General features: G+C 35.3%; 4 protein-coding genes across 9 annotated transcripts; 2 read left to right on the top strand and 2 right to left on the bottom strand.

Moving 5' to 3' along the window:
* Nucleotides 1–8,200: 8,200 nt before the first annotated feature.
* On the top strand, nt 8,201–15,609 carry LOC104902678 (polyamine oxidase 2). Of its 3 annotated transcripts, none has more exons than XM_010690535.4 (10): nt 8,201–8,755; nt 11,661–11,776; nt 12,569–12,657; nt 12,764–12,877; nt 13,720–13,807; nt 13,948–14,033; nt 14,115–14,217; nt 14,406–14,503; nt 14,592–15,021; nt 15,148–15,609. In XM_010690535.4, the coding sequence occupies exons 1-10, from the start codon at nt 8,716–8,718 to the stop codon at nt 15,451–15,453; spliced, it is 1,470 nt and encodes a 489-aa protein (XP_010688837.1). In that variant the 5' UTR covers nt 8,201–8,715; the 3' UTR covers nt 15,454–15,609. The 3 variants fall into 3 exon arrangements, with proteins under 3 accessions (XP_010688837.1, XP_019107311.1, XP_048491884.1); XM_019251766.3 differs by lacking the exon at nt 8,201–8,755 and adding an exon at nt 8,879–9,017; XM_048635927.2 differs by lacking the exon at nt 8,201–8,755 and adding an exon at nt 11,098–11,487.
* Nucleotides 15,610–17,915: 2,306 nt separating this feature from the next.
* Nucleotides 17,916–25,270, bottom strand: LOC104902676 (hypothetical protein). The gene is made up of 6 exons (XM_010690534.4): nt 24,726–25,270; nt 24,274–24,513; nt 22,095–22,344; nt 20,742–21,949; nt 19,631–19,778; nt 17,916–18,669 (listed from the first exon to the last, which is right to left on the bottom strand). Exons 2-6 carry the CDS (start codon nt 24,445–24,447, stop codon nt 18,350–18,352), a joined length of 2,100 nt encoding a protein of 699 aa, XP_010688836.1. The 5' UTR covers nt 24,448–24,513; nt 24,726–25,270; the 3' UTR covers nt 17,916–18,349.
* Nucleotides 25,271–27,892: 2,622 nt separating this feature from the next.
* LOC104902675 (general transcription and DNA repair factor IIH subunit TFB1-1) lies at nt 27,893–48,024 on the bottom strand. Of its 4 annotated transcripts, XR_007270118.2 has the most exons (21): nt 47,692–48,024; nt 47,515–47,593; nt 46,249–46,307; nt 45,940–46,012; nt 44,674–44,815; nt 40,608–40,683; nt 40,334–40,429; nt 38,394–38,438; nt 37,173–37,229; nt 36,913–37,068; nt 36,743–36,808; nt 36,258–36,387; nt 36,039–36,095; nt 35,832–35,959; nt 35,562–35,753; nt 35,343–35,456; nt 32,134–32,211; nt 30,917–30,964; nt 29,275–29,569; nt 29,089–29,157; nt 28,229–28,258 (listed from the first exon to the last, which is right to left on the bottom strand). XR_007270118.2 is itself a non-coding variant. In XM_010690531.4 (20 exons), the coding sequence occupies exons 1-20, from the start codon at nt 47,776–47,778 to the stop codon at nt 28,172–28,174; spliced, it is 1,839 nt and encodes a 612-aa protein (XP_010688833.1). In that variant the 5' UTR covers nt 47,779–48,024; the 3' UTR covers nt 27,893–28,171. The 4 variants fall into 4 exon arrangements, 3 of the variants coding, with proteins under 3 accessions (XP_010688833.1, XP_010688834.1, XP_019107306.1); XM_010690531.4 differs by lacking the exon at nt 29,275–29,569 and having other exon boundaries at nt 27,893–28,258; XM_010690532.4 differs by lacking the exon at nt 29,275–29,569 and having other exon boundaries at nt 27,893–28,258; nt 35,832–35,956.
* Nucleotides 48,025–54,094: 6,070 nt separating this feature from the next.
* LOC104902674 (protein DETOXIFICATION 41) lies at nt 54,095–61,012 on the top strand. Its single transcript, XM_010690530.4, has 8 exons — nt 54,095–54,427; nt 55,172–55,716; nt 56,495–56,581; nt 56,729–56,785; nt 57,071–57,309; nt 58,408–58,526; nt 58,615–58,701; nt 60,655–61,012. The coding sequence occupies exons 1-8, from the start codon at nt 54,095–54,097 to the stop codon at nt 60,730–60,732; spliced, it is 1,545 nt and encodes a 514-aa protein (XP_010688832.1). The 3' UTR covers nt 60,733–61,012.
* Nucleotides 61,013–63,030: the final 2,018 nt, after the last annotated feature.

Genomic DNA, 63,030 nt, shown 5'->3' with positions numbered 1-63,030 from the left:
GAAGAGCNTAAAAATGATTGGTATAAAAGAAAGATTATGGCGATACTTGTAGTTGGACTCCCTACAAGTATAGAACAATGGGGGGTGTAGGACTTGTCCACACTCTACGCAGGCCTACTGTGACGACAGTAGGTTTTATTTTGATAACTCAAGTAGGGGGGTTCCGTTCGATCTTGGGGGTATGCATACTAGGGATGGGGTGTGAGACGGAACAAAACCGTATTTGCATTTCATCTAATGGACCAAGTTGTCTATTAAGGATTCAGTAGCCCGTATGATTCTAGTAAGATGACGGTGCCCGTTCGATGCCAAATAATGAAAGATTAAAGGATGTGAGATAACGTAGGTTCATATAACAGTTGTAATGTATGCTTCATTTATATTCATATGGTTTTCATGGTTCATTACGTACTCAGCATAGCTGACTCTGTGTGTTGTTATGTGTTTGTTGTCTAGTGATGAACTATTGATACTTCAATGGGGAGCAGACTAGGTGAGCTGGTGCTGCTGCATGACATCAAGCATATGGGGGCTAGACTGTAGTTTGAAGTTAACTTTTGATTTGATCATTAATGATTTCATAGAACATTGTTACATGGTTTGAGTTTGAATAAAGAGGGGTCATCTATGATTCCCGAGTTGTATTTACATTTTCTATTCCGCTGCAATTTGGTTTTGAGACAATGAATTTGAGTTACCGTATTTCTAATTATGCCTTGCGTTCCATCGCGGCGGTAACACTCCCAAAGTCGATGCGACGTAGCTTTAGACGTGTATGGATTTTGGGGGTGTTACAAAGTCAGTCTCATCTTTCAGATACAATATAACTTAACCTACTTTCACACTCTCAGGACAGTTCACAGCCCAAAAATCTTTTCAAACTCCCTAATCCAACTTTCTAAGAGGATAGGATCAGCTTACCCCTTAAGGTACGACGGCTTAATCTTAGCTAGTCTCTCAAACATGTCCCAGCAGAATCGGGATGCTCAACTCTTTCGAGTCAAATTCTTTGCCAACAGGCGAATAGCAGAAGCTAAGGCATCATTATTGTTTGACGCTCTACTTTGCGACCGAAATCTAACGTAACTCTACTTTGGGTTCCAGCATAACTTACATGCCCATCTAAGAAGGCAACATTGATTTGATCATTAAAGATCGCATCAACAAACAATTTACTAAGTTTCAAATGAAGGTTCTCTAATAGCCACATAATCATTCATGTAATATATATTCACATTAACGTGCAAGTAGAAACAAGCAAGCAAGAATATAATCATATGATGAAAAGAATGATAATAATAAAAAAAAAAATCCCATCACGTGCCCCGAATAAATTCTTATTCGCTCATGTAAATAAATAATAGATTTTATTCCTCAATCGATAACAAGAATTTTCTCTCAATCCAAAATAACCAACTTATTCCTCAATAATATAAAGAATACTCAATAAGAAAATTTAAACCATTATAGCTTGACTACTTTCCAACAACTAATCTTAAAGCATAAATAAATACTCTATAGAGTTACATTATCATTCATATCCTTATTTCCTTTATACGGAGTAAACATTTCATCTTCAAAGTCTCCAAAGTCTTCACTATAATAATAGTAGTAACAATAATAACTTGAGTTCCTAGATCTAGTAGATCTTCAAATACTTTTGGATTGATGTCCATTTCATCCATCTCTAAAACACTCACATCGCTCAGATAAAGTCTCCAAATAACATTCTAGATGTCCTTTCAAGTTTGCACTCTAGTACAATCAAACTATTCATATATCACTAACAAGGATGCCTACTTTTAACACATAATGCATAATGCTCTCTAGGCTAGTGTAACTATAACTTCAAGGCTCATAACATCGAACATTCTCATCATCACTCAATATAATTGGGTTATGATAGCTTCCTACTCTATTAACTTTGCCTGACAATTCTATTAACTTGTCTGGCAGACATGGTTAGGGATCTACAACAAATAAATCTATAATGGTTTAGCACTCTCTCTAACGTGTTCCCACAAATAATCAAAAGGTAAACAAAACAAAGGCATGTACAATATAACACCTTAGCAGGCAAGAAGGATATAACAGTTAGCAGGGAAGAAAAAAAACATTCATGCATCATCAGCAGGGAAAAATAAATATATTATGCACTTATTTGCAGGGAAGAAATTAATGATGATGCTGAACTAATTTTTCAATGCAGGCATATAATATTTCTATCCTATATGCCCTTCTTATACTACCCATTCTCACAATGCAATACTATACCTTAAGGCATGAAAACTAATGCAGACACTTTTTATAAATAACATTACTTTGTGCCTAAAAAAAATTTTCTAAAAAAACAAATTTTGAACTCCAAGATTACTCGAAAAAATTTCACTCGAAATTTTTTTTTTTTTTTTTTCGGACGTCGCACATTTTTCGAAAAAAAAAAATTTCGAACTCGTAAAATTTCGGAAAAGAATTTCGAACCTCGAATTTCCGAAAAATATCGGTTCTAAAAAAAATTTGATCCTCAAAATATTTTGTCTCACTTTTCGAAATGAAACGTAGGAGCATACTAAGGTTTCCTTCAAATAACCAATAAGCTAGGTAACTTAAGAAGCTAAAGTCACTTAATAAGCTAGTTAGTTAGGCGCCTATAAGTCTTAAACTAACCTAAAGCTCCGATACCACTTTGTAACACCCCGATAATTCTCTTTTTCTAGAAAATACTTTATAACAAACTAGAGAATTACCCAGGCATTATCGCCCGTGTGATAACGTTTCGGCTTACTCAGAATTTTGCAGCGGAAAAACTTATTAAAACAAAATCAACTTTATTAAACTTATGAAACAAATGACAATGTCAAACTAAACACACCAACTAAATAAACTCAAACTTAAAATGAATATGTCCTACGAAAACAACTTAAATAATACTAATGTCACAAAAGCCTCTCCATTCCAGATTCCCCAATGGTATGCATCTTCGAACCTGTAATGTCAATGCTTTCTTGACTCTGCTCCCCCGAAGGATCACCACAGGATCAATAGGCAAAGCCATGATCACAAACACAGACAAGCACGTAATCAGCAAAGCTGAGTACTACATATCAGACATAAATAATCCTAAACATGATACTACAAACATAACTTGCAGGATAAATAATAACATAAGTAATATACTCTGCAGACAACTTTTACTGAACTAAACTTAAACATCTTTTATCACTTTAATGGAATAGTTATTGGACGAGTTGTCCGCCAATAAAAATGAAATGGGGCGCGACTCCACATTTCAGATGACCTGCGATATCGAGGAACCTTTGAATAAAAGGATGGTGATCAACCATCCTAGAAAAGCTATGGCACGCTCACCATAACCCAACCCTTATGTCCAACTCTAGACGTGCACCAGTCTAAAGTCTATAACTTATTCTCGTTTCACTTTACGTTGCATTCATTTTAATACTTGTGTTGACACCACAACAACCAAATACACACAATTCAATCACATAATCATAAACAAATTTTTTTATCTTTGATTAACAAGTGTTACAACTTATCAATCAAGACTCCTTTTATTTCTTTTTATCCTTTGTTGAACCAGCCAACAGAAATCCGTACCTTTATATAGGTATAATCCATACTTACCAAATAAGATCCACGGTTCTTATAAGATAAATAAATAATCTCCAAGAATCTATGTAACACATGATTCCAACTTACTTAAATTAATCCACTTACGAATTAATACCAAACTGAAACTTATTTGCTTGCATCAAACTTCCATACAAACAAGTCATACTCATACATATTCTCAGTTTACATGTAGCACACAGGCAAGTAACATGTAAAGAATTATAAATCATATACATGAACAACAAGGTCCTATACATGATACTAATAAATAAAAACATCCCTAAGGCATGTTTCTAAACCATATAGCACGTAGACTATGTACGTACCTTGTATAAACGCAACGGTAGGCCACTTTTATGCTCTAAAAGTCCCCTACATGAATTCTCCGCCTAGAACAAAAATAATCAAGTAAATACTTGAACTAAAAAAATACAGCAACTTTAAAACGTCCCAAACCCTTTTAAACGTCTTTAAAAATCGTTTTTATAATTTAAACTCTCGTTATTTTTAATCCCTAGTATAAGTACAACTATTCTAGTGATTAAAAATCATTAAAAACCTTAAAATACTAACTTTCTGAATTTCCAGCATTTATAAAATTTTCTAAATCCTTGAAAATATTTTAAATGCATATAAAAATCGTATTCCAATCAAAATTCATATTCATACTTTAAATATACGATTTCTAGTGATTTAAAACCCTAAAAATCACATCTTTCATGATTAAAACTAAAAATAATAAATCTGAAATTTTTCTTTTATCATATGAAACCGAAAATAATTTTCATAATAAATAATAATTCAAATCTATAATCATGTAAATAGAAATAAAATAACAATAAAAATTAGGACTTTAATGGAATCTTAAAGGAGAAGTAAAGAAAACAACCGAAACAAAAGGAGGAAGGGGGCCGGACTGAGACAGCAGCAAGGACCGGCGGCAGCAGTTTTTCGGCTTCAAGAAAAGTTTGTGACGTTTCTTGTTCAACAAGAAACGTTACTTAGCGAAGAAGAAACGATTTTTGAGAGAAATATGAAACTCACGCTCAAGAGGAAGAGGAGAGAGAAAATGTCGAGTGAGAGAGAGAGTTCGGAAATCACGTGCAAGGGAGGAGAGAGAAAATAAAGTGTAGGGCAAAATATTTGGGTTTTTAGGATATTTAAATAGGCTAATCCTATTGGGCTTAGGAAAAGGAATTTCAATAATTAAAACTTTGATGACTAACAAGATGGGCTTATTAGGACTTTAGTCATCAAATCATCCTTTCCCTTTTTATTACTTTTGGGCTTTCGATTCCATTAAGTTTTCTTTTCAAATATGCTTTTAATAATTAAATTCTTATTTAAAACATGCTTAATTAAAATATTACAAATTTTATTAAGCTAAGAAAAATATTTTTAGTTGACTTTTAAAATAGTCAACCCTTTTTAAAAGTCAAATCATTTTCCAAACTCATTTGGATTTAAATATAATTACATAAATACTTAAATATATTTATGAAAATCCTTTAAAAATGTGGGGGATTACATAGTTAGCCAATAGTTTAGAACTATAGCATGTACTAAGTTCCAAAGTTTGTTCAATCTCCAATCCGAGTCGAAATCCATGGAGGTATCCATCTTCATGTTTGTCCTTTAATTGTCCAGCCTGGTTTATCCCTATGTGTGTTATAAAATCTTTCAAGAAGTGTGTGTTATAAAATCTTTCTAGAAGTTTGTGTTATAAGTGGAAATATTCAGCTTTAATTAATAGATTAATTATTGCATTGATTGTCGTATTTAATACTCATCGCCTGAATTTATTAAGCTATGTCAAAGTACGTTAGCAAGGTTTTTATCAAATTAAAACCGGTAACCCCCAGGGATTAAGACTCCCATGACATTCAATATCTAAATATTGGGTGTGCATTGACTTGTTTACAAAGTCATCGAAATGAATTTGCACCAACACCATTTAAAATAAACTGATCATAATTTTTTTTAAAAAAAAACTGATTTATTTAGTAAATAAATAACCTATTAAAAATATATATTAATAACTAGTGAAGTACCCCATCCAACTAAATAGTCTAAAATTGATCGTACTTATCAATATAGTGGGAATATACAAACAAGATAATTTTAAACACATGTTAAAGGATGGAAAAAGTTAGAGGTGATCATTAGCCGGGCTGGGCCGCGCCAAAAAAATTTGCCCGTTGGTCGGACCGGGCCTAAATTGCGGGCCGAATTTTTGTGTCCAAAGCCCGTTATTTCGGGCCTAAATTAGCGGGCTTTTGCGGGTCAAAACAGGCCGGGCAAAAAAATAGACTAAAAAGCCGTTTTTGACTTGCCCAAAGCCCGACAAAAGAAAAAAAAATATGGCCGGGCCCGGCCCGCGGGCCGAAAAATTCAGCCCTAAACCCGACCCAAAAACGGGCCGGACCAAAATGATCACCTCTAGAAAAAGTATTCAAAGTTTTGTATGTTGGACGGTTAGAGCCATGGTATGGTAGTCATCAAACTTTTACCTTATGGACATTTTAATTTTTATGGCTATGTATGGCCTATGGTGTTATGGGGGTGGGTCCCATACTCCCATTGGACACATTAGTGGCTACTATGGCAGCTTGATGAAAAGGTGACAAGTAAGGAAATTTGTGATATTAATATTGCCACTTTGCTTTTAGATCTAAGATATTTTATTTATTATTTTGAGTGACTTTTACTTTCATCTTCTTTCTATTTCATCAAACTGAATTACCATATCAACCCCCCACAATATTGAGCACAGGCCCCACCAGTCCACCACAACAGAAGGTGATTCACGTTAGCCTGTGTATCTATCACGTTTGTGAAAATTATTTACAGTCGGTCTTGTAAAATATTTCTAGTTTTAATTTAAAATTTGACACGGTCCAAGTCCAATATTAAGAGGAGAATATAATCACTTTTTTTTTAATATAGTAACTAGTTTAATTTATTTATGGAGCAGATTAATTTATTTAGTGATCAGTTTTATCAATGCAGTAATGACATTTTTCAATTCATTTAGTGACTAGTTTAATCCATTCAGTAAAATTACCGAGTTAAGTTTTTGAAGTTATCTGTTGTACTTCGATAATCAAGAAAAAAAAAAAAAGGAAGGAGAAGAGATGACTATGATAGTTTTGGTAAGAGTGAAATGGAATGAGCTTGTTTGAAAAATTCAGTCTTGGATTCCTAATTTTATGTTAAAATTAGACCGTCTATTCTAATAATTTGTGAAATAGTTATACCAACCCAACCAAAGGAATTGATAATTTTACCCGGAAAAAAAAGAAGAAATTTGATAATTATAGAGTTGCTCAGAGTGACTCGTTACTTTTTAAATTATACTTAGGGCATGTTCTCTTCGGCAGAAAACAGCTGAACTGGACTGAATTGAACTAAACTGAATTGAACTGGACTAAACTGAACTGAACTCAACTGAAATTAATAGTGATATGTGACAGTAAAAGTATTGTCCAAAGCTGAATTGAATTGAATTGAACTGAACAGAACTGAATTGAACTGAAATGGAAATAAGATGGGGAGAACAGGCCCTTAGTCGAGTTTCAAAAATTGAACCAGTTTCAAAGTTTAAAGTTTTAATTAGCTTAAATTTAACTCGACTTTAGATTTTTTTTTTACTATTAGGACTTTTACTTACAATTAAAGACGCTCAATAATAAATTAGTCAAAAGAAATTTCAAACAGTCCCAAGTAGAGCATAGGGGGTGAAAGTTTGGTGTTCGGTTTAGATTTAGGCTTAGTCCAATCCAATCCGAACAAAATTTGAACTTTAATTTTCCAATCAAAACCAAAACCAATTAGAGTTTGAGCCAAAATCAATCCAATCCGAATTTTCAGACACCAGATTGAATCCAATTTGAAATATCCAAATTCCAAAATTATAAACTCTCTTATTTTGATGAAATTATTTAGCCACAAGCATTAACATAAATTGTTCAATAATAAAAATAACTCATACAATCCATAAAAAATTTGTAATAACACCTAAATAAGTCATACAAACTTGTAAATTTTATCACAACAACTAAGCCCAATTCCAAATCAATAAAAAAATTTAGAAATTGCGTAGTATAGGGGTTTGATCCCAAGACCTCAAGTACATATACTAAAGTCTTAACCACTATTTGGAGTTATATTTAGTGTTATTATCATAAAGTATTATATTAATAAATAAATTTTTTACTTACCCGGGACATAGTCCGGACCTAATAACTATTACAAATATAAAACACGACGTTTATTTGCCATCTGGTTATTTTAGATTTTTGGGTCTAAACATCTTAAATCCAACACAAAAACAAAACTTAACTCCAACTCAATTGGAATTACTAATTCAATTTGGATTTTGATTTTTATCCCAATAACTTTAACCCTGACATAACCCACTACATGCAACTCATAAAAACTTTAAGTTAGTTTCGACTAGTTTGCGAACTGGTCAGACTCATTATCATCGGAAAAAAAGCTAACCAATTAAAGAAGGTTAGCTTTTTGGACGTTTTGCCTATAAGTACCCCTTCAAACCAACTACTCATCTCCCATAAACCAAACACTCCCCATAAAGATATCAGGCTGTTCACGTCTTCTCTCTCCTCCCACCCAAAATTCCTTTCGATTTTCGGAAATCAATTTGCCCTAAATAAAATCTTCACTAATTGGTACCAAATCTCAAACAATTGAAACCCTAGAATCCAAAATTCTCTGTTAAAAGTAGAAAGAAATTTAATTGATTTCCTGAAACAAAAAAAAAAATTGGCAATTTTTTTGCTGGTGTTTACAATTGAAGAATTAAATAAAAAAGGAGCAGACGCATGAGCTGGTCGGTATTAAATCTGGGGATTACTTCGAATTCAAATCACTTTATTACTTGTCTTTTGATCTTTATTCTTCATTATTCACCTCAATTAGGTCCTTCTTTGTTGTTTAATCTTAATAAACAACAATTTACTTCTTCTTCTTCATCAACGACGTCGTTTTCCTCCAATTCTACTTTAATTCTTCATCTTCTTCAGTTTAGTAATAGCAGATCATCATCTTTTTCTTCATATAATGGAGCTCAGAAACAAGAATAATCGTCAATTACGTCAAGGTAATTTTTATATTTTTTTAATAAATAAATAGTAAGCAAATTAATATTTTTATTTTTTTTAAAATTTTGCATTTTTTTTTTGGGAAAAGTTGAATTTTTATTTTTACTGGAAGAGAATTGTTTGTCGGCTGTTTAGTGGGCCCCACTGGTTACAAGGTCTTTTTATGTGGTCGGTGGTGGATGAACAAATTGTCAATGTCAAAAATCTTACATCATATACATATCAATCTCACTCTACAATTTCAAAAACGTGGACTAAAAGGTAGTTTATTTTGTAGTGATTAAAGTTTGATTAATCAGTTTGAGAGCAAAAGATTCCTACTTTGTTGGAGCTATGTTAATGTCATATACTGTATGTTAATGTCATCTACTATAGTTTGCTTCCTATGTCAATTATTCTTGGTTAATGTAGCAATTAGCATGATGGTATAGTGTCTTAGTGGAGTAGTTGTGCTAAATAATTCATTTTAAAGTGCAGGGATTAGCTGTTAATGTGATGATTAATTGATTTAGCAAACACAACATGTGGGTTGTGATGTAGAAGTTTATTCCTGCAAAGAAAGTGAAATAGACATCAGAAATTAGTTAAGAATGGTGGGTTTTGATATTAGACACACATGTGAGTTGGGATATCGTCTGATATTATTAATCTCACGTTTGATTTGTATAGGAATAATGTTAAATTTGGAGATGTTTTTCCTAATATTAAGTTTAGACTGATTAATTAGGTGAATAAAAGCGTCGTGTTTTGTAGGTGGGAAGGAGAGAGAAATATGGAATTTGGACCTGAATATTTAACTTGTGAAGTAGGTAATTGAGATGACTGATGGGTAAATAGACCTGAAACTGATATTGGGAGACAACCCGTTATTTGGGTTTATGATGTCTATTTTTCCGAAGGAAAAGCAGAACTTTGGCATTATGAATTTTGGGAGGCTGAAGATTGGCTCCATTATCATTCTTTTACCATTCGAGGAAAATAGGACATACTTGCCCTACTCTGTTATCATTGTGTTATCGTTTGAGGAAAAAAGATGATATCATTGTGGTTGCCTTTGAAGCTATTGCGAAGACGAGTATAATGGAGGGGTAAAGACAAATGATAATTTTGGTCTAAGTTAATGAAATTTTATGCTTGACCGACATCATAACAAATATTTGGGAAACCTGTCCACATTTTCCTATCTTTGGATTCTTGGATTCATTTTAGGCTGTTTTTTACTTGATATGAAAGACCAGTTTATATCTGAGGGAAAAAAGGTTATTTGGATATTATAAGTTTTGAAAGTGTTTACTTGGCTGGTGTAATTCATAGTGGGAACTGGGAAGGTACACTTTTCATGGTTAATTTGCTATTAACAATCTTTAACTGTTTAACACATCATGGCAAATCAGTTGAGGTTACCTCGGACTGATTAAGAACTTGTAGAGGAAGTATCGCAGTGGTATGTGTTGAAACATGTTAATATTCAGTGTCTTGGTAGTTGCAATGTAGTTGCATAATGTCAGAAGGTGGGAGAGGGTCCTTATTACCTTTTGGGAAAGTATTTGCCCATAACAGGTGTGTGCCAGCTTGGCCAATAACTTAGCTCATGTGTGTGTAAAACTGCGAATTCAGATAGCAAATTCTACACTAACATAAGCTTTGTCATTGGGAAAACTTGCCCAAACCTTTATATGATCTATCACCCCTTACCTTTTCGCTTTTTTTGTGAGTGGCAATATTGCCTCTGCCTAAGTGAAGGTGCTACCTACGTACGAAAGGGAGAAAGATGAAGGAACTGTTAATGGAAGGATATATTCATCTTGCTATCTATGATTCTATTCCTATTCTTTTGGAGTCTGTTACATAGCCTGTGAATAGTGCCTTCTCATTCATCTTTCTTTACTGGTTTTTGCCCCATTTTCTTTGGGCTTTGCAAGTGAGCAACTTGCAGTATAGTGAGGTTGCTCAAGTCAGTCTTTTTCATTTTTACATGAAGTTCATATCCAGTCTGGAACATGGTAGACTTTTGTTAATTTCATGAGCTTGTTCAAACGAGCTACTATTGTTTTGTATAGCTTTTTATTTCTTTATACACTCTGAGAACAAGTAAACATCTGTTTTGGAATTATTGCCCTGGCTGATATTTGATGCTTTGTCAGTTGTTCTACTAGTTTAGTTGCTCAATGTTTTGTGTGTGCGCATGCATGCGCGTCTGTCTGAGTTGGGTAGAGCACCTTGTGTTAGCAGTAAATATATGTTCTTTGTCTGATGAGACTTGAGAGGAAGCAATTACATGATCATTGGAGGATCTGCTTCCTTGTTTTAGATAAGTATACTAATGATTTGGAGCTATGCAATTAAAATACAGTACAAGTAAATCTGTAAATGAACCTATTTTCTCATCTGGAATGCCAAGCTTCGCTTAGCTCACTTGGTGGAGATTCCACCTCATGACCTCAAGGTCAAGGGTTCAAATCCCATTAAGTGAGAGGAACTTGGAGGAGGATTCCTTTTACCATCATCCCCTCCTTTCAAGTGCTTGGGCCTCTGGGTCGGGCCTATGTGAGGGCAGGTTATTTATTTTTACCAAAAAATAAATCTCATCTCAAATGAAGCTAGACTCATATAAAGGGAACTCAAATTGACAACAACTAGGAATAAGTGTTATAGATGAGACAACCTTTCTCTGGATGTAAAAGCAAGACTGCCAAATTTGCCTAGGCGAGAGTCTTGATGGAGGTTTTGGGTATGTTTCTACGTGGTTTCTACTGTAGTCTTAGCTCATAATAATATAAGTTGAATTGGCATGGTTATGGTCTCGAGCCAATATTTGGTATAATCACTATGTAGGTTGATGCCAAAGAGCAAATTTGTTTTAATGGATTATCCATATCTTCTGAACATACTTGTATCTTGCAGGTCTATGCTTCTCAAGAACGGAGGGGAGGCAGGCTGCCTCACCTTCTGTCATAGTTATAGGTGCTGGTATGGCTGGTATTGCTGCAGCTCGTGCTCTCTATGATGCTTCTATACAGGTGCTTACTTTTTAATAAAGGTTATACCGACTAAATAATGTTACTTCAGACGGTTAAGATTGACAGTTCAGCATTGATCTTTTTTAGATTTTGTAACTTTCTGATTCCTCGAGGTCCTTTTGAACTGTTGGGAAGTGGGGATTTAGATGCAGTTCATCTACGCTCTGACTCCTCAAATGGGGCTTTCTAATTGAATAGTTCTTATTTGAGTGATTATTTTCTGCAGAATTCAGAAGGCTATTTGGAAGCTTTCTTAGCATCTATCTTAGTTGTAGAATTAATCTTTTGCATATTCAGTGCAGTCAAGGACTCACCATTTGTTTCGCTTTTGTATTTTAATAGACTAATCTTGGCTGGCTTAATAACTTTCCTGCAATTCTGATTCTTATGAGATGATAGTTGAATAATGGTTTAAGGGTTAATGGGAAATAGCCTTTCTATTATTGTGAGGGTAAGGGTGAGCACATTCAAGCCCCTTAGGCTTTGTTCTTTTGGACTGAATTCATCTTAATTGGTCTGAACTGAACTTTTTACTTAACTGAACTGAATTGAACTTAAATGCCTGAATGAGCTGAACTGAATATCCATTATTTCAGTCCAAAAGAACCCAACCTTATTTTGTGCAGGATGAGGGAGCTTGCTTAAAGAGGTGTTGGGATAGTATTGACGTTGATATGATATGCAATTATGTTATTATCTGTGGCAATGCTTGTCATTTGTGATGGAAAGCGGAGATAATATGTCATTATTTTCAATTTCTATTCCTAAAATATTAACTCCCTAAAATATTAGGTAACTGTGCTGGAGTCGCGCGATAGAGTTGGAGGTCGGGTATGCACAGACTACACATTTGGTTTCCCTGTTGACTTGGGTGCATCATGGTAAGTTTCATATGAACTTGAATGCTAAAATTGGTGTGCATAATTTCCGGCGTTTCTTCTCCCCCTATACTGATACTAAGCCATTAATGTACTTATGTTACTTCAGGTTGCATGGAGTCTGCAATGAGAATCCCTTGGCACCTTTGATTGGTAGACTTGGCTTACCTCTTTATCGCACTAGTGGAGACAACTCTGTTTTATATGACCATGATTTAGAGAGGTAACTCTTTAACACTGCATTCTGTTGCTTATTATGAGATCATTTTTGTGTTACTATTGATACAATAAGGAAAGCCTAATTAAGAATGAAGTTCATTCAGCTGTATTTTGGGGTGATTTTTGCACTAAAATACACACTATTGGCTGGATGTTTACCTTTTTTATATATAAAAAATCTATTTCACATCATCAGAGAGGTTTGTCCTAGAACCTGTATAGCTGAAGTTTTTTAGGTTGTGGAACTATGAATTGACCCATGCATTTGCTTGAGAACCTTGACCTAATTTTAGGCTTAAGGAAAATATTAGTGATGCAGACCCTATTAACTTAATGCAAATTGGCAATTTGTATGCAAATCCACACTTTTTTTTTTCTGATTAATCTTAAGCCCTAGCTTGTTTAAAAAGGTTTGTCTGAAAATTTTCTAGCAGAAGATTTTTAGGTTGTGGAACAAAGAGTTCACCTCAAGAGCCTTGACCTTATTTTATGCTCAGTAGAAATGCAAGTTATGCAGTCCTCGTTTTGAACATGTAAATCTTAGGTAAACTGATGGTTGATTTGTAGTAGCTAACTGTTCAGATTGGAGAGAAGTTGAATTCTGTATAGATCCTGTATGCATCTTAACTTTCTTAAGATGGTTTTATGGAATCTGTATATCATTATCACTAGGGCAGTCTTCTACTAGCCTGTCCTGTGATAGCATGATTGTTGCTGGTTGTCAGAAGCTTGTATTTTGCTTTACAAACTGCAATAATATGAAGTAGCTATCATTTTGAATATAGTACAGACTGTGTCCTTCTAATATTTCTCAACTGGTGTGTCCTTTGGAATGTTTTGTTGCAGTTATGCTCTTTTTGATATGGAGGGGAATCAAGTACCGCAGGAGCTTGTTGTCAAGGTTGGCGAAGCATTTGAAAATGTTTTAAAAGAGGCAAGTAATATTAACTTGTTTTTGTCAGATGTATCAGGGAAAATATTTTACTATGAACAGCACTGTAATATGAATTTCCCTGTAAAATCCTCTTTTTGTGGTTATGAGTTGTATCTAACTTGTTGGTTTCTAATATCTAGACTGATAAAGTACGAGAGGAATGCAATGAGGACATGTCTATAAAGCGAGCTTTTTCAATGGTCTTTGAAAGGAGACCAGATTTGAGGTAGTATTTCTTTTCTGTAAAAAGTTGTGCCTTCTACTTATTGTTAGGGAAGAATTTATTGCAAGTGATAAATAACTACAGGTTAGAGGGGCTTGCTCACAAGGTACTACAGTGGTACTTGTGTAGGATGGAGGGCTGGTTTGCAGCTGATGCTGAGACCATATCTCTGAAGTGCTGGGATCAGGTATATATTGTTCTCATTGTGTTCTTTTACTTACTGAATACTTTGCTGCATCGTGTGCTGTCAATGTCGTAATGTGCACTGTTAGGATTTTTGATGGTATCCGTGTTTCTAGGGCCACCCAATATAGGCCCTATTCGTTTGATATGTCTGACTTTTTCTCTTCATTCTGGATTTCTGTTGATCTGTAGGAAGTGCTGCTCCCTGGTGGACATGGGCTTATGGTGCGAGGCTACCTTCCTGTTATCAACACACTTGCCAAGGGTCTAGATATACGCTTGAACCACAGGTCTTTGCATGTTATTTGTACAACCATTTAGATTTCCTGCAAGCTTGTTTTGGAGTGTTTTTGAATTTTTTTCTTATTTTTTTTGTAGAGTAACAAAGGTCACAAGGCATCATAATGGGGTGAAGGTAATGGTAGAAAACGGCGGTACATTTATTGCTGATGCTGCAGTTATTGCTGCTCCTCTTGGTGTTTTGAAGGCTAATTTAATTAAGTTTGAGCCAAAGCTTCCAGATTGGAAGGAGGATGCCATCTCTAATCTAGGAGTTGGAATTGAGAATAAGATAATTTTGCACTTTGAAAAGGTCTTCTGGCCAAATGTGGAGTTTCTAGGTGTTGTTGCTGATACTTCATATGGGTGTAGCTACTTCCTTAATCTTCACAAAGCTACTGGTCATCCGGTTCTGGTTTATATGCCTGCTGGAAAGTTGGCCAAGGACATCGACAAATTGTCTGATGAAGCCGCTGCAGGTTTTGCTGTTCAGCAGTTGAAAACAATACTTCCTGATGCATCAGCACCTGTAAGTTCTCAACTCTTGTGCTTGTGGGAAATGTAGATTTATTTTTTATACCTCTTTTGTGCAGTATCGATTCTGGAGCACAAATTAATTGGCTTAATTTTAAAATTATGAATGTGCTTTATGCAGATTCAGTATTTGGTGTCACATTGGGGCTCCGATGTGAACTCTCTTGGTTCCTACAGCTATGATACAGTTGGGAAGCCTCATGATTTGTATGAGAGACTTAGGGTTCCAGTAGATAACTTATTTTTTGCGGGGGAGGCCACAAGCTCAAGTTTTCCTGGTTCAGTTCATGGTGCATATGCAACTGGCCTACAAGCCGCTGAGGACTGCAGAATGCGTGTCCTAGAACGGTATGGCGAGTTGGACTTGTTCCAGCCAGCTATGGGTGATGATTCTTTCAGTGTCCCCCTCCTTATTTCTAGAATGTGATCACATTGATAATGGTCCTCCCAAATGGAGTTAGTATTCATCTGTTATGTGTTGAAAGTGTGCAGCTTTGGTTAATGCCAACAGCTGATTATGCTCGATAGCGTATCTTCTCTGTAAACAAACTTCGATAATATATGTATGAACAACTTTCCTTGAGTGCAATTGTGTATAAATTATTAGTGACTTTTTCTTGTCATACATGTTGATATGCTGCTTGTCCTTCATCAGAATCATCACTTTGGTTATAAATAGTGAACACATTTCTCATTCGACAAAATAGGTGAAAGTTGTTAAATATTGTCCCAGTTTTTTTTATACTTCCTCCGTTTTTTATTAGATGTTATACTTTTTAAATCACGGACTCCTAGGTAATTTTTGGAAAGGAGAGAGATAGAGAGAATGAAAAACAAAAGGGGTCCATGTGAACATGTGATAGGAGAGAGATAGAAAGAAGTTATTACCCAAAATAAAAGTGTAACATCTAATTTAAAACTCCCTAAAATAGAAAGTGTAACATCTAAAAAAAACGGAGGAAGTAAAAAAAAAAACGGAGGAAGTAAAAAAATTGAGGGGTGGTCAAGTTTCACCTAACTAGCAGAAAAATTGCACTTTGTTTTTTTTTTGAAGGGCAAAAAATTGCACTTTGTTGGTTGAACATGAAGTATAAATGCTAATTGGTGGAAAGTTAGTTGTTTGTTTGGAAACGAGAAGAAAATATTCTACAAATCATTCCATATATCTAGGAGGTTAGGTTTGTGCCTGACTGCCTGCCCTTGCCATATGAGAAAAATTTCACAAGAATTTTGTAGTTTGTATCAATTAAACACTTCCATAAATTACACTTTTACAAACTTTTTGATACCGACCAAACAAAACACTGCAACTTCAATTTGTTCGATTCTTTTTCTTACAACCTCTTTTCAATAATACACCCTCATTAGTTAGAGAACAAACAAAAATTTTCTTTTCAGTCTTGCTTTTGCTGTATCAACCATTATTTATCTCTTAAACTCCAATAATAGAGTGAAGACAATGTAGAAAGTGGTACTTATAAAATTTGTAGAACACTAAAATGTCAAGAAATGTGACTGATTCAATTTTTTAAAGGTAAGATGAAGGGGACTCACGTGAAGGGGAATAAGGGGTCTCAAATGAGTTTCATGAGGTTTGATCCGTAGACCTCATGAATACGAGGTGGGTAGCGATTGTCACTACTCCACCACCTCAGCCTCGATTGATTCAAAATATGAAAGAATGTTGCCATTGCTAATAGTAACAAAGTAGAATGTTGAATGCTTGAATACCTTATCTTCATTGCAATTTAAGTAACATAGTAGAACATTGAATACCTAGGTTTTATGCCATTTTAGTAACAAATTAGAACATTGTATTTCATTATTGCTCAACACGTCCTATATTTACATGGGTGTATCTAACAATATGGTTACATTTGTTACTTAGTTTCTCATTTGGAGTACTCCTGAATGAATTATGAGCGGAAAATATGTATTACACGTAGATACATATTGGTCTATATTACAGACTAGAGATGGCAGTGGGTAATGGACCCTACCCGGATCCGTGGATCCAGATCCATTTGTGACGGATCTGAATCCTCCAATTTTGGACCCTATGGATCCGGGTAGGATCTGGATCCTCCTTGAAAAAAAACGGATATGGACCGGGTCCTAAATAATTACCCTGATCCAGATCCGTTTACCCGTTTTTATAATATTATTATAATTTAATATTATATTTTGATAATATTAGTTATTACATGTAAAACGAATTTCCGCTTGAATTTCGTATTTGTTCTAATTAATGTGTGATTTTTGTGCGAATTCACTTGATAGTTAAGTTCGAAATTGGGTTGATAACTAATCTACAGTTTGATAATTGAATAGTTGTAAGTAGTTGCAATGGTTATTTTTCAAAAATTAAAGGTATTTTTTGGTTGATATTAGATGACTTTATTGTCTAAAATCTTTGATTATTGTGAAAATTAGGGTAGTTTAAAGACAATAAGCAAGGATCCGTTTTGGATCCGTTTAGGACCCGGATCCGTAGGTTATGAATCCTTGCCTAAAAAACGGATCTGGATCCTAGAGGACCCTGTCCAGATCCTACCCATTACCATCTCTATTACAGACTATAACAATCAACAACTACTCGTATATGCACTTGCTTTATCTTTTTGTTCATTATTTTGACTAGATTAATGTTCATAGCCTCACAAATGCACTTTTTTTTAGAAGTTTGTTAGGATGTCTGATGAGAGGACATTGCATTCAAACGAGGAAAGAGAACTTACTAGCACCTAACAAATACTTAAAGATAAAGTATTAATCACAGTGAATGATAACAAGGTATCTCAGGAAAGTATAAAGTGCAAAATTGAAAAGAATATGAGTTTGAACAATAAAAGAGAAGGTGGAAATTATTGCAATGTTGATTATCAAAAGTTTGAAAGCAAACTGAAAAAATTTATTCTATATATGAATAATTGAATGAAGTTAGTAATATTTACACATCCTTAACATCTAAAAGCTACACCTCAGATACATAAATAAGAAGTTGCCCTCTTATCATCTCCTTCGCACTATCTCCGTTACAGACAACAGAACTGCTGTGTTCTTTCTTCAACCACTCACTATATAAATGAATACATGATGATACAAAGCCTTCTTCAGTACCACTCATCTGTCAGAAGTTCAGCTATGTCAAAGTGCGGTACCATGGATACGCGTAAATATGCATATTTGTGCATATCCGCCTCCAATAACCACAGAAAAAAAGGAAAGGGAAAAAGGAGGAAGGGAGAAAAAGAGGGAAAAGTTTTATAAAATTGGAAAGAAAATTATGTATTCTGCAGAATGCAGAAAATGGCAGGCCATAGCTAAAGAACAGAGCTAAAGCTCTCAATAGGATCAGATTCATCAAGCATTGAGGCAGCTTGAAAGCACTCAGCAGCATCAGAATTTCTTCCATCATCTCGGTGTACCATTCCAAGGTAATACCAAGCATTGCGGTTTGTGGGATCAAGCCTCAATGCATCTGACAACAAGTTTCTCGCTACAGGCAATGCTTGTGGTCCCATTTTTGAAAGCAATGAACCAAGCAGTATCTTGCAGGGTACATAATTTGGGTCCAATAGAACAGCATTGGTATAAGAAGCCAACGCTTCTTTAACTAATCCCCTTCCTTCATACATGACACCTACCAAAATGAAACAAATATTTCATTAAAATACTTTTACACCCCATATATCAATTAAACAAAACAGTCTCATAACTTTTAGCATTTTGACAATTCAAGCTGAGATAATGGAGCCAAATACTCGTGAGCGACAGAAGTCTTTTCTTCCATTTTTTTTTTTTGAAAGGGAAGTCTTTTCTTCTTTTTAGCATATTGGCAGAAGTCGGGTAATTTAGCTTACATGTCTAAGGCGTGACTAAATGCATAGAAGCTAGTCACTTACTCCCATAGTTCTCACAAACTTCCTTCTGAATTGTCTACTCTCCACCCCCTTGTAAACAGTCCCCATTTTTTAAATTAAAGCCATCAAAACATGATCTTAAACAATTTTCTCTTACTGTCACTATACATGTGTGTTTTAGTGAAAACCCACTTAACGTTATGAATTCCCCCTAGAGAGACTTGCCTCTGAGAAGTTAAAGCCTTTTACTACTGGTCAATTAACTGCAAAATGTTTCTTTTACAAGAATATCAGCCAAAAGAGCCAAATGTTTGAAAGAGGTAATTACCTACCAGAAAATGATTTCAAGAAGGTGGTTCAGTAGAACATGGTAAAAATATAAATCTAAAGTGAGTATCCTAAGAAGCATTTCTGACAAAACCCCCAACCCTTCTCCATTATCTTAAGCTACAAGCAAACTGAATTGGGATCAACCCCATATTCCAATGAAGTTGGCTTTTCACATTAAGATCATTCGTAAAAGCCACTTCATATTCCATGATAACTCACACCTTACTATTTACCCGTCTTACATAAGGATTGCCCGAAAAGGACAAAATAAACATATACAATAGAAGAGAAAGTAAACATAAAAGAAAGAACATAATCCTCAGTCTGGAATCAGTAAAAAAGAACAACTTGGAAGAATAAACTAAAAAAGGATTTGAATCATCCTTCCATCAGAAAATATTCAGAACTTGCCTTCAGTATGTAATGTTTCAGCAGAATATTGCCTGAGAGACAGAGCTTTCTCCAAGCAGACCTCAACATCCTTCCAGTGAGAAAGGCTGGAGTATAAATTTGCTAGACCAAGCCAGACCTCAAACTCATTTACTTTATCATCGTCAATCTATCAAAAGGAGAGAGAAAGAAACAAGAAAATACATCAAGTAGGCATGTTAATTAGAAGCATTCTCATGAGAGTTACCAGCAAATCAGAGTCGAAATATGTTGAACAATTGTATGTCAATAGGAAGATATAATAGCTTTTATATCGCTTACAGCAGCATAATAGTGACAGCAGCCATTGATAGCTCCCATGCTGAGTCAAATCCACTAGTTTCATAATCTTTATCGTTTTTCTTTATTATCTTATTTCAGAAAGAGTCCAGAATTCTTCTCATGCATTAAGCTTGTCATTAGTGAGAATAGATGCAAGAGGTTCATGCTATAAGACATGAAAATATCAAAAATAATCCTACTACACATTAAGAATTCTTAAAAGGTTACGCATTTGCAATTCGACTTCGGCCATGAGACCATTTAGGAATATAAGAATATAAAGGTGACTCAAACACTTACTAGCACAACAATGATGGAAAAACTTGACACCCTAAATTTTCAAAAATAATTCTATAATGTATGCTACTCTTCTCTTGCAGAAGCAAAAAGAAATGAGATTCTTTCTAATAAAATATATGGGTTCACAAAACTATCCTTGACTTGTGACAGGGCCAAATAGAAGAATGACATTGTTTCCAGAACAGAGTAAATATATATTGAATTTGAGGTGTTAGCCAGAAAACAACAATGAATTAAGCACCAAGAATTTCAGAATACTGCACTAAAACAGAAAAAGGTGTGTCAAACAGGAAGAGTATAAAATAGAACAGGTGAATTAGGTCTTGTCTGGAAGTAAGAATGATTGCATGAGATGACGAACTTTAACAGATTACAAGTTAGATGATTAATGTATATAAGATAATAGGCAGACGTGAATTCTGATCATCCAACATTTGGGCTTTTAGTAAATTAAATTGGTTTAGACTTCAATTCAGCAGTTAAAAACAAAACATCATGGATTGCACCTAACCTGATGATTAGCTTTGACGGGGCCAAAAGATTTTCTCTGGGCTTGAACAAGTGCCAGCAGATAACGATAAGTTTCTATTGCATCCATAGGTAATGACTGAAAGATCTTAAGCTTTGCTTTCATTCTAAGAAGTGGGCCCTGCTCCCATTTTGCAGTCTCGTCTAAAGCGGCATCAATAACCACTTGAGCTTCAGAATATCTCTTCTGGGAAGACAGAATTAAAGCGAGTAACCGCCAACCTTTCAACACAGATCCACCAGTTGCATCAATAAACTGCTTTGCATATCGCAATGCAGCATGCACATTGCGATGCTCTGCATATTGAACTGCCAACTCTAAAAGAAGATCTGGATTGTTGCTCTCAAAAGTAAGAGCCTCTTCCAATGATTTTAAAGCTTCAGACTGCAAAATAGACCTTTCATAGTCAGAGGAGGATACTTTAGTTTGCTTCCCCAGACAAAGGCCCAGCATGCGTAGAGAAACACCTTTCATATGCTCATCATCTGAGGCACTAGTAATTGCCCTCCGTGCATATTCCACACCCTCAGCAGCCAAAAGAGGATCCTCACTGCAAATCTTAGCTGCTAATAACAAAGCCATAAGGTCATTTGGTCTCTCATTTTCATGTAAAGACTTCCTTAATAAATTCAAAGCTTCTCCGTTTTCCCATGCACCACTGTGACAAAGAGCCAAGGCAATCCAGCGGTCAATACGATTAAAAGTCCCGGGCATGACCTCTTCAAGTTGCCTGGCCAGGGCAGAGGTCTGACTGCATAGAGATAAAGCAAATGTAAGGTGCTCCATGACTGACGGATCCCATTTGGTCTTACCAAGGGCACATTTCCGTATTAGGATCATCAGCAGTAGAATTGCCTCCTCTAAATTGTTTCTAGGAATATAAGACCCATCAATCTGTACAGACAAACTGGGTGCAACAGCCTCTACACCGCTATATAGCAGAAATACTGCAAATTTTTTCTGAATCCTTGCACAGCAGTCATTATCAAGATTCCACTGACTAAGAAGGGCACGCCTATAAGCAGCAATAGTCTCATCGTGAGATCCAGCTTGCCTCCAGAGCTCGGGAAGCAGTTCCACAGCTTGACTGACTGTCTCTTGCAACCGACCGTCTACTTGCAAATCAGGTATGCCATGTTGAAAAATCTTTTCCACTGCATCTAGGACACTCTTACATTCACCAGCAGCCTCTGAAATAAGCTCAACAACAAACATCAGCTAATTGTCTTGTTTATTATTTTAAACAACGCAAGGAAACAAGAGAAATGGGTTGCAACTGAAGCGAAATGTAATAAGAAAATTTTCTGTGTAAGTCCCCTAGAGAATGATCCTTACCAGTTAACCTCCCAAGCTTTTGAAGGGATTTGGCCTTCAGATATATGGCTTCAAGAACTAGTCCAGTAGCATGCTGAGGGACGTTATGCACAGACTCAGTCCGAGGACGACCCTTTTTAGATGGCTTGTCACCAAGAGATGGTTGGAATCTCTGTATTGCAGCATGGAGATCGATACCTTCAAATACACGAAGCGCTCCTTCTACATTACCCCTCTGGTACTCCAACCTTCCCAAAAGGGCCCTGGCTTCCTGTGAAGAAGTCATTCAACAATGAGCCATAGAATGCACATTTGTGTACATAGCAGAGGAGCTAATTTAAACCTAACTTCGTCACTGCAACAAGAAACCAAACACTGAAAAGAAAATAACTATATGACGAAGAGATTGTTACAGGATCAATTTACTGAAGAAATTATTGAGAGTTACAATTCTCCTCAGCAAAAATACAAAGTCACATACTCACATCCATAACAAATTGAGTGGAATAGACCACCTGGTAGAACATAAGAACTTCCATGTTTCCTCTCTTCAAATTCCATTCACACACTTGGGTAATGGTACATTTATACAGTATTAGTGACTCTAACAAGAGCTCAAATCCTTCACTACCACAGAAGCTGATGCCAGAATACATTTGGACATTGCAACCAAATAATTCCTTGCCAGCTCAAAAGGATTGCCAGCTAACAAGCTACATTCTTCCAAGGACTAAATATCTGAAGCAATTTTGAGCTGACTATTTAGTTCACAAGTTCTAGACGAAAATTGCCTCAACAATCATAAAATAGAATGAAATTCAGGATATAGCATAAAACCACTATTTCAGAAGCACAAAAGGTATATACTTTTAAAGTCATCAACTCAAACAAGCTTTTAATTTTCCCTCATCGAAAATAGTAAAATCTTTCTCTTTAAAGGATAGGAATGAAACTGAGAATTAAGTAATTCAAGTCCTTTGTCCATCTTCCTCCATACGAGGGAGCCTACTCTTTCAGTATAAAGGCTGACTAGATGAACAGATTGAATTACACACTAATGGAAGCTTACATCTTACTAATAGGAAGCAAGCATACTAGCTAAGTCCTAAACAGTTTGCAATTCGCATGTTAGCAAACCATTATGATGTTTTATTTTTGAGTTTTTCTAGGTTATACCCTTGTGTTTTTCAATTTCTATGTTGTATCCCAAGCTTTTAAAAATTCCACACAGTACCCTCAAACTTACTTTTTTTAATGAACAATCCCCCTACCGCTGATTATACATCATTAACTTCGTATACTTTTTATAATCCAGTGCAACGGATCTAATTTGTGAATAATTCCTCTAAGGGTTAAACTCTGTATAAGTCAAATTAGTTCCAGTAAATTAAAAAAAAAACAAATTAATGACATATAATCAGTAGTCTGGGAATCGTGCATTAAAAAAAGGTAAGCTTAAGGGTATCCTGTGGAATTTTTAAATGGTTGGGGTACAACGTAGAAACTGAAGAAATACAAGGGTATAACGTAGAAAAACCCTTTATTTTTTTCTTCGAGGAGAAAACCTCCAAGATCTTTTAAGTCAACATATACGCCATACACAATTGGACATAATTACACCCTATAATGCGACATGGATACATCGATACACAAAGGACCTACCAAAAGGAGGTAATAATACATTTTTTACACACACACAAAGACAACCAAATGCCATTATTTGCAGAAATTGATCTCATAAAAAACACGATCATATAAGTTCTCCAATACGTCTTAGGTGAACCAAGTTCACGATAATTTATTGTACACCCAAATTGACTTTATCACACAAAAACGTACTATATTAGGAAAAAAAAACCTACCATATCATACGACAACCGACTATAACAGAAAATTGACTATATCGTACTAAACTTGACTATATAAAAAGTGATTATATCATACAAAAACTAACTATATCAAACGAAAACTGACTATATCGAATGAAAACTGATTATATCATATGGTTTCCGGCGCACAATAAGTTACGGTGAACCCGGTCAATTCAAGTTTTCTTTTTTCTAGTTACACCAAGCAAAAAACACTATCCTACCTTCATTTTACCAATAATGCAACAACACATACCATCCAAAACAATGCAAAGACTTGCATTCTGTAACTACATAGAATCAAAAAATAGGTAAAAAGGAAGAAAATGTACTTCAAAATTAAGAGATAAGCCCTCGCGCAAAGATGATTCAGCTTCCTGAATATTGCCCTCATCAAGTTTGGCTTCAACCTCAGCAGTTTTCATGGAATTCCCATTTGCACGAAATTCCCTTTCACCCGTTTCTTCCTCATGATCGCTTGACACCGTTGATTGACTACCCGGCATAGGTATTTCTCCCAATTTCTCTGCCCTAAATTACTCAAAATCTTCCCTCTTTCTCTATCCTTCAATCTAATTCCAACAAATAAATTGTACACAATCAACAACTCAACATGTTAACATCAAAATTCCGATCATCATTTCAGCTAAACAACGATCAAACTCCTAAACATAATTCATGATTTCTAACCATACATATGATCATCAAAAACATATAAAAATTAAAACTTGGAAAAATTCTGCATAAATTTTACAGCAATCAAATAATGTGAAATGTAATTTACCTGCAAAAAAACTGGAATCAGCAATAAAGATCAAAGCTTAAATCTTTGTGTAATGTGGGTTGTTCCCTAAAAATGGAATTTGTTGAATCTCTCTCATCTAACATAATTTTCTCTCTCCTCAACTGGGTAATGTGGAAATGTGTAGGATCCGTTGAAGGTGGTGAGAAAATGGGAATGTGGAAATGTTTTTGTGTTTGCATTTTTGGCATTTTTTTTTTCCATCTAATAATAACAATATGCATTTCATTACAATATGTTTTTTTTTTTCTGATTTTGTTAGATTTAAATATGTAATTAATGAATTAATTAACTGGATTATCTCTGTCTCTTAAGTGTTTCCTAATATGTGGCTACATCATTACCTGCTCTGCCTCTCATACTAATCAAGGCTTTATTAATTTTGACTTTGAGTATGAGTTATTATGAAGATGGTGGACCCTACTTTTAAATCTCTTGGGAATTGGGATGGGGACCAATTTGTTTATTACTTTATTGGAGTATTAGTGGTTAGGTTTGCACTAACAACTCACCTAAAAAAAAATGTAATTTTTTTTTCGATTTTTTCACCAGGTACTCCTATGGTTTTTCAAAATTCATGGGGTACCCATGGTTTTAAAAAAATGCACAAGGTACCCTTATTGTTTTAATAAAATGCACCAAATGCCCTTAATGACTAACGGCATTAAGTTTCCGTTAGTCATTAACCCTAATTAGTCCTCTAACTATAATTAAGCCCTCTAACCCTAACCCTAACCCTCTAACACCTCCACACCCACCCCCAACCTAAACCCTAACCCTAACTACCCACCCACCCACTACATCCCCCTTCTACCTTCCCCCAGCCCCTCCCCCACCCCACAACCACCCTCCCCTCATCTCGCAGCCCCGACCCACGCAGCCTACCCCCACCCCCGTAGCCGTCCTCCCCCACCCCGCAGTCTACCCCCCAACCCCTGTAGCCGTCCTCCCCTCACCCCGTAGCCGGCCCTGCCCTTCTTCTTCATTTCTTTTTCTCTCTCCTTCTTCTTCATTGATTTTTTTTTATTTCAAAAACTGATTTCGAAAATGGTTTTGAAAATGGTTTTCGAAATTGATTTCAAAATTGGTTTTCGAAAATGGTTTCGCAAAAGGTTTTCGAAAATAGTTTCGAAAATGGTTTTCGAATATCATTTCGAAAATGTTTTGGAAAATGGTTTTTGAAAACGATTTCGAAATTGATTTTCGAAAATGATTTTCGAAATCAGTTTTAGAGGAGGTGGTGGTTCGGTCTACAGGGAGGTGGTGGTGGTTGCTGCTAGGGGAGGGGGATGCTGCCGGCGGTGGGGGTGGGGGAGGGGAGATGTCGCCGGGGGTGGGGGTATACTGTTGGGGTGGGGTGGTGGTGGGTTGGGTGGTGGTTGTAGGGTTAGGGTTTCAAGTTATGGGATTAGGGTTTAGTTAGTTAATTAGGGCTTAATTAGGGTTTAATTAGGATTTAATTAGGATTAGAAGAGTTAATTAACCCTAATGACTAACGGAAACTTGACACCGTTAGTCATTAAGGGTATTTGGTGCATTTAACTTAAACAATAAGGGTACCTTGTGCATTTTTTTAAAACTAGGGGTACCCCATGAATTTTGAAAAACCACAGGGGTACCTGGTGAAAAAAACCTTTTTTTTTATGTATTTACTATCACTTTTAGGTGGTCATGTGTTTCAATTTAGAATTTGTAAGGGGTTTCAAATTATCGACTCCTCGTATTATAATTTTTTAAGTAGTTATTTAACCAACAAGTTATGAATTGAAAGAGAGAAGGAAAAAATTGAAAGAGAAATTGAAAAGTAAGAGAGAATAATTAAGTGGTTGTTTGGTATACCAGGAAAATACAGGCAATAGAAATTCCTATGTTTTTCAGATTTGTGTAGTTGTTTGGTTGACAAAAAATGAGGAAAATGAGGACAATGAAAATTCATTGGAAAATTGAAATTCCCACAAAACATGAGAACTGAGTCACCCCCCTTCTTGATCATTTACAATTCTCGCATAAATTCATGAAATGTGCCAATTCCTTGATATCAACCAAACATATTAAGGTAATTTCCTACGAATTACATAAGAGAAATAATTCTCTAAGAAATGAAACTTCCCATAGGAATTAAATTTTCATGTATGTTAAACAATCACTAAAAATGTAAAGAGAAAAATGTTAAAATGGATAAGGAAAAATTATTAGAAACAACCTTTTGTAAGCAATTTTTTTTTTTGTCAAAACAACCTTTTTTTGCTCAAGTCAAACCTTAACACTGAAAAAACCTTGCCAAAAGAAACATAATGACAATCATTCCAGTATTGACCAAGGGTTTCCAGCTTTGACTTCGTTAACGGAGGGCATAATAAGGAAAGAGTTGCTAGTCGTTCAGCAATGTTACAACCAATATCTTAGACAAGTCATTGAGGCATCATGTTATAAAAAAAAGAAATATATAATTGGGCAATTGTCTACATAGTCAAACTTGTCATACATTATTGCAAATCATTTTGATTGGAAAAAAAAAGAGATGATGGTAAAAATAAAAGCCTAGCAACACTACAATTACGCCTTTCGTGCATGTCAAAACTTACCCAACAAGAAATTTCGCTACCTTAGGACCGTTATAGTTACGACCGCCGTTCACGGGGCTTCACGTCACCAACTTTCTTGACCTTCCCCCAAAGGGAAGGACCTTTCCCCTTTGGGAGTAGGAAAATCATAATCTGGACAGCAGATCCAAAGCTATGGAACTCGGATATGGGTCTTTTGTCGAAGTGGAGTGGGCCTTACATTTTTTTTTTACGTGCTATCGCGAATTGTTTTTTTTTTATTTACGTATAGTATTTTTTTTATTTACGTATAGTATGCCCGGCCACCAACATATTTTTTTTGTTTTATGCCCCCCACTTCTTCCTCAACCAGGCTTGGGCAGAATAGCAGAGCAAGTACAAGTACTAGTAGCATAGCAAAAATGGGTTCGACTAGATATAATCAAGAAAATATCAAGAGACCTTTTCGTCTCCTTCCCTTTGCCTGGCGCATAATCCAGCCAATCATGTAGGTTATGGCAGTCAATGAGGGATTTTGAGTTCTTTCATCAACTAGAATCAGGCAAACACCCCGATTTGAGTTGCAGAAGCCAGAAAGAGAGGCAGTAAAAAGGTCAAACTCAGTAAAATTCTTGCATATATCAGACCCTGACAAAGTTTTCCTCTACATCAGGTCTACTATTCCTGCAATAGCGAGGACATCAAAGTTGCTTTTTCCTACACAAAATTTTTCCTACAACCATGTAAACACTATTATCACAACCCAAAATTCTACTTATACAGGAATGATCAAAAGTATATCTACAACAGATTGTTGTCACAACAAAATTGTTAAATGTAACTCGAGATTATGATGAAAAGAATGTAATAAATGAAAACAAAACTTTAGATAGATCCATTTGGTTTTAGTCCACTTTTTGCCATTCTCTTTTGCCAGTCCGCATCATAATGTGCAAACGCAGCATCTAAAGCCTGCATGCAGATCAATTGCACCCTCAGAAACACTAGAAAAGCAAATTAGAAGCATTACCCCGGTTGCAGACATCATGCCCTCTAGCAATTATTTAGTTTTTGAAAATCCGTAAATCAATATACCATGATCTAGGTCTAATCAAAACTTGGCGTCAGCATCTAAGGACCAATAATAGTACTTTGAATGATTTGTCTGAATATATATTCTCCATAATAAGAAGTTCTCGAAAATATTTACTAATTGATAGTTCAGAAATAATAATGGAAAAAAATTGAGGATTGGCACACGTGAAAGTCACAGTACTACAAAGACTACAACTAATAAATGATGGAGTATTATATTCACTATTCAGGCTGTTGACTGGACAAAATGAACAAGATAGTTGACAGCCTTTAACTTCTTCAATGCATGGAGAGCTCAGCGAAATCCTGATAGGAAAGAGTATGATATTGCCTTGACCTTTATTACACCTCCAAACATTGCGTAAAAAGAGCTTGTAAAAAGCAGCATGAGAAGGTAAGTGTAGGCAAGGACAGTCAGTTTCAGATATCACATAAATCTACGATGCACAATTCAATGACAAAAGGAAGATGCGAGTACTGGTGCACGCCTAAGGTTCCTTTCCAATTATTGGACAGTCCAGTTATTGGAATAAAAGAGAGGGCGAGGCGAACAACTGCCAAAAAAAAAGAGAAAAAGAAGAGAGGACGAACACCATAGAAAATGGAAAATTGAACGTTCAAAACCATCTCTCTAGTTCCCTAATAAATAGACCATCCAATAATAGAAGACACTCCCATTCCGGGTACAAAATACAAACTAGACTGACCTGGACCATAGGCTGAACCAGAAGGGAAATTTGATGTCTGAGATCTGACTGCACAGATTCCTTAATCTCCTGCACTTAACAGCCAAAAGTAGTGTAAATATCGAATACAGATTTTCCTTACCAAGGAATTTTATTGAAATTAGGACCAATCACACACATGCAAATAGGTCATTCTAGTAGTCTCACCAAATAGGCAACAGTATCCATTGATCAACTAGGTAAAAGTCCCAAAAACCACCAAACAATAATCCCAATGAGAACAGTCATGAGAACTTTTCTTCGAATATGAGGGATGAACCAAAAATGGTAGAACTTCCCTTTACTTGGTTGTTGCAAAGCAGAAACTAGCAAGTCAACAATAATGGGAAAAATGCCGACTACAGAGGAAATCAACATAAGTAAGAAGCCTCAAGCACTAAGAAGATGTGGTTCACCAGCAAAAACAGAGATCAAGAGCATGCTGACATATAGGTTCACATACCTACAGTTCAGGACAACATTCAATCAAGCAGAAATAAAGACAATGTATGAAATTGAACTTTTTATTACTTCTTCCACCATTGTTGCAAGCTTTGGAATTTCTGACACACACTGTTATAGTTACAACTCCAAAATCTTGGAAACAAAGTTCGATGGATGATTATATTTTCATATATTACTTTTCTAAGTAATATATATAATAATTCAAAAAATGTTCCTAGTATAATTATTGTCGTTTTGTTTTCCAATATTAAGCAAATAATTTTCTTGTGGATACTTCAGAGATTAGAGTTCAAGATTGTGTACATTTGAATCTACCAAGACAATACTGTATATGTGTAGCCTGCAAGGAGGACGCTTACTGGATTGTTGTTGGCAAGCAAAAGATACATAAAGGTTCTTGTTTGGTGGCAACATAATTTTCTTGTGGATACTTCAGAGATTAGAGTTCAAGATTGTGTACATTTGAATCTACCAAGACAATACTGTATATGTGTAGCCTGCAAGGAGGACGCTTACTGGATTGTTGTTGGCAAGCAAAAGATACATAAAGGTTCTTGTTTGGTGGCAACATAATTTTTTCTCGGTTACTCTTGCTTTTGGGTTATTGAAAATATAAGATGGTTGTCCCTGAAATCCCTCCTTTCTGGGCAACCATTGTAAGAATTATGAATATTATCAAAGCCACAACAACCTCCCCCCCCCCCCCCAAAACCGAAAAGAAAAAACAGAACACATTTACATATACAAGAAAATTGTTTATTGGTAGAAAAAAAATCTTTCTTCCTTCCGCAAGGTGATACCTTGCAGATAAGTGAACATTAGCCTATTATTTATTTTAAAAGCACTGAGTCAGCAAAATTTGGGCATAAGAATATCTCATTCTGTGCCTTAAAGACCATAGTTTATGATAAGTCTGAAGCGAGGTCTTAAGTATCCACGACTCAATTTGAGATCCAAAAGCAAAAATGGATCACATGGGTATGCAACTTCTAAGTTCAACAACTAATTATTAATTGCCATGTGGCTCTCAAGTTTTGATAGAAATAATTTGGAATATTTATTAGAAATTTGGATGAGTCCAAGGTTTAGACTTTTAACTGTGGATGAGTATACGTGAAATTGGATGGGTTTAAACAATAAAAAGTAATCAAGTTAATGGAAAGCTGATGTGACAAAGCTAAAGTTTAAGTAAAATCTGCGGGATAATCTTACCCTAATTGTTCAATAAGCATAAAATGATCAAAGTGTCTGATCAAATTTATACTAATCTGAAGCTTACAATTGTTGAAAATTGTTTAGTAAGAACAGAAAATCACAAGTACTGGCAGAAAGCAAAGAAGCACACCTGTAGCTTCGGGTATATCTGAGCCATTGCATCTTTCAGTCTATTAACCTGCAAACTCAAATAAGATCGATGTAAGTGATCTCAGATGTAGCATGAAAAAATAATTACTTTACACATTGAATCAATCCTCAACAGGAACTAAAAAAATTAGAGAACATATGCAACAACAATAATGATCCTTGACCAAGTAAAGGAACTGGTATTCCTGCCTTTTAGGAGGTCAATTATCCAGCATTCTTACAAACATTTACTAGGAAAATGGTACTCGCTGAGTAGCAAGAAAACTGAAGAAACGAAACCAGGATGAAAACATGCAAAACTGTGAAGCCCCAAAAGATTAGAGACTGGAAAACAATGACTAAAAGAAATTGCAAAAAGGTCTTGCATATAAATTACTAGGTCAAATGTCTTTCATGATCATAGTCCATAGCCATTTCATACATAAAACTATAACACAAATACACAAGTAGGCCATATCAGTATATCACCTATCACCCCCCCCCCCCTTCCTCCATTCCTCAAAGAAAACACAGAAGCAGTCAACTTTCAGAAGATAGGATCCATGACACAAATAATAAAAAGATGATAGAGATGAAGGGAAAGTGGGCATTTCAGTAATAAAAAAAAAGAAGGCAGAGTAGGAGACCAAACAGAAGAATTCTATTAAAATAAATGAAGCAAAGCAGACCCAGTGTCACATAATTCGCAGATTGCTCCAGAAAGCGTAATGAATTTCGGAATGGGATGCGTTGCATAGAATTTTTTAGGGACAAGCATCACAAGCCCCTTCATCCACAAATTGCGAATTCCAAATTGGAAAGCTCGAACCAATTTGCAGACACCCCTAGCGAATTATGCGACTCTGATCAGGCCAAACAAGAAGAGCGAGGGAAACAGAGAAAGAGAACTAAAGGGAAAAAAAAAGAAAAAAAACAGATGACAGAGAAGGAATACTGAAGCTCCAACAAGACAATCAGATTTGAGTTTCGACAGGCAGGTTTGACCCTATCAGTATCAGGAGCATTACACACACCAACAACGTATGCAAGCTAAGCGTCATCACACAATGAAATTGGTAGAAGATAGAAGATAGGTGCAGGGTGCTCCAGTTGACATAGAAAGACTTCAGATTTTAAAAACAATTTTATGGAAAAAAAAATAGGGAAGTCCTAAAATCAAAGAATTCTATCACCCAGCAATTACAATATACTTTATACCTTTACAGAAAGATGTTGTGTTGTAATTGGATATGATGACCAGAAGTGTTTTAGCAATTCCTGAATGGATGCCCAGTGCTGAAAAGAATGGGTGGTGCCATTAGTAGGATGAACAGTAAGAATAACCAAATAATATCCCAAGAGCCCAGACATGCTGCACCAACAATGCATAATCACATAAAAGTTTACAATCATTGAAGTCAAATATAAGATACATGGAGCGTGACAAGTAAATTATCTTATTGGACAGAACACATCAAACAAAACACACGATATTAGCTTTCCATGACTCGCATGAGAGAGAACTATTATATGAAGCAATCCATGTACCATACTGGCTCATAATCTAATGACTGTTTGCATAGAAAATTGAATAATATTACAATAAAATTAGCTCCAAGTCTCCAAGCACATATCCATATTAATAACAAGGTAAAAAAGAGCATCTAGTTGCAACCACTCCAATAATTAGGAGGATGTATGAAAGAAACTTTGTTTAAGACATCAATAATCCTGTATTGAATTTGCTCTATTCAATATTACAAGTTTTTCCAGGAATAAACTTTCCTCCTATTTGCCTGTTTGGCCAAATGAAGAAAAGATTAAGAAAAGAATTTCAACTGGAAGGAGAAATGAGATTGTCCAACAGAATTCAGCAACAACCATCCAAATAGCATTTTAACCATAGATATACACGCTCTTACTCCTAAAGTCTTAACCAAATCAAATTAATCATTGCACCAAAAAATAAAAATAGAAATTAATTGTGATTTTTTTATGAGAGGTTAAATTAATTGTGATTAATAAACTATCCTAAGAAAATACACATCAATTATTCATTTTTAAAAATTTTGGGGGTAAATTCTATATGATACCGTTGTGATTTGGATTTTTGTACAATGAAATGGTCCACATGTGGTATTAACCATCATCCATATAAACCTACTTATTAACATTTCGAGGAATATAGTTTGGTTTTTATATAACATAACAAATCACTACCTAGTATCACAATTCTACCCTCTAATGCATTAAAATCTTGAAGGGCATCAAAAAGATTATTGATAAAAGGTTGGACGGTCATTTTTCAAGGGTGAAACACAAACAGAGATCTTTCACCCGTAACACTCTGATAGCCTAATATGGGTAAGTCACAAAGAGATTGAATGTGTTCAAGGAAACAGTCGGCAAAGAATAGCCACTGAATCGTCCCCAAAGCTGTAGGAATGTAGATTTAATATTAATCCATCCAGAAAAAACATTCAAACAGCAAGTACACCAAGTAGAACTTCTTAAATTTCCTAAAAGGCATCCTTAAAGTTGTCTCCTCTTTTTCCTTGCTTCCAATATAATTAAGAATGCAAAAGAGGTTTGTATTAAGATGAGAGCTTCTATTTGTGGATAGCTCAAAAAAAGGATTAATAAATCATAAAAAATATATGCTCAGATAATTTGTTTGTTTGTCGTGTCATCAGCAAATATAGCTCACGCCTTTGTTGTTTACCTAGCATAGGGGAGCTCCTCCGTTACTTCTGTGAATTCTGTCAAGTTATGACCAATGTACTCTGGTGGGGTTTGGGGTGAGTAACTGAGAAGACAGAGTTGGTTATGCACACCTTTTATGGCGTTATTGTAGTGTACTTAGTTAGAAAAAGATCCCTTTATCTTCTTAGGAGCCACTCTATGATTTGACGTGCTTTCGTATAGAATAAACTTACTTACCTTCCTTGTATGCTAGGGAGGCTGGGAGTTAACGAATTACTCAATGACAACGATTAAGAAGAATTATATTTCTACGCTCTTTGGTTAATTAATTGAAACCAATTCTTGCTCTCATCAAAAAATGGGGGGAAAAACTCTTGAGTGTAAAATGGTTTAAGAAGCAATACAAGCAAACATAGTAGTAAAACCACTCCAACAGAAGCTGTAGTAGAGTGAGGAAAGACATAATAGTGCTACATAGTACTGGTAGCTGATAATAATACTAATACGACAGGAAAAAAACGAATAGGTAAAAAACCAAGTAGTTTTCCTATAAGAAGCAATCTATAATGTTCTTTTTTTTTGGGGGGGGGGGGGTCAAATGAAGGGGAAGATGGCAACTTGTAACTTTGAGGAGTTGAGATCACGGGGTCAAATCCTGTCTTCCCCGGAATTATAATAATAGGTTGCGAAAAAGAAGGGTGTTTTTGAGGAGGACCTTAAAATTGATTGGTAGGCATCCAATTCCTACACTATCTCACAATGTTCTGAAGTCAGCTCATCACTTGACAAATACACACCAATGAGGAGGAAAGTGGAGGGAAATTGCACTCTATAAAAAGATCTTTAGGCACTAAGTGAAGGACATGTTAATTTGGGTTCCCCAGGCAAATCATTCAGCTCCAGGGTTCCCTAATTCGGGGTCATATCCCCAGTGTGTGCTGTGCATAGTGGGAATATCTTGATTTCTCAGCCTAAAACATCTATTAGTTCCTTACACAAGGTATAAGGCCAAAAAATTTTGATCGTCACAAACTGCTCAGAGAATTGTTACATACAGATATATGACTCTTTTGAACTACCTATGAAGGGCTGAATAAGAGCAAAAGATAAAATATATTTTTAAAAATCATCAGCTTCAGCAAAGAGTTACATCTTTCAGAAATGAATAAAATACAAAGGGTTTTTTGTCCCAAACTACCTTTAACTTTTATGTTTTTGCGAGAAACTACCTTATAAAAAAATTGTTGTCCCAAACTACCTTACTTTTACCATTTTGTTGTTGACAACTACCTTAGGCCGATTTTCGACGTTGACTTTTGTTTTTTCCGCTTTTTTATTGTCACATTATATCACTTGACCTCTTCAAACCCTTTTTTTAATTTTCCCCACCCTAATTTCCTCATTTTCCGGTGTGCGCTCTCTCTCTCCCTATATCTACGTGACACTTTGTACCACCAATCCACTTAAATTCCTCTTCTCTACTTAAACTAAAATTGAAACAATCACCCTCCAATTCCCACAAGGGTAATTTTTGTTTTCCCACAATTTTGAACTGAAAAAAAAAAGTCAATGCCGGAAACCGGCATAAGGTAGCTGTCAACAACAAAATTGTAAAGTAAGGTAGTTTAGGACAACAATTTTTTTATAAGGTAGTTTCTCGCAAAAACTTGAAAGTTAAAGGTAGTTTGGGACAAAAAACCCAAATACAAAAGATGATTGCTTACATTTAACAACTCTTCTTTTGTTCTGCTGGGCAATCTATCCAGTACAGTTTCCCGGTTATTACTCCCAAGAGTGTACTTCGTACTAGATATATTATGAGTCAAACTGTTCAGAACCTGAGTACGGGTGCAACAAATTAATCATCTCTGCATGAACAGGACATACATGCCATCCCTTCAGAAGCAGATGAAACAGCAAGTAAGAGTTTAGAGTAAACACACCTTAAAAGCAACTTCAGCTTTAATGATGGATGTTTGAAGTCCCACAGACTTAATGTCAGAAATGGATTCCCTCATAGAGCAGTAAGCATCCCCCGTGCTAACATGGCGATTCACAGATCTACCTCCGATTGCACTATCTCCCAGAGTTTTCAGTGCATTAGCTTGTTGTGAATAGAAGTAGTCTCTAGGGTCCTGATTTGACACGAAAACTAGATGAAATAACAGAATCGTAGACAGACTGCTAGACCAGTTTAGACTAAAGATGCAAACCTTAATGCAGAGTGGTGCCAGAAGTGGCTCATGAGGAGCTTGCAGATCCTCGATCTCTGTCATTCTACAGACTCTATTAAACCGCTCCTGGTTATTATTCGTCTCAGATGTGTCATTAACCAATTCTACTGCACATTGCCATTTCCAGCTCAGATTGTGAAAGAAAGATGAAAGATACATTGACATGAGAGAAAACAAGCTCACGACCTTTTTTTGACCTGGCAAGTGCCTCTGCTACAGTCCGAGTGTCCCCTATTTCCACATCTAAGATAAAATCATCTTCATCAGCACGAGAAGTAAAATTGTAGGCTAATTTCTATTTTCTATCGTCTTAACCCTCCTCTTACATAAATTTACTACATAGAAGGCAATGCAGAAATCCTTCCATTTTGAAAGTTAGCTAGCCAGGTCTTGGAAAAAACTAACCTAGAGCTCTTCCCTCGAGGACAACAGCAGCATGACGATTCAAATCTTGTGAAAGGTTCCTCTTGAATTGATCATAGTGTGAAAGGGACTCGGTGATTTCCTTGTTACCATCACGAGGGATTCCATGATCCTACTTAGTGAAATGAGAAAAGGGATGAGAAAGTTCTGTAGTTAAAGTACTGCAAAGTCTTAACCACTTCAAATTGTGTCAATAAACAGAAAGATAAATTCAGGAGCTTTCACAAAAATACAGGTCTTGAAATGAAAAGGTAAGGCTTTAGAAGACAGATTTGTGAAACTTAAAGAACAAAATAACTTTTTTTTAAGCAATGTAGAATTAGATTAATATCAAGGGGGTGTCACCCATTCACAAAAGAAGGGTAAAGGACAAAAGTTCAATCCCTTGAGCTACCTTGGAGCAATTATTTACAAAATCAAGGTGTGCGTAAATATCTAAAGAACGAGAATAATTATGCTCAATATACCGGAAGGTGTGTGTAATCATCTCCTTGATCAGCTTCCATATCTAAAGTAGGATCAACCTTTCTTATCTGCAAAATTCATAACCACAATGTAAGTTGAAGCGGCCTTTTAGGAAGCAGACAGAAGCACAAGTATATATATGCATAACTTTGGAACACAATTTCAATATCACCTTTCTACGAGCTTGACTTGCTAGTATTTCATCCTGCTTTAAGAAAACAGCAAGCTCCTCATCTTCAGCAGCCTCTGCTGCAGCAGCTACTGCATTTTTTGTGCTGTGAAGGTATTCTGCTCTGCAGTATTTGGTCCAAAAGTCTTTCTCTGACATCTGATGTAAACACCCCAAAATGCGAAAAATTAACTTAAAAGTGTAATGGAGAAGGACTATTAGACGAGTAGGCAACAAGTTTTTGAAAAATAAGATATATTCACCTTTTTCGGCACATAATTCAGAAAAGCCTGATGAACTGCTGGTTTTTCAGCAAAAATCTGATAAAATTCACAATTAATCCACATTGCCTTAATAGAATATTCGAATAAAAAGGAATCATAGAAGAGGGTCATATAAGAATCATGAGCAGAGATAGAGTAGACCAAAAGAAGCTCATTTTACTGAACCATAAGTAATAACTGAAATAGCAAAATTGTATTATCTAGTACTGCAAATAGTATTCCGTCAAATGTAATTAATCAACTTGAAGGAGGGAATTAAACAGTAAAGATGGTAACTTTAATAAGAATATAGAGAGAATGAGATTGTATATTAATAAAAACAAGATGTGCCCACAGCCTTCGAGGAGCTGTTTCCTCCCAAGAATACAAACACTCAAATATTTTCTGGATACCTTTCCTTACAATTCTCTCACTATTTATAAACTTATTCCTAAAGGTTGCCCTAGAAGTATCTTCTGGCCAAAGGGATTATTCTAAGGTAAAGACAAGATAGCTGAAGTAAAGTAAAGGCGAAATAGCTGATGTTGCAATCACTGGCCTGCTCACAAATCTAGAACCTTCAAGCTGCTTCTTTTGGTGCCTGAAATACACAAATTTCAGTGGTGGTTTGGGTGTGTTCATGACATCATAACCCCCCCCCCTCCCCCAAACGAAAAAAAAGAGACGAAAGAAGGGGAAGATGTGTAAACAAACCATTGCTTATACAGGATGATAATTAATCAAAATAAATCATGGCCTTACATAAACCATGAATCCCCCCCCCCAAAGCTTGTTGTTGATTGAGTCAAGCTTGAGCCTAATCCTATAAGCTCCAGTTCAGGTGGGCTCAATCTAAATAATTTTTGTTACTTGTCTGCTCTATTTCTTTATCTGCCAATACAATTAACTTTCTTTTGAGAGGTATCTGAGATTCAACAAAAAGTTAAGATCAAAGCACAACATTTGAACCTCTCCTAGCTTCCCTAATCTTTGACTAGTAAGATGAGACAAAATAAAATTTACCACAGACCAGCCTAAGGCATTATTTAACTGGAATTTAAGGCACTCAACAAACTTCTTCGAATACAGCAGTTCCTACTGTTTTGACAGTATTGATCTCTCTGTACAAGAAACTGGAATAAAGTAAGATACTCAAACTCAATCGCCAAAGTCCCATGTCAAATCCAGGTAAATCATTAAGAGCTAAAAATAAGTGGATACCTGATGTATGATTTCTGGTGTCAAGCTGAATGTAACTTTATTTGTCTGGAAGGAAAAAAGTAAAGAGAGAATTAGTAAAATCAAACTTTCTGTAAACAATGCAATAGAAAAGATGGTAAAAGAACAAGCCAAATCACGAGTAATAAAAGGTATGACCAATCTATAAAACTATACACTTCGTTATAGCTACCATGTAAAATCTGGATGCCACAAAAGCTAGGTCTAGTAGATTAAGAAGGCGGGTATGACCAATCTATAAAACTATACACTTCGTTATAGCTACCATGTAAAATCTGGATGCCACAAAATCTAAGTCTAGTAGATTAGAGACCAAATTTTTAGAAGATATTTGCATTATACTTGCTGCATTATCGATAGATGACAGGCTAACAGTTCATATTTCACCAGCGTACACGAGAACTCCCATGATTCCACAATCAAAGCAACAAAATTCAATCATAGCATTAAAAATGATCAGGTATAGCCATATAGGTTCAAGCTCGATTCCAGAAATATCAGCTTTCCAGTTCTTTAGCATCTCATAATAACACATTGCCCTGTTAAGATAACCATATCCTGCTCTTGTGTGGTTCTGGAAATAAAAGTTTGAGCAAAAATTTGCAACCTCAAGTTCACACTTCACAGTAAAAGACCATCTAAAAAGGCCTATACATCTTTGTTGATATTTGATAATATAAGAGTAAATAAGCATGTCAAAGTTCCAAAAGAAAAACTCCCCTTTTGATGATGAATATAGGCCAGAATCTAGGAACAAACTAATTCCCCAATAATCAAACCCGAACTTCCTTATACCAATAGAAATGTACTAGAAATCCAAGGAGCATCTGATACCTAAAAGAAAGAAGTGATGTGTCTCAGTGTCTCTAGTAAGTCCAACAAACTATTGTAGATCATAAATCCAAGAAAAATGCCGCTACTTCTAGGGAGCAAGAATAGATGGGTTAAGAATCTCAAAAAACTACACTTAAGGGTGATAATGAACTCAGCCTATTCACGAGACTAGGCCTGAAACCTAAATGAGCTAAAAGCTGCAAAGAGCTAAGCTATGCTAAAAAAGCTTGAGGATATCTGAATTATAAGAACAGATAAAAGAATAGAAATGACATATGATAGTACAAATTTTACAACATACTTATGAAGATCTCAAAGTATATTAGAATTAAGAATACTAGAACATACTCATTACTATAGTACAAATCAACTCATGAGCCAAGTTCAGCTTTCAAGTCTCTGAGCTCGACAAGCTAAAGCTCGGGTTTGAGCTGCCTATAAGATAAACTATGCTGAGATCGAACTCAATTGACCAATTATCACCTACTTGCAACACCTATTAATATTATAGCTTTCAGTATGACAGTATTGTCCACACATCACACAGAATCTACAAAAGACTAGAGAAGAAAAAATAAAACTACTTCTACATCAGCATTCTGACCGCCAACTTCCATTGAGAAACCCCTGGATAAGTAATCCATAACTTCACATTTTATAATTTCCAAAGCAAACAGTTAACCACAGCTATAGGAATTAAGACATCGTTGCAAGCGTAGAAAGCCATCTCTTGTCCTTAATGTGATAGATGGTATGTGAAAGTTTGTAAATTCAACCAGAAGAGAAAGCACAATTTTATTATATTGGTCAAGACAAAACACCATAACATCCCCTCAATCCCAACGAAAAAAGGCACACATAACTCTCAAACACTATACCAATTCATCATGACAAAAATCGTTAACATGTCAGTCTCTCTTTTTCTAAACCTAGCAGACTCAACAGCTTATGCTGCTGTGTTGTGTGTTGCGTATGCGTGTGTGTTTGTGTGTGTGTGTGTGTGCGTGGGTGTGTGTTTGTGTGTGTCTGTGTGTGTGCAGAGAGAGAGAGAGAGAGAGAGAGAGAGAGAGAGAGGTTTCATACTGTACCCGACCATCAGTTAGTGGCTTGATATCCGAAATCATAGCACTTTTAAATCCCACTCGCTGGGTTGAAGATCTATTATTTCCACCATCTAATAATTTCTGCAAAGTAACATGGACAAGGATAAGGAAATGTAATATAGTCTGCTTTTAGCCCCCCCAAAAAAAATCAATTTGTTCACTAAGAGAGTGAACACATGAAGAAAGCACTAGCCACTATATTTTGAGAATAAATGATAAACACAGTCAAATTGAGAAACTCTGTTCGGAAATCATCAACCTTTCTAGTCGCCCAGAACTCGTCCTCTGTCAAGATACGACCAATAACCAATTGCTTGTGAAGTTTCCCCAGCTCACTGCAAAGAATAGCCAATATCAATATTATATTATTGTAGAAACAGAACAAGAGAAAGAATGGAACTTTTATTGCCTTTTCCGTTTTCTGTTTATTATGAAAAAATATATATGTAGTTCTCTCACCCTTGTCCTCTCTTCTATCCAATCTCTCAATCCAAATCTCGCTCTATCACTCACTCTATCTCCCATATTCTCCTAAAAAAATGGGCCTTAGCAGATCGTCACAACTATACTGTTCTCCTTGAAAGCCTCAAATTATAGTGGATTTGTCAAAATTCAGGAAAGGAGCAGTGCCAAAACCCAAAGGGAAGTTATGTTAGAGGCAATAGCATATTACGAGTGAGAGGGTCTTAGTTCTTCCGCTGCTAGGGGTTTCAATATGCAGAGAAGAAGCGACTTGGGAGTTCTTGGCTGGGTGAAGGCTAGATCTAATTCCGATAGGAAATTCTTGGAGTTGCCTTTTCTGTAAAAGGGGTAGAAGGGTCTTGATCTTTGCTGCAAGGACAAGGATTGCTAAACCATGGATGGACTATACCGTTGTGCTTGGTCGGCAAAGTGGTGCAGTTGTTGGTGAGAATGGTTGTGGTTCTCAAACTAGTGGGTCAAGCAACCAGGTGGACTTGACCAATTGCATGATTTCAGATCCCGAATGCGGTCCGAGTCACTTTCGCAGGCAATGCAGATCATTTGTTGCTGGCGTGAACTAAAGGTTATGTCTATGAAGCAGTAATATAGACATATTCAGGGGCTATTCAAAAGACAAAGAAAACTTGAATGGACCAAGTTCATTATAACTTATGGTGCATGGAAACCATATGATATAGTCAGTTTTTATTTGTGTAGTTAGTTTTTGTATGATATAATCTCCTTTTATATAATCAGTCTTTGTATGATATAGTCAGTTTTCGTATAATATAGTCGTTTTTTTTTTCTAATATAGTCAGTTTGGATGCACAATAAATTATTGTGAACCCAGTCCACCCAAGACGTTCTGTTCAAAAGATTACCCTATCAACGTATTCGTGATGGGTAATATTTTTGGTTCTGATGTTGAACTAGGGAACAACATAATGTAGCTCCATGTATATTCCTCTGGTAAGTGTAAGGTTACCAAGAAAGCAAACTGTCACAACTCATGAAATGAGCACAATCACCTCTGTGGTAGTCAAAGCCCAGATCCTTGACTCAATAATCAGGATTAGGGACAGCTTAATCCTCATTATTGCAGCAAGCTAAACTTACATGTGTGTAAACTAGCAAGCAACAACACTAACATAAACATATCTATTAGTAAAAAAGCACACTTGACAAATGCCTCATATTGAACAGAGTATGCCCTAGCACTAGGAAAAATCCCAACAAGTGCAGCAAGCACCAAATGTTAATCCTTGAAGTCAAATCCTCAAATCTTGAGCATAAGGGGTGGGTTTGGTTCCTATGGGTTTGAAACTATGTTGCTCAGACTCGGGTACCCATGTCCGACACGGATACGTGTCCAAGTGTCCGACTCGGCTATTTTTGGATTTTTTTTCTATTTTTTAGCCCAAAACAAAGTGTCCAAGTGTCCCACCCATGTCCGAGTGTCGAGGATCCGACACGGGTACTGGAGGTGAAATGAAGAGTCCGAGCAACATAGGTTTGAAATCATGAATCAAACCAGGGTGGTATCGGTTGGACTTGATTTCTGGTACCAAGTCTTTGGTTCAGTGATGGAGTAAATAAAATCCTCTTACATGTTGTTTGACTTAAAAACATTTTGGACTCAGGAATCAAATCAATACTATTCATGTTTACCTTATTTATTCTATAGATTTACCTTGATCACATAATATTTTCTTCTTTAGAACTTTTATGTTTATTATCTTGTAATATAATTTTCTTCTATTTTTCCAAGATCTTAACCTCCAAAATTTATTGCAATATAATTTTACAAAGTTATAAATATTTAGAACACAATATTTCATATAATATTTTCCGTATCAAAAATCCAATCCTCAAAAGTCAAAACTCCAAACTTGTAAACCATAAACCAAAGTAAAGTAGTCGTATATCTATCAAATACAATTAAGAGCCTACATATATTTTATGATGATCTGTTCTTGTAAGGAATCTATATAGAGATGTTTTGTAGTTAATTCGAAGAATAATATTACACCAAAGCTCTTTTGGCAAGATTAATAAAGGACAACAACAATCGCAACAATTTGCCCACAATAATAGCAGTTCTCGTCTATAATAGGCAATTCAACAGGCAACCACCTTAGCGTTAAAGGTCACTACCTCGCATGGAAGAAGATGAATGACGAGCCTTTGATTATCTTTTGACAGCAATCTATGTCTCTCATTTTTTTTATTTTTTTATTTGGTACCTAAGGGATTGCTATAAGCCATATCACCAGCCAGCAAGGGTTTCTAAATCCTATACCTGTATCGGTTTAAAAAGTATGGGTTTAAGATCATAGTTTCGCCAACCAAACACCTCGTATAGGTTTGGCCCACTCTAAGCCCACACCTGATACCAGTAATTTGCGAGCCAAACACCCCCTAAGATTATAGGGGGAATTCTGCAAAGATCCAAAATTTTCCTAAGGTTCATAATCCTACCATTCTTTTACACACTAAAGTTTCTTTGTATGTGCAATGTAAAGGACGAGAAATCCTCACACGAGACCTTAATAAGACATAACTCACAAAATACTGCTTTACAAGTTACAACTTGTTTCGTGTATAAAAATACCCCCTGGGATTCTTTGGATTTGAGGGCAGGGTGATCGTTATCCATTTATGAAAAAAGGGAAATTTCAAAGAAGGATAAGATGTCCTTCAGAGCTTAATAAAACACACAAAAATAAAGGAGAATTCCCATCGTGTTCAACATCTGGTAGGGTCATCGGGTATTAGGGGCGAGCTCATAAGATCCCTGAGACTAATGAGCATGAAGCCATGAACCTAAAGAAGGGCAACAAACAAAACTCTCTCATCTCCGACAAACGAAATCTAACTCGACATCCAATTACCAAATATCCCATCATTCCACTCTGACCATACTACCCACAGGTGATAAGAGAAAGCATATCTCAACAGACATATCCGATCCTTGAAGTTATTGGAACTCCTATAAGTAACTTGCAACTGCTCTAGAAAATTATTGGGCCTCTGAACCTGCAACTTATAAAATAATATTGAATTTGTCCAGGGTAGCTGCCATATAAAAACTTTCACTTGCTCTGGAACTTCTTCCTTTTAAGTTGGAGCAAAACAGTAGAAAATGGGAATTTGGGGTCTTGTTAGTTGTTAGTGGATGAACCCAATGGTTTGACAATGTAATTGGAAATCTCTATAGCTAGACTGAAGAAAGCAGCAGATCACCAAGCTCCATAATTTACAATCACAAGAATCCTCTGGAAAAGGAAGTTGAAAGATAGTAAATTTACTACCACTATCTGCTATATGAATGTATGTAGGTGAGTGATGATAGAGATCTTGAAACTGTAGAAATCATGCGGACTTGTTACTCTGGCAATCTTGACAGCAATGTTGATCCAAAGGTAATGTCCAAAAAAAAAAAGTCCACACCTCTCGATTCATGAAATGGCGTTTCAGGTGTAGAGCAACAACAATCACTTCAGGCAGAAGTAGCTGTAGTTTGAAAACTAGGAGATGAGTTGCCTTTAAACTTATTCCAGAAAAAAGGTTGTATCTAATAAGTTTCTACTATTAATATTCTCCTCATCGAAAAACTTTTGGTCCTATACCACTGCAGTTTTCATGATTGTCATTGTCAAAAATCAATATATTTTCCTCTTAACCTGAAAATCAACAGTGCAGCCCTGATTGTTGAAAGTGTGTAAATGTCATATGAGATAACCCACATCGTTTACATAGAATTACAAAAACATACACTCATATGCCACATCCTTCAGAAAAGTACAATAATGTATTTCACATAATACTAGAGTCGCAAAAAAAACTTCCAATAATTGAATTACCTATCATCTTGAAAAAGCTTTATCCGTCGCTCCATTTCTTTTGCACTTATTTGAGCATCTGCGTGCTTCTGATCTGCTTGCTTCTCATCTGCGTGCTTCTGATCTGCTTGATTCTCATCTGTATGCTTCTCGAGGGCCTTGCCTGTTCACAAGGCGTCATGCTAAACATCATCAGGACCAAAAACTTTAACCATACCCTACATTCAAGAAAGGTGATAGGAAATCCATGTCATGAAATGGAAAGATGCATACAGCAACATTTAAGTTATAGATCTTACAAACTGCTTTAATTAAGGTATTCCATATTATACTTAGAAATTGAACTCCATTAGTGTAATCAAAGAAGCATCCCATCAATACTCATGGCTCAGAAGAGGTAATATAAGTATCTTTTAATCATTAATTCAGCAAGAACTTCAATATAAAGTATAAACCTAGTGATGAGGCAATTACATTTCACTATCCATAGTATAACTACTATCAGATACGAAAACACAATTATAGTAAGAACACCACAACTATTTGGACTTCAAAAAAGCTGGAACCTCAAGGGAAGATGTCGTCATCACTAAGTATCTTCTACATACTGCAGTCATCAGTCTCCAACTCTCCAGACCACACATAGGTCTTCTAATCAGAAATTTGGAATTCTTTCTACCATCCAAGATTAGTTTAAGATTTTCTCAATGGATCAAACAATATATCCTTCCAATGAACTTGGTATCCGTTATTCTATCGAGAGTATCCTGAGAAGTGAGAACCCATACACGGAAGGACGTGAACATAAACCAGAACGAGATAGTAACAAAAGTAGCACTATATCAATGTTTCCATCAAGTCTGAGAGTATAATTTTGAAAGAAGATCCTGCAAAGCATTACATACAAGCAACCTGTCCTGGACACGACTTTTAGCCCAGTAGGGCTGGAAAGATCATTGCAACCTATTATCTCACTTGCATTAGTATATACTTCATCTTGTGATTCTCCAAACTACTGTTGACCAGATCCCAGATCTTTAGTGATAGAATTTCATAAATGTGCTAAAATTGATCTTGCAATATATCACATCTGATCAATAAGTTCACTTCTTTGGACTCCTGTACTAGATATCACAGACACCAATTATGAATGACATGGTTGCATTTGCTGAGCTACCTTAGACCTTACTGGTGTTACCCATTTCTCAGCAAAGTTTCCCAAAGAAAAATGTTAGACATCCAGATATATATAATAAGAAAAAACGTCATATCTAAAATTTGACTTACCCACAAAATCCCGACATATATCTCTATCTCTGAAGTTCTCAAATTCAAAGATATATCCTTCCGATCCTTCACCCTAGGATCAAAGACGGCAATAGGAATCAAAATAACAGCTTAACATTACTAAGGGGACACCAAATGCTGGCATTTCTCAATCACATAGAACAGCAAATAAAGAAAAAAAAAAGCAAAAACAATAAATTAAAGCTAACTCTATCTGTTGATCCTTGACAAGTTGGAACCTAGAGTAAAGGACCTTGATCAAATTCTTGTAGCCTTATAAAAAGAATTCTGTAGCAGAAAGAAGAGAACCTTCTTCAGCAGATTAAGTAACACTTGTTTACTTGTTTCTTCTTTGGTGAATCTGTGCCCTGAATAAAGAAGAAAGAAAACAAGTAGTCATTTCAACAAGCATACGCCCTTAAACAGTACAAGGCATCAAACATCTAAAATGGTTGACAATTAAACCATAGAAATATAAATCTTTTAGTCTCTTGATTATGTCCTACCAAGCAACAATGTATAATCAAGTGCCAACCTCCCAAAATCCAACCCGCGATATGTTTGAACTGCTTGTAAACAAGATCTGTCAAAACTTGTTTTAAAGTAAATGAACAAGCTCACGCAACAATTTGAAGCTCATTTAGTACGTGAGACAAATTCAAACACCTTTGTTCTCGAATCATTTATCCACGAACAACTCGTTTGGTACTTGCGGCTTTTGTTTGGTACTTGCGGCTTTTTTATAAATAATATTTACCTTATTAGGATTTCTCTTGCTTTTTGAAAATTAAATCAATAAATCATTAAACAAATACACTTTGTCATCATTTGGTTGGTGGTTGTTTCAACCAAAATTAAAGACATTTGCACTTCTTTGCAGTTGGGCTATTTCTTATTTGGACCGTTTCATTTTCAGCTCTTAGATATCATGTTGGTGTTCATAATTATTTGGAGTATTTCTTTATTTAATCTCTCCTAATAGCGGTACAAATTGCAAAGCTTATTTACCAAACCAAGCTCGTTTACCCCTCATTTGAGCTCAAGACTTGATCTCGAAAAATTAAGAGAGTGTTCTACTCACGGTACCGGCTCCATAAAGTGAAATGCTTCAAGGGTAACAAGAAATTGGAAAGCTCATTTGAGTTCGAACCCTGCTTAAACACTTATATCCTTATCAAGCTTAGCTTGAACGCGCTAAAACTCGCTCAGCTCAGCTCACCTCGTTTACAGCAGTAACCCACATGCTACCAACACTCCAACAGCACAAATAAAATCAGTTCACTAACAAAATCAGTTCTGAGCCTCTTTATTATTCTGAGCCTCACTGGTGATTATTCACAATTCTGTAATCTATACTCTCTCCTAAACCTAATAAAATCATTTCCCCCTACTGTGTGCACTTAGCTAACATTTTGTTAGTGAACCGCGTTAAATCTGTGTTCCGTCACAACATCCTCTATTCATTAACCTAACCTACTCACAAATTCATTCACCTACCAATCAATTTCAAGCGCAGGTCGCCTACAAAATCAAAAAATATATATTAAAGAAAAACAAAAAAGAAACGTAGAGCACCTTTAATTGAATTCAAACTAACTCGAAATCTGGTTCCAGAAGTAGGATCATTAGGAGCGAATGCAAATTCTTCCACAGTCTGCAACAACAAACAAAATTGTCGAAACACAAAAAAAAAAAAAAAAAAAAAAAAAACTGCAAAATCATGAAAAATTTAGGAGTTGAGAGTGTATATACCAATTTGAATACACCGGGAATGCCGGGGGTCTTAGCAGTTTTCTTATATTTGGCGCGCTTCACTATAACATCACCACCAGACCCCATTGTTAGAATTTAATCGAAAATAATTCGATCAAACAACTTCAAGAAATTGGAAACCCTCCGAATTTTAATTTGACATATATTGATATATAATGTTAATTTTAAACCAGGATCAACGAATCTATGAATGCAATTGATGAAATGGAGCAAATGGAAGGGAGAATCTCCCAGAAATTATATGAATCGATAATCTGAGTTGAGTAATTTGGCAGAATGTTTTTAGCGTTTGCGCCTATACTGGGCAACAATGGCAAGTGTTGGAGTTTTAATGACATCTATATATTAATATATTAAAGGGTTAATTGGCTAGAACAACACAACCTTGGGCTCAAGTGCAAGGAACAGCACAACCTTAAGCGGGTGCAAAGCATAGCACCAACTTAAACATGTGGTGCAGAAAATAACATAAATGGCACTGGAGCACGGAGATTCCACCGGAGCTAGGGAATCTCCGTTATTTTAAGGGTTAATTGGCAAGGAACAACACAACCTTTGGCTCAAGTGCAAGGAACAACACAACCCTTATTTAATAAACACACCATTTGCTTAACCTCCACTACACTAAATCTACCTTAAACCACACTACATCACCGCCACCCTCTTCCCTAGCCCACAACACTACAACACCACCACCTCCCTCAACACCATCATCTTCCTTCACCACACCAAACACCACCTCTACTCCAACAATGTCATCCTCTGCCCCAAACACTGCAGCACCACCACACCAAACACCATCTCCACCACAACCTTGCATTACTCCCAGTCCACAAGAGCAGGCGCTCCGTACTAATTCACCACAAAACAGAAGAGTTCCAGAAAGTTTGAGCGACCATGGCGCGACCTCGAAGCAGGCGCTCATCAAACCAACTCTTTTACAAACAGCACGTGGAGTGGTCTTTGGTGAATCAATAGTGAATATTGAGCTAGGATAAACTGAGATCAGCCTCCACAATTATTACACGTCAATTATTAATGATGATAGATGTAAATCCAGCGACTTGATTTCGATATTTGCGCTGATGCAATTTGTTGATGATGTGAAGATCTGTGTTGCATCGAACAGGGAAGAAAATCGCAAAATGAGGAAGTAGCACAGCAACAAAGAAGAGTAAAGAGGAAATCAACTTTTTTTTTTGAGATTGAAGTTGAAAGTTGGCTAGAACAGCACAACCTTTGGATCAAGTGCAAGGAACAACATAACCTTGAACGGAGATTCCCTAGCTCCGGTGGAATCTCCGTGCTCGGTGCCATTTATGCTATTTTCTGCACCACGTGTTTAAGTTGGTGCTATGCTTTGCACCCGCTTAAGGTTGTGTTGTTCCTTGCACTTGAGCCCAAGGTTGTGCTGTTCTAGCCAATTAACCCTATATTAAAAGGCGTGCATAGTATAGGTTTTGATCCCATGACCTCATGGTTCATGTACTAAAGTTTTAACCACTAGACCAAATTGTATTTAGTGTTATCATATCAAAGTACAATATTAATAAATGGAAAATTTTCTTACCCGGGGCATAGCCCGGGCCTAATAACTAGTTTTTATCTTATATAGTGTCTACAACTACTTTTACCGAACACTTATATTTTCAATAGCTACTCCCACAGCTAAAAGCTGACAGCTACTAACAGACAGCTAAAAACTACTCGAACAGCTAACCGCTACTCCAACAACTACTTTTGCCGAACAGGCCCTAGATCAACTTCGTGGTAAAATGAATTTTCTCTGGATTGTCTTATACACAGTTATTCAAGGGCTTTTTTCTGTTTGCTTAAACGGGTTTTCATCTATAGTCAACTCTCCAGCATCAAATATGTGGAATTCCATCTAGTGGACACGTCTTGCTTCGATCCCTTAGAACTCTCTAATTCCACATGTGCAACACAACTCAAAAATCGTTGTTTTCGTACTTGAGATTCTTTACAATACTTAACACTATCCCTCACCTTAAGAACAGCCTCATGAATCTCTTTCAAGCCATCATGTACCACGAGATTCAAGATATGAGCACAACATCTAACATGGAAAAATTCCCCCCACAAAACAAGTCAAGTTCATCCTTTAGATTTTCAGCAAAAACATCATTAGACGAAGCATTATCTAAGGTAATAGAGAAAATTTTCTTTTGGATCCCCCAATCCTTCAACTTACTACAAACGTGATCACACAAGTGAACCCCGGTATGAGGAGGAGGCATGAAAGAAAAGTTCAAAATTCTCTTTTGAAGACACCATTAATTGTCTACAAAGTGGGCAGTTAAGGAGATATAACCATCAGTTGTTATAGAAGTCCAACAATCTGATGTTAGTGCAATCTTAACAGAAACCAACCTCAATTCATCCTTCTTTTAGCTTATTTAGTGTTATCACTTTAAAGTAGAATATTAATAAATAAATAAAGTCAATACGCATGGCGTACTCCGGGACTAAAAACTAGTTTTATAGTTTATACCTCATAAATAATATTCAATTATTGTACTATTTCTATTATGGAGGAAGTAGGTCTTTTCAAAGACTGTTTTATAATAAAATTATGACAAGAGACAGTTCGTTAGCTAATAAAATAATAATTTGGGTACTCTCCTCTCCCCCCTAGAAGTCTATCAACTTTTCTTAAAAATAAAATAAAAAGTACAATCAACAATTTTAATTTAGTTACATTGAAATTACATTGTTGCTCTATTTAGATGTTTGCTACATATAGATTATGTCAAATTTTTGTTTAGCAAATTTTTTTCTTAGCTTATATGTTATTTCAAGTTATTATTAAATATAAAATAATTTAGTTTTATTTTTGCTTTCAAACGTAACAGGGCTATAAATTTGATGATGATGTGAAGTTCAACCTCGTAATCTTCAAGTTGCATATAAAGTAGTAGTACGGGTGAACACAATCGGGAAACCGGTAAAATTTTATAGATCTGGACCCAGACTCGGACCTAATTGGTATTAAAATCTGGAATTAAAATTGGAACTGGTCCAACTGGGTCCTACATTTTTGGACCAAGACCCGAAACCGATGGGTACCAGATCCAGAACTGGGTACCCAGTTGTAAGTTTAACAGCATACTAAGATGAGCCAATTGAGCTATAAATTTTTTTAAAAAAAATTAAATGGGCCTAAAAGCCTATTAATACTAAGTACTAACTTTTTACTTAACAACTATTATCCTACAAGCATAATCTTATGCTATCAAATATCATTCATCTCCATTCTCCCAAATCCAGCACATCACTGTTAAGATATGACAAAAACCCAATTCTAAGTGCCGGGTATCCAGACCCAAACTCGCTCCCATCGGGTACGCAAATCCGGAATCGGTCAAACCGGGTACCCACTAGGCACCAGGTCCGACAAAATTCTACCCAGAATTGGAACCAGATGCAACCGGGTCCTTTTTTTGACCCGGACCCAGTTGGACAGGGTCTGTACCCGGTGGCTCCATACCGCGTCCAGGCCTGGGTACCCGGAATTTCTGCTCACCTCTAGAGATATGTACGTTGAGGATATTACCAATTTAACCAATCAATAAGAAAATCGCATTAAATTATGATTGAGAATTATCTTTTACAATTCAATCAAAAAGGGGTTCAGGATTCTTATGACGAACATGATTTATAAGCTAATTATGCAAAATTATCTTTGTAATAAGAAATTAGTATTCAACTTTCTGTTTAGACCAACAAAATAGACCTTCAATCCTCGTTTGTGGAATATTTAGTTTTCTAGTTGCAGCGACTTTTTCCATGTTTATATGTTTAGTTTAAAGTTTTTATATGACGACCCTTTTTATAGAGATTTGCAAGGTAGAGATTAAGTGAAAATGAGTAACTTATTCTCTGAAAAGGAAAGTATAAAAAAAGTGAAAACAATATAAAATGAATAAGTATATTGATATAATATATAAAATTGTTATATATCTAAATCTAATAAATCTAGAAAACAAAAAAGGAGTATTTGCCGCCAAATTTAGAACTAGTCATTTCTACACGCAATGCGTGCTTCGTGTTAAGATTAAAATCAATTCTAATTTACTTAATAAATATTTTTGTACAAATAATTTCATATGTCCAGTGGATTTTTTTTTTAATTCGTTAAATTAATGAATTGAATTTGTTAGAGATTATGAATGATTTGCTTGAAACTGTGTGATTTATGAGTTATTTGCTAGAAATTATAATATGAAAAATAATTGTGTTGTTTTTTGGGTTAAGTTTTTTTTTTTTTTTGAATGGGAATGGGGAAAATTATCATTGATAAAACGCCATACGACATCTACAATCATAATAACCCTTACATAAAAGATAATCCAAAATATCAATACGAAAATTGTCATCCACGCTATTGATGTAGACGCTTCGGAACCGCTGTCGTGATATGGTATCATTCCAACCATAATCGATTTTAGATGACTCAACATCATTAAAGCCTGATGTAATAGTAACTTGAAATCTGACTTTCATCTCGATATTCTTGATTTTCAGCCAAAGAGTATGATTTTCCAAATTTGCAACATGATACTTCACCAGTTCCACAAATCTGTAAGCCGAAACTTCCAAGTCTATCTCCCTGGATCCATACACAAGAAATAAACAAAAAAACAGGACTAATTCACCCACCATGAAGGGGGTGACTCTAAATTCCATGAAAGGAACAAAAGCCATCACACAGATGAGACTTATTGAAACCATAAAAAACGAAAGAAAAAACAAAGAAAGAAAAGAGAAAGGGAAGGGGAAGAGGGCTCGACGACCACCAGCGAGGCGACAGCTGCCGAACCCCCCACCGCTTGGGGTTTTCCGTGGAGATGGGTTTTTTGAAGAAGGGTTTTACTATAACATATACTTTTGTATGTCTTAAAAACTACTAATTGAGCTAAAAAAAATTAGTTAAGTTTTTTGGGTTAAGTTATTATAAGGTAATTAATTAAAATATCGTCGTTTTATTTTTCTATAAAAAAACTAAGATTTTTAAGTAATTTTTTTTTGAAGGAGAAATTTCATTAATTGAAGGCCAAACGGCAACTACAATAGATATTAAAGAAAAATAAGATACAATCAAACAATATTAAATCAAATTCGTATTCGAAAAGCTACAATGAACCAGATCAAGCAATACAGCACAACCCCCTTGTATTGCTGAATCAAACAGCTATTGATGAGGAAGTCTATCATTCTGACATAGTTTGGGAAGAATATTCTTGATCGAACCATGTTTTACTGCATTCGAGATTCCAATACCTTCATGTTGAGTCTCGAACTTCAACCAATGAGAACAATTTCTCATATCTAAAAACAAAAAAAACCTACTCACAACTCCCATAGGGGAGAAGGAGATCTCCAAAATAGAGACTAAAAAAATCCCATAAAGAAATACTAAATTATTGAACAAAACTAAAAACTGAAAATAAAAGAAGGAGAAGGGCTTACCATGGATGAAAACATCCATGACAACCCCTAACTAATGGAAAAGGGGTAGATGAGGCTAGGGTTTAGAGAGAGGGAGGAGGGGGGCGGCAAATGAATGACCTAGATTTTTAAGTAATCAATTTCAAACCAATCAAGCACATAAAAGTGTACAATAACATTCTTTCAATTATGGTTGAATTTTAAATATACAAAATGGTGCTAAATTTCCTTTTTCCATATGGCAAATTTCGTTTTATAAATCACTTTGACACATTAGCATTAAATGTCATATATTTAGTATTAAATGAAATTAATTAACGTGAATAATTTGCTTAGAAACAAAGTAATGATGGGGCATTATATTTTTTTTAGGTGAACATCATTCCCTCCCCTTTCCTTATATAATAGAAGTATAGAATTATAAAAGCCGAAATATGATGTAATTAATTTACAAAGAACATATTCTTTCAAAAAAAAAAAAATTTTACAAAGAACATATGTATGTGATCTATAAATTGAATATTGCATAAATAACCTTATATATTTTCCAAATCTTAGTGGAAATAGATGACTATAACAAGTAATGAATTCATGTCTAATTTTGTAAATAATTCTCAAGCCGATGCCCATATTGTCATGTGAAAGTGAGGGAAGGTAAAGAAAGAACATAGCTAACTAGGAATGAATTAAGTTGACGAACAGTTGGTGTCTATGTTTTCTTAGAAATGTCAAATAACAAAGAATGGTAGCTGAACTTTTTCATCTAATGATCAAAACAATATATATCATGAATTCATGACATTCCAATGAATATATACAGTACATGCACAAGTCTAAAATTGACTAATAAGTAAATACTATACTCCACCAAACTAGCTTTTGACTGATCACTGATCACTACACACAGTAAGTAATGAGCAATAGCATCATGAGCTCAAGAGGAGGGGAAGAGTATCATACATTACTGCTTGGGTTAGACTCCCATACACGGATTTCAGACCTGTCGTCGGACGTCGTCGAAGACTTCCTTGCACACAGGCCGGTGGCAGCGAGGTGGTGGACACGCCTCATTGCTTGGGAGTCAAGGCTATTGTGGCTACTCTCTGGGGCTTCTATTGTGGTGTCTGTATTCAACTACATGCTTAGCTTTGTAACACTTATGTTTGTTGGACATTTGGGTGCCTTGGAGCTTGCTGGTGCCTCTGTTGCTAGTGTGGGCATTCAAGGCCTTGCTTATGGAATTATGGTACATATATCATTATTTAGATCAGCTTTTGGGTTTTTGTTCTTTAGAACTTCCAAAAATTTGCCAAAGATTATTCCTTGTTAGTTGGTTTTTCTTAACTATAACTATTTAAGACTTCGTTTAGTAGGGCGTAAAATAGTTTCGGTGTATAATGATTTTCATGGAAAACAATTTACAATGGACAATACAATTCAAAAATTAGTTTTCCGTTATTTGGTTCCATGTACTTCCTCCATTTCAATTTAGTTGTGACACTTTTAAAATCACAGACTCTTAGACAATTTTTGGAGAGGAGAGAGATAAAGAAAGAAAACAAAAGGGTCCCATGCGATAGGAGAGAGATAGAGAGAAGTTATTACCCAAAATAAAAGTATAACATCTAATTTGAAAATTCCTAAAATAGAAAGTGTCACAACTAAATTGGAACGGATGAAGTAAGAAAAATAATGAAATGAAAGGAAAATAAAAGAGAAAGTAAGGAGGTAGTGAGAGGAGTATACAAGAAGGATAAGAAAAACAGTTTTCCTTCATTTTGAAGGGAAAATGGTTTTCCATCATTAGGAGAGTAATTTTACCCTAAAGGGAAATAGTTTTACACTCTTTTGCCAACCAAACAATGTAAAACTGAAAAAAGAGGAAAACAGTTTTTCAGGAAAACATTTTACGCCCTACCAAATGGAGCGTATGTGTTTTTGCATTCTATTTCCCTCTATTTCTAATATTGCCAAAGATCAAACTTTGCAGTTGGGAATGGCAAGTGCAGTACAAACAGTATGTGGGCAAGCCTATGGTGCAAAACAATATTCATCAATGGGACTCATATGCCAAAGAGCATTCATACTTCATCTTGGAGCAGCCATCCTATTAACCTTCCTATACTGGTTTTCAGGCTCCATCCTTAGATCCATAGGTCAATCAGAGAGTATAGCACAGCAAGGACAGATTTTCGCACGCGGTATAATCCTTCAATTATATGCCTTTGCTCTAAGCTGTCCAATGCAGAGGTTTCTTCAAGCTCAAAATATTGTCAATCCTATAGCATTTATGTCAGTTGGAGTGTTGTTGTTGCATATACTTGTTACTTGGTTGGTTGTTGATGTTTTGGAGTATGGACTAATTGGAGCTTCTCTTACACTAAGTTTTTCTTGGTGGGTTTTAGTCATTGTGAATGGAATTTACATATTGTTTAGTCCTAATTGTAAGGATACTTGGACTGGCTTTTCTTTCATGGCTTTTACAGGAATTTGGCCTTATTTTAAGCTCACACTTGCTTCTGCTGTCATGTTGTGGTATGTTGTACTAACTCTTTTTTTTTTTTGTTTCAGAAGAATTTGACTTAAATAGACTAAAGATATGTTTATTGAAATATATTCAGTGATGTTAGAGTTAAAATTTCAGACATCTTAAAACTATTACTGATACAAAATATGAAATTTCTTCTGAAAATCTCTCATTTTTCTCTATTATCTATGGTGCAGTCAGGAATTTCTTAGGCCAAAATTGATTTTCAGAAACATTTTTCATAGTTAAAGTGTCTTTTTTTTACTACATTTTTCTTAACTCAGTGTAATTTTGTTTGACCTGTAACATAAGTCAGTCTATTTAGATACTATAATTTTTTTCTTCTTTTTAGTGGTCACAATTTACCTATTGTGGACAAACTTAGAGAGGTTTCACCATTAATTTACACTAAATCTATACAAATATATTAAAAGGGTTTGATCCCGAGACCTCAAATACATATACTAAAGTCTTAACCACTAGACTAAGTTGTATTTAGTGTTATTATCATAGAGTATTATATTAATAAATGTAATTTTTTCTTACCCGGGGCATAGCCCGGGCTTAATAACTAGTTATGTATGATAACATGATTGAATGAGATATTATTAGAGTTGTTTCAATGTATATAACATATTGTATGTGTGCACTACAGAAACAGAGGAGTTAATACAAAATATGATCTGATGATTCTGATCAACAATAACAATAACAACAACAACAAAAACTTACAAATGTGCAATTTTTTCTTCTTTTTAATCTAACTCATTTCTGGTTGTAATACAGCTTAGAGATCTGGTACAACCAAGGATTGGTGCTTATATCAGGACTCTTGTCTAATCCTACAATTTCACTAGACTCAATTTCTATTTGGTAAATCTTTCAGTTAGTAATTGGAATATGCTCTTGATCTCTCTTCATAGAAAGAACATGCTCTTGATCAATTAATTTTTCTTTGTTTTATGTGTTATATTCTCCTGTTACTAACTAGTTCCGAAATTTGATGATTGAAAACTCCAGCATGAATTATTTGAACTGGGACATGCAGTTCATGTTAGGACTAGCTGCTGCAGCCAGGTAATAATAATTAGCTCAAATAATTTAACTGAAACATGTCCCAGCTTTTCTATGTTACTCAAGCTCCCCATATTATCTCGAGTATCTGTGTCGGATCCTCTATACTCTAACTTGGGTATGAACATTTCGACACATCAATTTAGACAAAACTCGAGTTGGACACTTGGATGCATAGCAATGTGCGACATGGATACCCAAGTCCGAGTAACATAGCTAATTTCTTCCTTTTTATTTCTTTTATGTGTGATTCATATACTATGATTGTGATGATGTATGTATATGCAGTGTAAGAGTGAGTAATGAGCTAGGAGCAGGACATCCATCTGTTGCAAAATTCGCGGTGCTAGTAGTGAATGGGACTAGTATCATGATCAGTATAATGTTTAGTGCTATTGTGTTAATATTCAGAGTTGGGTTAAGCAAGGCTTTCACCACTGATTCTGAGGTCATTGATGCTGTATCTAACTTAACCCCTTTGCTTGCCATCTCAGTCTTCTTCAATGGCATCCAGCCTATTCTTTCTGGTAAACAATACACAACTAAATCATTTTATAAGAATAATGTAGCAGATATTTTACAATATTAACAAATTTCACTTTGACCATCATTTGTGATTTATACGCAGATGAAAATATAGTTATGTGGGATCTTGTTAGATTCATCATAACATGTATTTTTTATAATTTTTACAAATACAAAACTAAAGATATACTACCTCTGTTTTTATTTAGTTGCAACGTTTTGACTTTCACGCTTGTCAATGTACAATTTCAAATCGTTTTATCTCTAATTGTATGTAAGTAAAAATTTGATATTATGAAAGCTTACATCGAAACGAATCAAACAAGACCCCACATGACTATATTTTGTTTAACATATAAATCAATAAATGTGGTCAAATAAGAGAACATGAATAGTGCAATTTGTCAAACGTTGCAACTAAAAGAGAACGGAGGTAGTATGTTGTCAAAGTTTTGCATTGACAAGCGTGAAAAGTGTAAATGTGTAGATTAAATGAAATGGGGGGAGTATAGCATAATATTGAATTTTTTTTTATAAGAATAACTCTCAACTTTCAAGTATACAATTATTCCTTGGATATAATTATCTTTTTCGGTATTAATGTTAGTTTCTAGTTTTTCGTTTTAACTTTTAAAATAATTTTAAAAGTCATATGATATAAGTGATATAATGATCTTAAAATTAGTCATATTTTCATTAAATCCTATTAATTTCAAATACAAATTTCATAATATATCCAGGTGTACCGATAGCATAGTACACCCAAGGCTATTTTTTTTTTTTGCTCATTGCTCATTTGAAAATAATCTAAATAAGCAAAATGTACTAAAAATGAGAGTTTCAAACGAGCAAATGAGCAAAATCGGTGTACGCCCGGATGTATGGTGAACAAACTCAACTTTAAACATTTACAATAGAAAAAGTGGTTTCCATAATTCTGATTTTACTTCTAAAAAATTAAAACCGTAGACAAAAAACAATAACGAATAGGCCACTCATAACTGTGATTATAGTTGGATAACCTATAATTAAAATTATTATGAGAATGTCAACCTTAATTATTTTATTCTCCTGCAATTTTGTTTTAAACTACATTTCAGGGGTGGCAATTGGAAGTGGATGGCAAGCTGTTGTGGCATATGTAAATCTAGCTGCATATTACATAATTGGTCTCCCAATTGGTTGTGTATTAGGTTTTAAGACTAGCTTAGGAGCTGCAGTAAGTATTACTCCTACTAATTTACTACAAAATTCTCTCTATTTTCTTATTTGACAAGATTTGTACCATAAAACAATGTAAATTTCAGGGAATATGGTGGGGGATGATCGTTGGTGTACTATTGCAAACTGCAACATTGATAGTTTTGACTGCTCGAACCAATTGGAACACAGAGGTACAATTTATATGTAGAAACAAAATTCTGAATTTTCTTAGATTTGCAGTTTCTCCAATTCTGATTGATTACAACACTTAGATTTTGAATTCTTCAGAGCACACTTAGTTAACTTTTTAAAATGAAGATATTTTTTATGTAGATATTGAAATAGTTCTAACCTATTGAACAGTGGTATAACTTATATTATCTCAAAGTTATTGTATAAATGATGCAAAAGTCGGGTTATTGCTTTAAAAAAAACGTTGGTAAAATTTTATTTTTGTAAGGTGCATTTTTTTGTACATCTCTCATTGACATAATTTTTATTTTTGGTATAAATGAGCGGCTAAGTACAGTAATGTAGACGAGATACGATCTTAGATATTAGATATCATTTCCATGAGATTTTATCAACTAAACTAGATGATATCCACTCTTAATAACATAATGACAGTACCCATAACTGAAGATTCAAGATAAGCATCGTTTTTCCCTCTCGAACGAAAACCTACGGCTCTAAAACACAAACCCTAAAGCAAACCTCCAGCCCTCGCGGCCCTCACAGGCTCGCTGGTGGCTAGCGTTGCCCCACCAATCACCGGCGGGCCTGTCCACTAATTCTTGGTGTCCCCTTATCCCATCCCCTTCCCTTATCCCCCTTCCTAGCGTCGTTTAGAGGTTAGGTTAGGTGTGTGGTGGTGGTTTTAGTTTTTGTGGTTCTTAGGTTTTAATCTCCCTTTCCCCGTTCTCGTGTTCTTGGTTCACAAGGTGGGTAGGTTCTAGCTTCCCCTTCCCCCTTCCCCCTTCCCCTATTCTAATTCAAGGTGTTTAGGTCTTAGGCTCCTCTTCTTCGTTCCCGCGTTCTAGGTTTGAGGTGTTAGAGTTTAGTTTTTCCTTCCTCATTCCCCACTAGTGTTCGTGGTAATTTGGTCAGTCGGTTCACCAAGGAAGCAAGTGGTTGCATTTGGTTGTAGGCAAACGCTTGGTAAGTGAAGGTTACATGCAGTTTTGTTTGGCTTGATTCGTCTCAAGCGGCGCAGGTAGTGCGGTCTTGTCGAAGGCGGGGTGTTATGATTCATATGGTCTTTATCTTCGTTTGTCTTGTCTATGTTCTTAGTTTTAGCTTTAGTTTAGGTTTATCCAGGTTCAATTTTCCTTGCCATGTGTATGATTGTGCTTGGGTGATAGTTAGTAATGATAGGTGGGCAGTAGAAGGTTTTGAATATCATAAGACAAGGGAGGATCTTGGAAATTTGGTATTGGGTAAGATGAGAAGAGGTTCTCATTTTAAATATGTTGTGGTTCGCTCTTCTAGTTTTAAGATTACAAGGTTATTGGATCCTTGGAGCCATAGGTCGGGTGAATTACTTCAATATAATTCACCTCAAGTTCATGTGGAGTCATTACACTTCAAAAATGCATCTTGTGAGAGGCCCTTCAAGTTAATTTGGGGCAAGTTTCGACCTCCTCATATTTTGAGTTTCAATCTCGCGAGACTAAACTATGGATACCCTCGGATAAGGGTCAGAAGTCACCAAAGAACATGACTTCTTTGTTACTTCAATCAGTAGAATTCTAGGAAGATATTCTGTTCAACGACCTTGGGATTTAGCGTCTAGTAGAGATTAAGTCTACTAGATGAGATGCGGTAATCTATCTCTAAAGATCATCTGGGTTTCGTGTTTCAACAGGTTCCCTCTTATATCGAGTCTTCTTCATCAAGACATAAAATCCAATCTCACTACCATTGCTCAAGTCGAGACAAGTTTAATTTGGACTAAACAAGTAAAAGTTTGTTTTTATTTCATAAAATATGTAAGAGCAAATGAAGCTCACTTTGATTTTTGTTTGCTTTGTTTTATGTTTTGGTTGTATTATCATTAGAATGTACTTCTTTTTTTCAATTTATTTAAATTTTTTCAATGTAAAAAAAAAATATTGACATATAGTTTTTATGTATGATTTTGATAGGTTGAGAAGGCGATTGATCGTTTACGGAAGTCAGCCAATGAAGAGACGACAATTCTGAGCTTGGCCAACACTACATGAATGGCACAAAAACAAGCATTTTGGTGTAGCTAATTTTGCTGTCCACACATGCATTATCAAGTCATATTCAACTGGTAGCTTTATGAGATGAAAGTGACTTCTTATTTTCAGCAGAATGTAACCAAATAATCGAGATTACAAGCAATCACCATTGACCACTCATGATCGATCCTAGATTAGCAATTGCTAATTTTCATCATTGATGATAATATGATCTATCATTATTAAGTCTACACGAATTTGTTCTCAATTAATGGTCTGAAATGACTATTTTTGATTGTCAAAGAACCAACTCAATCAAAAGTTTAACTAATGGTTGGAGTTCGAGGAATAATTTTATACTCTATCACGCCCCCTCGCGTAAGAGCCCATTGGGCTTGAAGTGTAGATGCAGCACATGTTTCCCTTATACCTGATGCTAAATATTCAATTTTGAAAAGAGGGATGGATGAGATTTGAGCCCATGATCTTCATATCACGTTGGTTGATCTGGTACCATGTCAAATGACCAACTCAAACAAAAGCTTAAGGTGATGGTTGGAATACTAAAAATAGTTTTATACTTTATCAAGGGTCAAGATTACAAATCTTGTAAATTCTTATTAATACAAGTATCACACTATTATGACTTAAAAATTCTTACTAAATTCATCTCCATATAAAAGGTCGCTACTTTTAATTTATATCCATATAATTGTTGGGCTTGGACGATTCTCGAAAAATTTAACAAAACAAATTGATTTATTATTGTCTGATGTTGACATCCTGTCACAAGTAAAACTTACAACTTATTGATTGGATAATGACTTATAAAGTAAGGACAAGAATCCGAGAGGACATAAAATATCGACATGTGACAGACTACCGTTCATATAAACATAATCCAACTTTCCATTATAGACTTTAAATATAAGAAAAAGACAATATTTAAGTACGAAGGGATAAATTATTGAAAATTCTAGATTGGTGTTTTCAAGAAGATGGACGGCTATTAAGGCTATGTTTAGTTCACCTGAAATTTTCTGATCAGAACTTATTTTTTTGATCTGATTGATCTGAACTTATTTTTTCTGATCTAATCTGATCTGAACTTATTTTTTCTGATATGATCTGATCTGATTTGATTTGCAAGATCTCATCTTTTATAAAATATATTATTACTTTGTAATTCATGATTATACAATACATTATAAGATCTTATTTATAGTACTACTATTATCATTTTATTTCTATCACAACTTTTACACAATTTTTATTATTAATAATTATTGTTATCATTATTATAATAACAACAACAATAATTATAATCATAATAATAATAATAATTACTAAAAATAATTTTATAACCCAAGTCATTAATTATAAGAGCACTTCTAAAATGAGTTGGATATACCGATTTCAAGGACCGTAAATATTGCACCAAGTAGAGCATATTGTGATATGTTCAATGACTTGCGCAAGAAAGAAATGGATATGGTGCAACTTCAAACAGCTAAAGAGATTTGGAATTCGGCGGGAAGAGGTATACCAGATCTAAATTTATAATTTGTATCTCGCACTTAGCTTATTTTGAAATGTAATCCAAACTTAGTAGTTTCGTTTTCATGAATTTGAGCTATCATATTTTATATATTTCTTATTTTTGCGCCAATCTTATGTTCTTAAACGTGGCTTTTAATTTTCTATTATTTAATAACAAAATAACTTAAAATAATGACAACAATGACATTTATAATGATATTAATTATAATTACCAATATTAATAATTAATAAGTACAACAACACTCTTTCAAAAAAAAAAAAAAAAGTACAATAGCAACAATAATCCTTTTGAACAAAAGTACTAGTAAATTAAATAATAGTATTAATTGTAATATTGAGTTTTTAAATATAAGCATGATCTGATCTGAACTTATTTTTTCTGATCTAATCTGATCTGAAATAAGAAAAAATAAGATAAACTCAACATAGCCTAAGTCTAGAGATATCTTCATGTGAGATTGTGTGCATAGATTATGATGCACATAAGGAACACATTTTCTGGTAAAATATCAACATCAACTTGTTGCACCCTTTGATGTGCATTGAATAATAAAAAGTGATAAGGACATTTACATACCGCCTTATTGACCTAGAAACATCAATTCATATAGTAACTAGAGGTGGGCATGGGCCGGGCCAGCACGCAGGCCGGCCCGGCCTGGCACGAGCCCGCTCGAGGTCCGACTCGGTTCGTTGCCCGCTATGTCGGCATGGGCCTATCACGGTCAAGAAATTTTATTTCAGGCCCGCACCGGC

The sequence above is a fragment of the Beta vulgaris genome, chromosome 9 (assembly GCF_026745355.1).
Source record: "Beta vulgaris subsp. vulgaris cultivar EL10 chromosome 9, EL10.2, whole genome shotgun sequence".
NCBI classification, from domain to species: Eukaryota; Viridiplantae; Streptophyta; class Magnoliopsida; order Caryophyllales; family Amaranthaceae; genus Beta; species Beta vulgaris.
This window is presented reverse-complemented; position numbering and strand designations above follow the sequence as displayed.

What these genes read in the sequence shown, in the direction of transcription:
- LOC104902674 (XM_010690530.4), top strand. Translation starts at nt 54,095, where the DNA reads ATGAGCAATAGCATCATGAGCTCAAGAGGAGGGGAAGAGTATCATACA. An exon ending in CTAGACTCAATTTCTATTTG is followed by an intron (nt 56,582 to 56,728) that starts GTAAATCTTTCA and finishes TGAAAACTCCAG; the next exon opens with CATGAATTATTTGAACTGGG. An exon ending in GAACCAATTGGAACACAGAG is followed by an intron (nt 58,702 to 60,654) that starts GTACAATTTATA and finishes TGATTTTGATAG; the next exon opens with GTTGAGAAGGCGATTGATCG.
- LOC104902678 (XM_019251766.3), top strand. Translation starts at nt 8,936, where the DNA reads ATGAACAAATTGTCAATGTCAAAAATCTTACATCATATACATATCAAT. An exon ending in GAAAGGAGACCAGATTTGAG is followed by an intron (nt 14,034 to 14,114) that starts GTAGTATTTCTT and finishes AAATAACTACAG; the next exon opens with GTTAGAGGGGCTTGCTCACA. An exon ending in CTCTGAAGTGCTGGGATCAG is followed by an intron (nt 14,218 to 14,405) that starts GTATATATTGTT and finishes GTTGATCTGTAG; the next exon opens with GAAGTGCTGCTCCCTGGTGG.
- LOC104902676 (XM_010690534.4), bottom strand. Translation starts at nt 24,447, where the DNA reads ATGCCGGGTAGTCAATCAACGGTGTCAAGCGATCATGAGGAAGAAACG. An exon ending in AAAGCTTGGGAGGTTAACTG is followed by an intron (nt 21,950 to 22,094) that starts GTAAGGATCATT and finishes AGCTTATTTCAG; the next exon opens with AGGCTGCTGGTGAATGTAAG. An exon ending in CCGTCAAAGCTAATCATCAG is followed by an intron (nt 19,779 to 20,741) that starts GTTAGGTGCAAT and finishes TCCTTTTGATAG; the next exon opens with ATTGACGATGATAAAGTAAA.
- LOC104902675 (XM_010690531.4), bottom strand. Translation starts at nt 47,778, where the DNA reads ATGGGGTCTGGTGGTGATGTTATAGTGAAGCGCGCCAAATATAAGAAA. An exon ending in TATATGTCGGGATTTTGTGG is followed by an intron (nt 44,816 to 45,939) that starts GTAAGTCAAATT and finishes CCTTGTGAACAG; the next exon opens with GCAAGGCCCTCGAGAAGCAT. An exon ending in TGGTTCAGCCTATGGTCCAG is followed by an intron (nt 28,259 to 29,088) that starts GTCAGTCTAGTT and finishes ATCTGCATGCAG; the next exon opens with GCTTTAGATGCTGCGTTTGC.